General features: G+C 33.2%; 1 protein-coding gene across 1 annotated transcript; it reads right to left on the bottom strand.

The window, feature by feature from the left end:
- Positions 1-30,142: 30,142 nt before the first annotated feature.
- On the bottom strand, positions 30,143-30,592 carry LOC139868274 (uncharacterized). Its single transcript, XM_071856603.1, has one exon. The coding sequence runs from the start codon at positions 30,590-30,592 to the stop codon at positions 30,143-30,145; it is 450 nt and encodes a 149-aa protein (XP_071712704.1).
- Positions 30,593-72,089: the final 41,497 nt, after the last annotated feature.

Consider the following 72,089-nt stretch of genomic DNA (forward strand, 5'->3'; position numbering starts at 1 on the left):
GAATGACAGCTCAATTTTTATGATCAATACTAAACAAGTTTAAACTCGAATCTGTGAGAAGTTGAAATTAAACGTTGGTACATAATTAAGTATTATCAATTTTAAGTTTGCTAAAAATATATTTAAATACCTCGAGCTAAGTTTTAATACTCCATATATAATACTTGGAACTTAAAATGAATTTTAGACGAACCTTTTTGATAAGGTTTCAAACAGGTAATGAGTGAAATAATTAAATATGTTTAACCTAAAAATTTGAGATTTTTAGGAACACTTTTATACCATAACTGTTTAGCAACGGACCATGATTTAACATGCGAGATACAAGTGTCGGCAGTGTATCATGAAAATATCTTTGATAATTGAAATTATGATTGAGGTTACTATGCATATTACTGTGCAAATTGATTGATACGTTTTGTTTGCAATCTATATTAAATTAGTAGTATTATCGATTGAGTACAGCTATATATTTACATATATTGAGATGAAGAGAAAGCAGGAACCATCTATCTATCTTCTCAATTGTGTAAACAAACTACCACAGACACCCTCACTTTCATCATTTCGATCACCTACACTCAACCGTTCGAAACACCACTTCTCACTTGTGAAACCCATCAACCACCATAGAACAACTGATCACCACCTTCATATATAAACCACACCCATTTAACCTTCACCCTTGAAAACCAAACCCACCATCTAATCGATTTTTCTGTTTAAATTCACTATCAAACACCACTATTAAACCACCCTCACCATTTGTATTCTTCCTCTTCTTCTATAACAATCACCATAAACTCACGTACCAGCCTCCATCACCAACGAACAGGCCATATATATATACTTCTTTGTTTCGGTAACAACAATGATGAGGATGCTACTGTTTTCTCGTGCAACTCAAACCACAGACCAATCGAAACCACCTTTAATCATCACCTTCTATAACCTTAAAACTCAACTAAAACAACCCTTCACCTACTGCTACTATTTTTTTTATTTGTTGATTACCGCCACCACCTTTATTAATTACCTTATTATGCTATTACTTTTAAGTGACCTTTACCTCTTAGTGGCAGACATTTATCAAATCACTTAGCCCACTTGATTATTAAAAAGAAGGGCATTCGAACTTTTACAGACATATTTATTAGGCCACCATGTTTTATTTAAGCCATGATATTATTTTATTAGTTAGACTCAATAAGCTAATCGGGGTTTCTTTTTAAAATGGGCGGTGATTAGGATTAGATAAATCTAGGCCGAGAAGAAGGATTATGATGATGATAACTGTACGTGTTACAATTAATGATGATATGTATATGATGATGATTTCGAATAGAGAAAATGATGATAACGAGTTAAGATAGTGACGGTATAGAAAGAGGATGATAATAATGAAGTTAAAAATGGATGATGGTGATGATGCGTGTTGAATTTTGTGGACAGACAAACCCTACCAAATTGTTTACTGTAAATTAGACACCAGATAGATTAAGTAGGCCTATAACGGTTATGATATATCACTTGGGCCACCAGGCTTTCACTTGGGCCGAGTTTATATTGGGCTGTAAAAACCTTTGTGATGTTGGGCCGAAATCCAATTACCAAACGGGCCGATATCTAGTTAAAATAATTTATCTATCAAATAGATCCAGTAAAGAAATGTTGGGGTAGTGGTTAGAAGTGTGGTTTCTAAGCGAGAGGTCTTGGGTTCGAGCCCGGGTTGAGGCATTTATATTTTTAAAGGCTTGAAGGTTCGTGAATCCGAGACCAACCTTACACTTATTCAATGTCGTCATATATATTTTTACTACAAAATACAGTATGGTTAGTTTCATTTGCTCCCTTTTTAATTGCTTTTGCAATATATATTTTTTTGGGCTGAGATTACATGCGCTGCTTTTATAAATGTTTACGAAATAGACACAAGTACTTAAAAATATATTCTACGTTGAGTTGTACCACTGGCATACTTCCCTGTAGCTTGGTAACTACTATTTACATGTGGTATTGTAAACGCGAATCCGGTTGATAGATCTATCAGGCCTGACAACCCCAACCGGACTGGACGACCAGTATTCAACGGTTGCACAGTACTTCGTTTCGGTGACTCCACTTGGTACGGTGTAGTGAGATTTCATAATAAAGGGAATATGCGACGTGATTAAATGTTAAGTATGGGTATCAAGTGCTCAACCACTTAGAATGCTTTACATACACTTGCGAGTGTATTATGTTTATGATTATGAAATCTTGTGGTCTATTAATATATTGAAATAATTGATACGATAAACCTATGAACTCACCAACCTTTTGGTTGACACGTTTAAGCATGTTTATTCTTAGGTACGAATTAAGTCTTCCGCTGTGCATTTGCTCATTTTAAGGAAATTACTTGGAGTCGATCATCGCAATGGGACCAAATATTGATGACTTCGTCCAGATGGATTAGGACGGGTCGTTTCAATTTATAACAATGATACTAATAATAATGTTTATGAAACATAATAACATAATTTATTGTTTCATAATAATAATAAAAATAATATTAACAATAATAATAATACTTATAATAATAATAATATTAATAATATCAATAACAGTAGTTTTTAATAAAAATGAAAAGTTTGCTGTCTAAGATAATGAAAATAATACTTTTGATAATAATACCTAATACTTAATAATAACGATTTTATTACTAATGATAATATTAATAACAATATTACTTCCTAATACTACTAATGGTAATAATAATAATAATAATAATAATAATAATAATAATAATAATAATAATGAAAATGAAAATATAAAAGTGTATACCCTTTTGAAAGTTTTTCTAAAAAGAATTGCTCATGACGGGGCTCGAACCTGAGACCCCTCGCTCACCCACACAACACCTTAACCATCCATCCATTCTTGTTTTTCTGAAATATAACCCAACTCTTATATATATGAACCCGTATTATATTTTCTTCCTATTCTTTTCTTCTTCAAGAATTTAATCGATCCAAACAATCTTAATAACTATAAAAACGAATTTACAGTCTTGTTTATGACTTGTAACAATAATAAAATCATAAAATGTGATCGTGAAATATAAAAAAAATGAAAAAAAAATTCGAAACGGTAGCAATGCTGCTGTCGCTGCAGTTTTTTAAAAAAAAATTGATTTCTCTAATGGTAACGTTATAGACTAAAATCCCAACATGAAATACATTGTAATTTATGTTTAGAAACTATTAGAATCGTTAATTTAACTGGAAACATCAAAACAAACGCGAATTTTGCGATGAACGATTCGTTTGACTTTTTGATAATAAACTTTGACTCCAAAATTAAGATTAAGATTCGAAAAATTGGAATTTGAAACTCTCCAGATAGTTTAAGTATGAGATTCCTAACACAGTTGTATTATTACATTTTTAAAATTGATTCGAATTCGAGATATGACCAAAAAGTTGGAAAACAGAGGTGTCGTGATATTTTTGGAAGACTTTAGTTTTATTTTTCTGTTTTCATTCAATTGGCATTAGAATATGATTATATATAGGTCAAGTGATATATTTACAGTTCAATTAGCTAATTTCACGCTTGTATTGTAGTATGATTAATTTGACAGGAATGTTTAATCAGGAAAAAAATGTAAAGTAGATTGTGACTCAAAACTGATTTTGGATTGTAATGTGTTTAACTGGAATCAATTCGTACTAGTTAGGAGGCATAAAACAAATTATAAAATAGTTTGATATGAATAGGCAACCGATTTTGATTCTTCTTGTTTTTATAAAAATTAATATTAATAATAAAATTTGTAATAATATCTTGATAATACTAGTAACATTAATAACAATATTAATAATTATATTAATGATAATAATAATAAGTAATAATAAAAATAATGATATTAATAATATAATGATAATACTAATATTAGTCATAAAATAATAATATAACAAATTAATTGTGTTATATTTCATATCTTTATAATACTAACATTAATATTATTATTAACATTAGTATTAATAATAATAATGAAAGTAATAATAATATTACTATAGCTACTATATTCTTAACTTGTAATTTCATTTAATATATTAGTATTACGTATTATTAATTATGTAATATTTAATAATTATACAATATATATTATATGATAATATATATTGAATATTTAATATTTATACATTTTAATACATTATATAATATATGCCTGCATATAAACTATGAAAATATAACTGTCTTATTTATAAGTATTTATATTCTTTAAGCATTATGTTATTTCATCATAATTAATATTTATTTTCACATATAATATTTATATTTCTTATATATATTATACATATCATAATATTAATGGGATTTATTAATGCCAAAATATCTCACTAAATCAATTATTGGTATCATCTTCTAATTCCGAAGATAAATATATTAAACACATATTGAGACAAATATGTTTAATGTAAAGTATTATATATTTAATACATTGTTAACGTTTTCAAATTATAATATATATATATATATATATATATATATATATATATATATATATATATATATATATATATATATACACACACACACACATACACACATATCTATTTATAATTAATTATTCGTGAATCGTCAAGAGCAGTCTAAGGGTAAATGCATATATGAACACAGTTCAAAGTTTTTGAGATTTCAATATTTCAGACTTTGCTTATCGTGTTGGAAACATATAAAGATTAGGTTTAAATTTAGTCAGAAATTTCCGGGTCGTCACAGGGGTTGTCATGGTTAACATTAAAAATGTTTTCATGATGAATATGAGTTGATAAATAGAGTATTATCACCATTGAATAATATGGATAAAACGATTTGATTATTCTAAGAGTATAAGTGAAATTATCGTAAAAGGTTGAAATGAAGAAATAGAGATTCGTCTTAACTTTTGACGTTATTTCGGTTGAATTCCGGAATTCAAGGGATTTAAAGAAATCTTTGAAATCTATAAGATTTGATTCTTCGGCGAATAAGGAAATTAAGATCTCTATAATTGAATACGGTGATCTGCCTCGATTACTCTGTCTGATATTTCCATTATAAATTAAACTTTTTTCCGTTCCATTATTTTTCCACCACTCCCATTTTTTATACTTTAATTCATATTTCCAAATCATCAGTCAATATGCTTCATTCAGTTTTAATTCTGGATATATTCCTGACTTTCATATCAATTATTCTCCTTTTTCATCTACCACCGGAGGAATCTGTCTATTTCTACTATGCTCTTGGGTTTATAGTGTTTTTAGTTCTCCCGAGTCTTTATATTGCTATCCGCATTGATATACACGGTTTGTAATTTCGGCGTTGTTGTTGGGCTTTATATTTTCCTTTATATTTTGAAGTCCCATCTTCTGTGTTCTATAATCATTGTCATCCATAGTTAATGCTCTCTTCTATTTGCTGCGATTTATACTCCCATTTCTATTTCGGAGTTTCATGATTTTGTTTTCTTTTCGCAAGTATTGGTTCAAAATTCGTAGGTATGGAGTTTTGAATGAACATGCCTAATGTTCTAAGAGAGAAATTGTAATAACACGATCTTGATTGGTTAAATTACCAGAATTCAAGAGAAATGATAGGACTATCAAGAAAATATGTTCTTTATATGTTTATAGATTAGATAGAATGTAAGAGTCGTGTAACATCGCACATGATGACGTTATAGTCTGTGAATCATCATGTTTCATTAGAAACTCAACATGACTTACTCTAATATAATCACGTTGATCAAGTGTCATTATATTATACTAACTCATGCTTCAGTTCCCAACACTTCTTCAAAAACATTCATATTTTAAGTTCGAATTTTTCAGAATTTAGAAACTAAAACAGTTTCCTTTCTGATGTAACACTGATATCGCGAAGAGATAATGATTTCAGATAAGAATAGTTATGAAAATATCTTCAGAAATATCGAGGATATTTATAATAAAAGATACGATGATATCTTAAAATTTCTAATATCGATGGATGATGAAGAAGATTTGTCCGTAAAGGTTTAGAGTCAGGAGCAAGGTATTCGTTAATGACTTTAGCAGATACTGAATCTTTTGGATTCTTTGAAGGCAAGTTTATTCATTGTGATTTGTCCACAATCTCCTTCATGGTTCGCTCAATTTGTTTTCCACTTCCAAACCTTCTCTTTTCCTGAGCTCTACCAACGCATTATTCTTTATCATCAAACTTCTGACTGTTAAAGTCGTTTACAGTTTTTGTTGCTTCATTCAACTATTTCAAAATTCAGAGTAGTGATTCGTAGACCGGGTGCTTTTCAGAATTTTAAAATGGAAGATCGTAATTCTAAGAGATAAATATTATATGTATACATATAACTGTTGATGTAAACATGCGTCGAGATTCAAAATACTGCTTGCTGATTCCAGGTAATTGGTATGGCAATTCTTGTTACAATACGTGGATGAGTATATTATAGAGTTTTAATGAACAAATATAATGATTTTTCGGAAAGACTTAAACCAATGAGAAATGAAATTTTTGGTAAGTTTACTACTAATGTGGTGGGATATAAACGGTTCCCCGGTAACGACGACGAAGGGCAAACTTATATATCAAAGTTATAATAAGGTTTATTCAAATGAAAAGTCGAAATTGATTTGCTGAAGCTGTGACAAAATTGGCTACTTTGGAAAGGAATTGCAAAGTGATTTTTGGTAATAACAACGCCAAAGGAGCTAGCATAGATACGTGTTAAACGTTTACTCAGGTTTCGAGTGTTTTCAGGTGCATAACTATATGTATCAATATTTTCTTCTGTAGATGAAGTGCGGTTAGTTTATCCTCTCGATTGAGATGTTTTCAAGAATCATGAAATGTTTGAACGCAGATTGTAATCGTCAAAATACAAACGAGGTTTAAGATGAAATCAAGTGGCAAACTTGAAGAATTGTTTAGTTTCATATGTTATAATCAATATTTTAATTAATTTTAATTGTCCAATGTTGGTAGTCCACAGTTAGTAGTCCATAATTAGTAATTCAATAATTCATATATAGTTTAATATTAATTAATACGTATCGTGACCCATTGTATACATGTCTCAGACTTGATCACAACTAAAAGTATATATATTATTTTAGAATCAACCTCAACCATTTATATGCTAACTCGAGCATTATCGTGATATAGAGTGACTTACGGTTATTCCAAATAATGTATATAGATGCGTCGATATGATATGTCAAAACCTTGTATACGTGTCCCGATTTATACGACGATATTTAAAGTGCGTAAAATAAATAACAGAAATTAAATGACGATAAATAAAATTGCGATAAATGAATTGCAATAAATAAAATATAATCAGTTAGCTAGGGACAGTTAGCGTAGATTCTTAACAAAATTTTTCTCATAGTTAATTTGTTTGTTCCTAATAAATTTTATTTTGTCCAATGTTTTCTTCATTATGCCACTTGTTAGATTCTGATAAGTCAAAATCCAAATATGAATTTGAATGAAAATGGTTATTCTGTGGTGAACGGATTCGTATATCTGTGGATGTAAGTAGGATAGTAAATGACTGTTGAATCAGATTCAAAGAATGTAAAGTGTAACTTATTAATGTGGAATCTAAATATTCCTCGGGTATTACCTACCATTTGAAATATTTTCACCATTAACAGTTGTACAAAAGAATATTTAGTTACAATCTTTATGATAATATATATACATATATATTTTCTTCAGATGTAATTATGGATTTAATGAGTTTATATGATATTAAACTCATTTGGTTTTCGTTTGGAATTAGAATGAATAATCTCAAAACTTTAGAGATTACATAATCGCCATGCAGAACGAAGATAAATGATGTAGAACAATACGTAGAACGAAGATAATCGATGTAGAACAAAATGTTGAACGATGATTATGCTTGAGGTATAGATTGTGATGTTGAGACGTGTGATGTTGAAACTACTGGTGCTGGTGGTACTGTTGATGTTGCTGATGGTGGAACTGTTGCTGCCGGTGTTGCTACTGGTGCTTGTAACCTTTGCACCATATTCTCCAATGCTACTACCCGCGCGCGAAGCTCGTTGACTTCTTCTATTACACCGGGATGATTTTCGGTTCGGGCAAGCGGATGAATCAGATCTAGGATTTGATATAGTATATAGTCGTGACGAGATATCCTGGAAATGAGAGAGAAAATGTTATTACGAACAGGTTCACCAGTAAGTGCTTCAGGTTCTTCGCCAAGAGGAGAATGTGGTGGATGGAAAGGATCACCTTCTTCTTGTCTCCAATGATTAAGTAAGCTACGAACCCATCCCCAATTCATCTAGAATTGATGATGGATGATTGGTTGGTCCATTACGGTCACACTGCTTTCGAAGCTCGAGTGAAAATCCATATCGGAATAGCTGCCAGAATCAGAGGAATTTGAATTAGTTGCGAGTTCCATCTTGTACGGTTGGATAAAAGGTTTTCGATATGAAATGATTTTTGGATATCGAATGCTATTCTAATTACATAGAATACCTATGTATAGTACAGAAGATCCGATAGATTACGGAGAGAATTAAGGAAACGTGTCAGATAAGGTTTAATGTGATAGGATATGAATTCGTCTGTACACCATCTATGCATTAATTGCAATAAGACGTGTCGAGACTGTCAATAATAGGTAGATATTTTTCCACAATGAACGGTAAGCAAAACTTTTGACATGAAGACCAGGTTCAAGTCCAGACTTATTAATGTAACCTAACAACTACTAGGTCGAAATCCAGACTCATTAATGCATCCTAACAACTACTAGTTAGACACACTAATGCAAGACCTGGTTCGCTACGACCCCCGCTCTGATACCAACTGAAAGAACCTGTTCATACCGATTATAAACAATTCACAATAGTTGATTTCGTTATGAGGTACTTGACCTCTATATGATACATTTTACAAACATTGCATTCGTTTTTAAAAGACAAACTTTCATTTCATCGAAAGTTGACGGCATGCATACCATTTCATAATATATCCAACTATAACTGACTTAATAATAATCTTGATGAACTCAATGACTCGAATGCAACATCTTTTGAAATATGTCATGGATGACTCCAAGTACTATCTCTAAAATGAGCAAATGCACAGCGGAAGATTTCTTTCATACCTGAGAATAAACATGCTTAAAAGTGTCAACCAAAAGGTTGGTGAGTTCATTAGTTTATCATCAATATTCATTTACATCATTTTTATAGACCACAAGATTTTCATTTCCATATTTCATAAATATACATCCCATACATAGAGATAAAAATCATTCATATGGATTGAACACCTGGTAATCGACATTAACAAGATGCTTATAGAATATCCCCATCATTCCGGGACTCCCTTCAGACATGATAATTTCGAAGTACTAAAGCATCCGGTACTTTAGATGGGGTTTGTTGGACCCAATAGATCTATCTTTAGGATTCGCGTCAATTAGGGTGTCTGTTCCCTAATTCTTAGATTACCAGACTAAAAGGGGCATATTCGGCTTCGATCATTCAACCATATAATGTAGTTTCGATTACTTGTGTCTATTTCGTCAAACATTTATAAAAGCGCATGTATTCTCAGTCCCAAAAATATATATTGCAAAAGCATTTAAAAAGGGAGTAATGAAACTCACTATCTAATATTTTGTATTAAAAATATTCATACGACGAAACTGAACAATGCAAGGTTGACCTTGGATTCACGAACCTATATCAATTGTATATCTATTAAAACATATAATGGAAATCACAAAATTATATATTATATATATATATTTATAGTTATGTAGGATTTATACTAATTTCCATATAAAAATATATACTTTATTTATATATATTATATCTTTATTATATGTTATATATATTTATTTTTGTATATATATATATTTAAAATAATTATTACCTATACATTTAGTTATCTTAATATATATATATATATATATATATATATATATATATATATATATATATATATATATATATATATATATATATATATATATATATATATATATATATATATATATATATATATATATATATATATGTATGATTAGTATTATTTTTAAAATCAGTAGTTTGCTATACGTAGGTGTTTATAAGAAAATGATAATATGTTTGATATATAGTTATATGAAATATTAATATAGTTCTAGTATATGTAATAAGTATATTTAACGTACAAAATATTTATTTGTTAAAATGATAGTTTTGATAATAATAATTTACTAATAATAATAATAATAACTTTATTAATAATGCTAATACTAATAATAAAAAATGTTAATGATAGTTTTTAATAATAATGATACTAATAATGTTATTAATAATAATAATGATAATAATCATAATAATACTAAAAATCATGATTTTCCTAATAATTATAATAATGATAGTAATAATGATAATAATGATAATTACTTCATTACTAATACTTATGTTCATACTAAATATAATAATATTAATAATACTCATAATACTTATTTTAATTATAATAATGTAAACTAAATTAATAAAAATCATGATAATAATAACAATAATAATGTTTTTAACCATAATAATAATAATAATAATAATAATAATAATAATAATAATAATAATAATAATAATAATAATAATAATAATAATAATAATAATAATAATAATAATAATAATAATAATATTAATACTACTACTACTACCTTAAAAAGATAACAAATGCTTCATAGCCCGGGCTCGAACCCGAGACCTCTCGTTAAACACACAACTCACTTAACCATCCGATCTGTTTAGTTTTTCTCTTATAATAACGATTTCAATTCATTTTATCATATATCATCGTTATTATTAAACCTCTGGATCCAATTAGAAGCCCAACAAACAACTAATCCATTTATCATTTAAAGGAAGCCCAACATGTAGTCTAGTACCCGTTTTGATTCTAATAGCTTAATTGGGTTTTAGCTCCGGCCTGCTTTTGTTCGCTCAGGAAAAAAAATAACTCGTAACATCCTAGTTTCGAACTCAAGACCTCTCGATTAATACCCACCCTTCCAAACCACTGAACTATCTCGTTTTTCTGTTTCATATCATCGAAATAATTACATAGACAATATATCTATCCGTTTCATCTTTATTAACATCATCCATTTCGTTAACCTTCCTGTTGCAGGTTACTATTTTTGAACAGCAAACTTTTCATTTTCATTTTCATTTTCATTTCATCATCATGAAACACATATCATCGTATATTATCCAGATCTTATAATCATCATCATCTTTGTCCTAACCATCATCATAATTCATAATCTATCATCTAACAAGCCCATGAACAATTAATCCAATCCAATATTGATTTAAGGCTCATTAACAACCCCATATTGTCACGGCCATTTTTGGATTGAAATTTGTTTCGCTATTTTGCAGTTTAATCAAAGGATTTGTCTAGCTCATAGCTTAATTACTCTAAAAGTCATCTTCATAAACATCCCCACTTATTTGGTCGACCATTATATTTCTAATTTGTCCCACCATTTCATTTGTGAAACTTAGTGGCCAAGTCAAATTACTAAACATGCAAAATAATTATTAACTAAATACTTCTAACCATAACTAGACTATTTAAATTACCCAAGATAGCAGCAACAATATCGACTTTTCTTGTGGGTTTCAAACTCGGATCAAGCTGGAACAGGATGGCGTAAAGTTGTTGTAGTAGCAACTAAATAAGATGGGTTGTGTGATGGTTTACGAAAAAAAAAATGTGTATAGCTGCGGTAGTAGCACAACACCAATGAGAAGAAAAGTAAAATAAAATAGCGGTTCAGAGCGATGTACTTGCGGCAGATAGTAGGCTATTTTAGTGGTGATAGTGTGGTGGGTTGTCGAGCAACTGTACCAATGACAGGAGTAGAAACAGTTAACAAAACAAGGAAAAAAAAGATAAAGGTGATGGTGATCTTACGGTGGTGATGGTGGTATCGAGTTTCAAATGGGGATGATGGTGGTGTTAAGGTGATCAAGATTGAGGGTGGTGGTGATTGAGTTGTGACGGGTTGTTGAGGGTGGTGTTGTGGTGATGGTTCCTATGTTCTAACCGTGATCAAACACGAGAGAGATGTTTGAAGAGGGAGAGAGAAAACGGTTCAAGGTGTTGTGGGTGATGAAGGTGGCCGGGTTGTGTAAGGTGATGTGGTCATTAAATGGGTTTCATGTGGTGTTGAAGGTTGAGATGAGAGACAAAGATGATAGATGAATTATGAAATAAGATTATAAATTGGTCAATCATATATATCCATATACTTGTACATATTTAATATAATATAGTAATATTATATTAAAGAGTTAAAAGAACATGCAATATAAAAATATCTATCTCCTATTATAACGTGAATATAAAGTAGAGAATAGTTCAGCAGCCTATTATTTTGTTTTTAATTACCGACAGTTTTAACGGATTACTATTTCGTACCCCGTTGATAATTAGTGGCGGATAAAAGTGTTCAGAAAAATCCCATATTTTTAAATTAACTATATTTATGTTATAAAAGTCAATATTGGATGCTAATTTTATTAATATTATAGATATTGCATAGTATATTTTTTTGAGTATAAATATGTGTGTTATGAGTTCATAATTCACACACTTCAAACATATATAAAACACATACTTCTCTCATATTCTCTCTATATAATTTCTACAGTCAAGAACCAGGACACTAAAGGTAGTTATAAGCCTACTGAATTATAACACGTTATCAGCATGAAGTGCTCCGTATAATCAAGGTTTATCTAAGCAAGCACACGTCACTAATCTAGGTAAGAAATTATCTAACTTTTATTAACTTCACTAACATTTATATTTATGTTATTTAAGTTATATATGGTCGGTTATACCGCCTGAATTATATTTCTGTAATCTAACTTTTATTAATTTCACTAACATTTATATTTATGTTATTTAAGTTATATATGGTCGGTTATACCGCCTAAATTATATTTCTGTAATCTAACTTTTATTAACTTCACTAACATTTATATTTATGTTATTTAAGTTATATATGGTCGGTTATACCGCCTGAATTATATTTCTGTAATCTAACTTTTATTAACTTCACTAACATTTATATTTATGTTATTTAAGTTATATATGGTCGGTTATACCGCCTGAATTATATTTCTGTAATCTAACTTTTATTAACTTCACTAACATTTATATTTATGTTATTTAAGTTATATATGGTCGGTTATACCGCCTGAATTATATTTTCTGTAATCTAACTCTTATTAACTTCACTAACATTTATATTTATGTTATCTAACATTTATGATTACTTATGCAATTAATCATTATTTATTTCATGCATACTAATGTTTATTCTTAAATTTATTATTTATGCATAATATGTTTATTCTCTTAATATTCGTATTTATACTAAATGTATTTTATAGTAATCATATTTATACTAATAAAATTCTTTTATTAAAATTATTTTAATACAACGGCAACATAACGATCGTTAACATTAATTAATGACGTTACAACGGTCATATATACATAATGGTTGTTAACGTCAATTGACGACGTTACAACGACTATATTTTTCAAATATAAATTAAACATCCCCGTTTTCACATTTTCACAAATCAATCTTCATTTTCTCAAATTACTACTCTCCAAAATTTTTTTATTAAAAGATGATTAACTCAAGGATGATTTTTCCTACTGTATTGGTCATAATAGCTATCATCCTTGTTGCTTGTACACCACTAGATGAACCTATATTTTATCCTTCCCTTATGGTTTTATTATTTGTAATCATACCATTATTCTTTTGTTTGCTACTTATGAATCTAAACTAATTCTAATTTCATGTTGTTATTTGTCTATGAAAAAAAATTGATTATGATTATGATTATGATTTATGTTGTTCATCTTTCTGAAAATAGAAAATGTCAAACTTATCAAAGCTTGAGTTTGATGCCTTAGACGTATCGGGAACAAACTACACATCATGGGTTATGGACGTAGAAATAAATCTTGGATCATTGGGTATTTTAGAAACTTTAAAAGAAAACAATACTTGTTCCGATCAAGATAAATTAAAATCAATTGTTTGTATTTGCAAACATATTGATACCACCTTAAAACATATATTTCTCACTATCAAAGATCCACATGTTTTATGGGAAAGTATCAAGAGTAGATTCGATAATCAAAAGGAAATATTACTCCCAGCTGCGAGGGAAGAATGGAGAAATTTAAGGTTCCAAGATTTCAAAAAGGTAAGTGAATACAGCTCGGCCATGTTCAAGATCCATTCAAAGCTTCAATTCTGTGGTCAAGAAATAAGTGATGCTGATATGATGGAGAAAACTTTCTCCACAATGCATTCTGCAAACATAACTGTGCAAGAAAATTTAAGATTGCACAATTATAAAACTTTTTCCAAACTTCAAACTTATCTCTTAGTTGCAGAAGTTAATAAAGAATTACTGATGAAAAATCAAGAATCTTGTCCTACCGGTGCGCTAGCATTTCCTGAAGCTAATGCTATTAACAATAATAATAATAAAAGAAGAAATGCACATGGACGAGAGCGTGGACAAGGTCGTGGTCATATTGGCCAAAACCATCATCATGGAAATTACCATAACAGTAATAAAAATCATAACTATGTTCGAAATCACCCTTATGGTAATGGTCGTGGTGGTGGTCGTGGTCGTGGACAAAGAAATAATAATCCACAAAATTATAAAATCCAAACACCATACAATCCCACAAATCACAATGTTGAAGAAGGCTCTTCAAAGAATGTTGAAGATTCTTGTTACCGATGTGGTAAAATTGGCCACTGGTCTAAAAACTGCCGAACAAATCAGCATTCTGTTAATCGGTATCAAGAATCCCTAAAGGGAAAACGAAAAGAAGCAAATCTTGTGGATGACCTTGATACAAAAATCACTGAGCCAACTTGTGACTACTTTAATGAATAAATTTCTAATATCTATATATATAGATATCCTATTATATGTTCCCGTTAAATAAATGATTGTAGATTTTCAATCTACACCATATCTAGTTTACTACATATTTCCTTATTATGTGATATCGTTTGTAACATGTATTGAATGTAATATATTGATGAATTATGTACTCATTAATTTTTTCTCATTTTTTTTTTGAAGTTCATGATGTATACTGCTGGAGTAAAAAATCAGTCAAATGGTGGAGATATTTGTATTGCAGACAGTGGTGCCACTCACACCATACTCAAATCTAAAAAATATTTTACAGACTTGAAAGCAACGGAAGGAACTATACATACTATATCAGGTCCTGTGGACTTAATAAAAGGAATGGGAAAGGCAAAATTCATGTTACCAAATGGTACGAATTTTCTGATAAATAATGCCTTATTTTCTCCCATGTCAAAGAGAAATTTGTTAAGTTTCTCTGACATATACCAAAATGGATATGATTATCAGTCAGTGACAACAGAAAATGAAAAATATTTAAGTATCACTGATAAGAATCGTGTAATTGAAAAACTACCAAGACTTCATTCTGGTTTACATTATACACATATAAATGTACCTGAAGTAAATGTGGTAGTTAAAGAAAAATCAAGTGATCCTGTAATGATCAGTTTGTGGCATGAGAGATTAGGCCACTCAGAATCAACAATGATGAAAAGAATAATACAAAATACACATGGACATCCATTGGCGGATCAAAGGATCCCTCATGATGCACTTATCCCATGTACATCATTCTCACTTGGAAAGTTGATAATAAGACCATCACCTCTTAAGGTTGAAAAAGAATCACCAATGTTTCTTGAAAGAATTCAAGGTGATATATGTGGACCAATTCATCCACCATGTGGACCATTTAGATATTTTATGGTTCTAATAGACGCATCTAGTAGATGGTCTCATGTTTGTCTATTATCAAGTCGAAATATGACATTTGCAAAATTTCTTGCTCAAATTATTAAATTGAGAGCACATTTCCCTGATTATACTATTAAAAGGGTGAGACTAGATAATACCGGTGAGTTTACGTCTCAAGCATTTAATAACTTTTGCATGTCTATTGGGATTATTGTTGAACATCCCGTTGCCCATGTGCATACACAAAATGGTTTAGCTGAATCATTAATTAAACGATTGCAGCTAATAGCTAGACCATTGATAATGCGAACAAAACTCCCAGTATCTGTATGGGGCCATGCAATTTTGCATGCTTCATCATTGATTCGCATTAGACCAAGCGCAAGTCATACATATTCTCCCTTGCAACTTGCTTTTAGCCATCAGTCAAATATTTCCCACCTTAGAACATTTGGTTGTGCGGTTTATGTCCCTATCGCACCACCACAACGCACTAAAATGGGTCCGCAAAGAAGGATGGGAATATATGTTGGATATGAAACATCTTCAATAATAAGATATATTGAACCCATGACGGGTGATGTTTTTTACAGCACGTTTTGTTGATTGTCACTTTAATGAAACATTATTCCTTAGATTAGGGGGAGAAATAAAAAATAAAGAAAATGATGTTTCATGGTGTGAACCTCAATTAATGTATCTTGATCCTCGCACAAAAGAATGCGAGACCGAAGTTCAAAAAATAATGCATATGCAAGAACTTGCGAATAAATTGCCTGATGCATTTACATATACAAAAAGAGTGACTAAATCATATATACCAGTAGCAAATGCTCCAGCTCGAATAGAAATTCCAAAAACTGGCAATAATGTCATTTTTGAGTCTTTGCCACGCCAGAAACGTGGGAGACCAATTGGTTCCAAAGATAAAAATTCTCGAAAAAGAAAATCAGCTGATAATGAGGTAAAAGAAAGTGTTCAAAAAGAACTACAAATCAATACTCCTTCTGCAGAGGAGATTGATGATGTCAATACAGAATTTTCAATCAATTATGCACATTCAAAAATATTATGGAACCGAAATGAAATGAAAAATCTTGATGAGATATTTTCATATAATGTTGCATATGACATCATGAATGATGATGATGATCCAGAACCAAAATCTGTCATAGAATGTCAAGATAGACATGATTGGGATCATTGGAAAGGAGCAATACGAGCTGAATTTGAATCGCTCAATAAAAGAAAAGTTTTCGGATCTATCATTCTCACACCTAAAGATGTGAAACCTGTGGGATATAGATGGGTTTTTGTGCGAAAAAGAAATGAGAAAAATGAAGTTACAAGGTATAAAGATAGACTTGTAGCTCAAGGTTTTTCTCAAAGACCAGGAATTGATTATGAGGAAACTTATTCTCCTGTTATGGATGCAATTACTTTTAGATACTTAATTAGCCTGGCAGTTTCTAAAAATTTAGAAATGCATCTCATGGATGTTGTGACTGCTTATCTTTATGGATCACTTGATAGTGATATATATATGAAGATACCTGAAGGATTTAAGGTATCAGAAGCAACCAATGCAAAACCCAAAGAAATGTACTCAATCAAGTTACAAAGGTCTTTATATGGGTTGAAACAATCGGGTCGCATGTGGTATAAACGATTAAGTGATTACTTGATAAGCAAAGGGTATACCAATAATCTTATTTGCCCATGTGTTTTCATTAAGAAAACAACATCCGGATATGTGATCATAGCTGTTTATGTTGATTATCTTAATATCATAGGTACAAATAAAGAGATCCATGAAGCCATTCAACTTCTAAAGAAAGAATTTGAAATGAAAGATCTCGGAAAAACCAAGTATTGCCTTGGTTTACAAATTGAACATATGCCTAATGGTTTACTTGTACATCAAACAACATATACTGAAAAGATTTTAAAACGTTTTAATATGGACAAGGCAAAATCATTAAGTACTCCTATGGTTGTTAGATCACTTAATGTTGACACTGATCCATTTCGTCCCTGTGAAGATCATGAAGATATCCTGGGACCAGAAGTACCATATCTTAGTGCAATTGGAGCTCTTATGTATCTTACAAATTGTACAAGACCTGACATTTCTTTTGCAGTTAATTTGTTGGCAAGGTTCAGCTCAGCTCCTACCAAAAGACACTGGAATGGGATCAAATACATATTTCGATACCTTCAAGGAACTACTGATTTAGGATTATTTTATTCTAACGAATCGAAACAAGATTTGGTTGGTTATGCAGATGCAGGTTATTTATCTGATCCACATAAAGCTAAATCTCAAAATGGATATGTATTCCTAAATGGAGGTACCGCAATATCATGGCGTTCTCAAAAACAAATACTTGTTGCAACATCATCAAATCATGCCGAAGTGATTGTATTACATGAAGCTACTCGGGAATGTTTTTGGTTGAGATCAATGACACAACTCATTACTGATTCTTGTGGACTAGAACGCGATAAAAGTCCAACAACTATCTATGAAGATAATGTAGCTTGCATAACACAGATGAAAGAAGGGTATATCAAAAGCGACCGAACAAAACACATACCTCCTAGATTCTTCTCATACACTCAAAATCTCATTAAGGACAACCAGATTGAAATGAGATATGTTCAGTCCAGCAAAAACTCTGCTGACCTTTTCACCAAAGCACTTCCAACTGCTATTTTCAGAACACACATTCATAATATTGGCATGAGGCATGTTCAGAAGATGTAACAACTCAGGCGTTGCCTACTTGAGGGGAAGTCAACTCTATGCTGCACTCTTTTTCCCTTAGCTAAAGTTTTATCCCAATGGGTTTTCTTTAGCAAGGTTTTTAACGAGGTAGTACTAGTTATTCTCTAATAAAATTGTCATCCAAGGGGTAGTGTTATAAAAGTCAATATTGGATGCTAATTTTATTATTATTATAGATATTGCATAGTATATTTTTTTGAGTATAAATATGTGTGTTATGAGTTCATAATTCACACACTTCAAACATATATAAAACACATACTTCTCTCATATTCTCTTTATATACTTATTAGTCTACAGTCAAGAACCAGGCCACTAAAGGTAGTTATAAGCCTACTGAATTATAACAATTTATTTATTTTGGCCATTATGGTATAAAATTCAATCATTAATTTGTTAACTAAAAATTACATCAACTGTCCCTCTCAATTCTGGGTAAAATATAAAAAATGTTAAAACTTAACAAATAGTTCCTAAATACATTTTTTATAAGCCTAAAATTTATAAAACTCATTTTCGTATCACCGTTTATTTTAAAATTACATAAGTTTGAATTTAACTTGCTTAATATCAATCGAAACATCAAACGAGTATTACAATCATTTAATATTTATTTTTAATATACTTTATTTATATATAGAGATATATTTTAAATAATAATTATTATAATATCCTATTTTTTTATTAATTTTTAATAACAACAACATATAATACTTCAAATTATATTTCGAATTATTATTTATATATACATACACACATATCTATTTACAATTAATTGTTCCTGAATCGACGAGAATAGTCAAAGGTCAGATGATTTCATAAATTAGTTCAAACGTTTTAAGACTTGATTTAATAGACTTTGCTTATCGTCTCAGAATCTTATAAAGATAAAGTTTAAATTTGTTCAGAAATTTCCGTGTCGTCACAACCCATACCCGATAAAAGTACATTTTCTTGATTTAGCTTCAAGGTTGTCTTTGTCAATGTCTTTGGTTTTCACATACACATTACAACCGAAAACCCTTAAGTGAGCCAAACTCACCTTTTTACCGGTTCACTCTTCCTCTGGAATTCGAAACTCTAACGGTGTTGAGGGTCCCATGTTAATCAAATAAGCTGCCGTGTTTACAACATCTGTCCAAAACATCTTTGGTAGACCCTTAATGTAACTACATACTCCTAGCCCGCTCATTGAGCGTCCGGTTCATACATTCGGCAAACCCCTTGTGCTGTGGTGTTTCCAGAACTGTTTTCAACATACGAATACCATGTTCCGCAAAGTAGTCTTTAAATTCTTTACTGCTGTATTCTCCTCAATTGTTAGATTTCAAGCACTTAACTTTCAAGTTAGTCTCGTTTTCAACAGCAGGTCTCCACACTTTAAAAGTATAAAACACGTCAGATTTAACTTTGAGAAAGTAAAACCATACCTTTCTTGTGGAGTCATCAATGAAGGTGACATAGTAGCGGGAACCACCATGCGACTCAACCGTTGTAGGTCCATAGACATCGGAATGAACAAGTTTAAGCTTCTCCTTCTTTGGCACAGTTCCCGATTTCCTAAACGATACCTTCTTTTGTTTCCCCATAGTACATGGCTCACAAAATCCAATATCTACTTTCTTCAAACCCGGAATCTTCCCATTTAAAACTAGCAACTTCATCCCCTTCTCACTCATATGCACTAATCTTCGGTGCCATAGAGTAGAATCGGCCCCTACATTACTTGTCACATTAAGCTCATAATCATCGAATACCTCGACCATGTATAAAGTTCCCCTTTTATGTCCCGATGCCAGGACTTGACCATCCTTTAGAACATGCCATTTGCGATCACCGAAGGTAGTATGATTACCTTCTTCATCCAATTGAGCTATAGAGATAAGCTTCCTCTTTAAATTCGGAATATACCTCACATCTTTCAAAGTCCAATTGGAACCATTGGATGTCTTCAATGTCACATCTCCAATGCCTCTTATGTCTAAGCGTTTGTCATCTGCCAATCTCACCTTCCCCCGATACGCCTTAAAATTCTTCATCATCTCCTTACTAGGATTAGCATGGAATGATGCACCCGAATCCATGATCCAAGCTTCAACCGAATTTTCAACACAACACATCAAAGCGTCATCCGTATCCTCGGAAGTGAAGTTCACCCTAGCTTTATCCACCTTTGAATTCTTACATTGAGTGCTAAAGTCACCCTTTTGATTGCAATTCCAACAAATCCCAGATTCTCGGTCCTTAGAGTTAAGCCTCTTTTTGAATTTCTTACCCTTCTTCGTACCCTTATCGTTCTTCCTGCCCCTGTCGGTATTTAAGAGCGACCCCGATGATTCCCCGGAATTCCTCCGAGTTTCTTCCCCTAGAATCAAATCCTTGATCCCCTCAAGCTTGAGCTTAGTGGTTCCTGTGGAACTACTAACTGCAGTAACTGTACCCGACCAACTTTCAGGCAAAGACGAAAGAAAAATCAGTGCCTGAAGTTCATCATCAAACACAATCTCCACTGAGGCCAATCTTGTAATGAGATTGTTAAAATCATTGATATGATCTGCAGCACACGCACCTTCTTTCATCTTTTGGTTGAACAATTGACGCATGAGAAAAACCTTATTAGCGGCGTTAGTTTTTTCATACATGTTTGTAAGTGCCTTTAAGCACCCCAAACGTAGTCTTCTCGTTAATAACGTTGTATGCAATGGTTTTTGCAAGAGACATCCTAACCGCCCCTAAAGCTTGGCGATCTAGGAGATCACAATCTTCTTGTTTAACGCTATCAGGCTTCTTCTCTTCAAGTGGTAAGTGTAATTTTTTCTGGTACAAATAGTCTTCTATTTGCATCTTCCAAAATCCAAAATCCTTCCCATCGAACCGATCAATTCTAAACTTTCCTTCGTCCGCCATCGCGCCCAATACGAACCTTGTGCTCTAGATACCAGTTGTTAAGAATTTATGGACCCAACAACGACCACCAATCGATAGATTATGATCCCACAAACGACAAACGAACAGAATAACAACAAGAAAAGTAAAAGACACAAGAATTTACGTGGTTATATGCAATCGGTATGATTGCTTTGGCCCACGGGCAACTAGAGAGTTTTTTTTATTGATTTTCATACATAGGGTTTACAGTATACAATGGGTATATTTATAGTGATAATCAAAATTAGGAAACAAATCAAATAACTTGCTGGCTACGAACATCATCGCGTTTCGCGACAACCCATCCCGTTTCGCGACAGACTGCATCCACACGCGACTAAGTTGATCAAAACGCGATAGCCATCGAGTCCAGATCACTGCCTCATTTGTCGCGTTCCAGCTTCATGTGTCGCGTTCTATTTTGTCGCGTATCGCGATAGACTACACCCGAACGCGACCTGGTACATGTTTCTTCGTTTTGATCTTCTTTGCACATCCAAAAAAAAAAACAAAAATATGGTTTTAAATACTCCATGTAAAAATATTGATCATACAATAATTCCACTACACTATTTCATTTATTTACTACTTCGTATATTATAATAACAGATATGACAATTTTCCCTTATTATCCCATTTTAGACTATAAATAATGGTACTATTTCAAGTTCTATGTTAATATAGTGTTCTTCATGAACTACGGAGATCCATGTAGAATTAACCCTTTACATATACTAAATCTCTCATCAGATCCTGTCATTTTGTTTTATAAGCCTTGTCGTTTTGACTGGGCAAAATAATAAGTGGGATGTTTGCTTCAAAATTGAAAGATTAGCGTGGATGGTCGACTGTTAAAAGGATCTCGGGGTTAACCCTTTACATATACTAAATCTCTCATCAGATCCTGTCATTTTGTTTTATAAGCCTTGTCGTTTTGACTGGGCAAAATAATAAGTGGGATGTTTGCTTCAAAATTGAAAGATTAGCGTGGATGGTCGACTGTTAAAAGGATCTCGGGGTTAATCCCAATTCGATTCTGGACGGGTTTTTCTATTTTTAATTATTTTTGGACCTCTTCTATTTTTGTTCCATATTTGAATTGTTTTCTTTTCTGATTTGCCATCGTCTTTGCAGGAACTCACTTCGTCGCCATATTGCTATTCTTCGATTGCTTGGATATCAAGAAACAGATTCGTAATTAGGTATTATGATTTTTCTGATAGTCCTACTACAAATAAATATACAGATTTAGATTTCAATTTACAGTTTTTGATAAATTAGGGTCTGCGTCTTTTTTAATAGCAGTTTGGGATCACCCAGATGATGAAACCATCAACGCATTCATCTCCCGCAGTTGCATCACCATCCTCCAACTGCTGCCCAGGAGGAAACGCGGGCCCAAACCGAGGGCATGGGCCTTAAAACCCCGCTCTTGTACTGCCTCCGCAACACGATGTGCGAAAGACACACTTAGGTGGTATTTAAGGGTTAAGGGGTAACCTTTTGTGCAATGTTTAATTTTTAAGCTAAAAGGATATGGTCCTAGCATAAGGTAAATTAGCTACGACTCCAGAAATATTCAAAGTTCATGGTAGCAAATAACTAATTGCAACTTGAAAGCGCATCTTGAAAAAAATTTCATAATAGAATAAGTGCAGTCAATAGAAAATATATTTAGAGGGTGTTTGAGAAAATGATTTGAACGTGATTTATTTTTTGAACGGCGATTTTTTGACATCAGTAGATTATTTATTTGAACGACCCTCATCATATGCACGTATCACACACGTTCGGGCGGAAACCCGAATCCGATCGACGGTATCCGGAAACACATCCATTCGGGCAGTGTTCCTGGATAGAGGTCCGTGAACGAATCCGGTAAAACCTCCCTATAGGGTCAATATATATACCACCATTATTGGTGTTCATTTATTTTGAACGTGATTTTTTTATTATTGCATTTTGAAGATGCAAATAATTAGTTAATTTTGTTTGGTAAAACACAATTGAAAATCACTTATTTGCAGCATGGGAGGATCAAACGATAATTTGGAAAAGTAGCTCACTAGTCGCTGCACCAATACGTGGTTTTGGATTTGCTGGTAAGCTCATCGATAATTACCTTCATACCCTCGACCGTAGGTGAATCACAATATTTTTTTTGGGTAAGCGAGGAAACCCTCCTGTGAACGAGTACATTGGCTCCCCCATAGAAGGTAAAACTTCGAGTAATCAAGCCCCTCCCCCCCCCCCCCCCCCCCCCCCCCCCTAAACACCGCACGCGAGACCTGGTATATATTTAGTCACAATCCCCTTTTGAACAATTTGACATAACCAATAGTATATATTTAGTTATTGTCTCCCTTAGCAATGTGTATTGTTATTTCGGAGTATTATATATATTTATATTTATGATAATATTTATATTATATACTCCGTATTATTTTTATCTTTAGGATAGGGTCGTCGTTGATCCTTTTTTGCACAAAACCTCCTTGAAGTATCAACTAATGGGGGAGGCTCGTGGACTAGTCTTTTGCTTTTCTCCTTCTCTAGTTGTGGGGCTTAAGGAGGAAAGATGTCACCGGGTAGGGGAATGAAATTCAATAGTTTGGCTGTTGTGCGTACGGAACGCTCGTGGCTCCACTTCACGTTCCGCACTCGCTCTGCCTGCTTTATCGGTCGTGCTAGGCAAGCACTCCCTTGCTTCGATCCGGACACTGTTTAAATTTCCATTTTTAAATTGACAATGGTATTTTTTTTCTTTAACAAATAAAATCAATAGAATATATAATTAGTTTTATTTTTTGGCGAAAAAACGAATACTATAAACGAGTCCTTTTCTCGAAAAAGAAAAAGACTAAACAAAATACAAGCAATAAGCGGCTTGGCTCAAGACAAAAAGCCGACACAAAACTAACTCAAATTGAGCCAAACCGCTAACAACCAAAAGCACAACCATACAACATCACGATACAATAAAAACTACAAAGAAAGGTCGAGACCAACAACCCAACTTAACCAACCAACGAAAAATGACTAAAGGACGCCGGATAACTCGGCCACTGATTTACCCTTCCTAGAATTAGAAGCCGGTGTGGAAGCCAAACCATTAACTTTGACCGCGTTGAAGGAATAAGTTAACACATTCGATGAAGGATCCCCAATGAGCTTGCCCGAAGTAGGAGGGATCAAACCCTGCAGTGCTAACCCCTCAAAAAACCCAATATTACCCTCTCTTCAATAAGGAATGTCGCCCGACTTCTCGCGAAATAGATTTTGAACCGCAACGCCTAACTCTACGTCATTTCCATTATCTTTCAAACGAAAAGGAGTACCCTTACCATTCTTTCCTTTGCCAATACCCGAATTCAAACCTCCATCATTTAACGAGGAGATCTTCACCTTTGTTAACCGATTTTTCTTGTGATGAACAAACCGTTTCCTACACAATCCTTTACAACCATTAACCGAACAAACAAAAGATTTGTGACCCGAACCTTTATTACCTGTTGTAAAAGTAGAATTTGATGTCAACTTTCCTTGAGAATTATAGTCCACCCCACTTGGTTGATTTGTATTCGGATATGGAACCACCTCAACGAACTCGTTTTCTTTTTTTATTAATGAAACCTTTCCCCTCAAGTGCATCATCAATCTCCGTGTATTGTGTGTCATAAACAACATATTTAGGACACAACATGTTACCTTCAATATCCGTATTACCCTGGTGATTACCATTATTCGATTGTAACATCCCCTCTTCCACCTCATTAACCAAACCCTCAACCACGTCATCACTAACCTGTTGAGCATTAATCATAGCAGCCTTACCTCCACCACAATCAATTCCTCGCACCTCATCATCATCTAAATCATTATCTAAACCTTCATTAACACCTTCGACAACCACCCCAGAACCAGTAGCATTCGGACAAACAGCAGCACCCTTTTCCACTTGTAACAAAATGTCTTGATTTGTTAGAAGATGATAATCAAGCAAGAATAGACCCAATCGATTTTAATCAATCCAGAACCAAGATTATTACAATTGAAACAGAAACAATAAGCTTACAATCAAACCCACTGTTTTGATGAATAATAATAACGGAGTACTTGTGAAATATCAAGATTGCATCAATCTTAAAATAACAGATGATGGGTATAAACCCCAATACAATCGGCTATAAAGATTAGGCCGAAGAAGATAACTCAGACGATAAAAAATTAATTGAGATTTGAGAGAAGCGTGTCTGTTTATGTGTCGTATTGCCCTAATCCCTGCACTCATGAATAAATAGGCCAGACAGGAGGCGGCGGGCCGGACAGCTGGACAGCAACAGGCCCAACAGCAAAGAGGAGCCCAACAGCTCTAGCACTCCAATGGATCAACCAACCACAAGCCCAATAGACCCAGACCACAAAACCTACAAAATGCTAATCATATAATGAGAAAAGAGTAAAAACATTCAAGCTTTGAGATTGATAATTTTAACAGCCCCCCTCAATCTAAGCCTGAAATAAGTCCATAAGACCCAGTTTTTTGCATAGAAAAGAATGTTGACTAATCCCCAACCCTTTGATAAAAATGTCAGTTATTTGATTTTCAGATTCAATGTTTATAATGTTAAGAACACCAGAGTTACACTTATTCCTCACAATATGTAAATCAATTTCAAAATGTTTTGTTCTTTCATGAAAAACAGGGTTGGCTGCTATTTGTATACCAGATCTATTGTCACAGTAAAGATCAATTGGTAGAAGGTTTTTAACTTTAAGATCATTTAGAATTTTCAAGATCTACAAAAGTTCACATGTAACAGAAGCCATAGCCCTGTATTCAGATTCTGTGGAGGATCTGGATACAGTGCTTTGTTTCTTGCTTTTCCAAGAAACTAAGGACCCACAAAAGAATATAGAGTAACCAGTAACAGATTTTCTAGAGTTTAGACACTTACCCCAGTCAGCATCAACATAGGCAGAGAGAGAGAGGTAGTGTCAGATTTGGAGATGACAATACCTTTACTTGGAGAGCCTTTTAAGTATCTCAGAAGTCTCAATGCAATCTTGAGATGAGATTGTAAGGGGTCGTGCATGTACTGACTAAGGCATTGAACAGTGAAAGATATGTCTGGTCTTGTCATGGTAAGGTATATAAGTTTCCCAATTAATTGTTGGAATTTGGTAACATCAGTAAGCCTTTTGTCATTATCAGTGGGGTCAGAATTAATCACAAGGTTGGACTCAAGAGGGGCACCAACAGGTACTTCCCACCAAACCAAATTCATCAAGCAATTCAACACAATACTTTCTTTGAGATTAACATATACCATTTTCAGTTTTTAAAACTTAAATTCCAAGAAAGTATTTTAATTTACCAAGATATTTGATATGAAACTTAGTTTTCAAGAAATTTTTAACTTTACAAACCTCATTTTCATCATTTCCAGTCACAATCATATCATCAACATAGACTAACACAGCCAAAAACACAGAATCAGATTCCTTAACATATAAAGAATAGTCACTCATACTTTGCACAAAACCATGTTCCTTTAAGGTCATAGACAATTTTTTCATTCCATTGTCTAGGGGCTTGTTTTAGGCCATAGAGAGATTTAACTAACTTGCATACTTTGGTTTCATTAGCAGAATAATAGCCTTGGGGTAATTCCATATAGACATCTTCAACAAGGTCACCATATAAGAAGGCATTGTTAACATCTAGTTGATATAGTTTCCAGTCATTCTTAACAGCTAGGGTTAACAAGCATCTTACTGTTACCGTTTTAACCACAGGAGAGAAAGTCTCATCATAGTCCAGACCCTCCCTTTGACTGCACCCCTTGGCAACAAGTCTGGCCTTATACCTATCAATTTCACCTGTGGACTTATATTTTATCTTATATATCCATTTGCATCCAACAGGTTTCCTTCCAACAGGTAAGTCAGTAAGAACCCATGTGTTATTTTCTAATAAAGCTTTCATTTCATTATTCATAGCATTAACCCAATTAGGGTCTTTAATGGCTTGGTCATAAGAAGTGGGGTCTATGCTTTTGTCTAGGCTAGACACAAAACAATAGTTTTCTTTGCTAAGAGTGGAATAATTAATAACCTTTTCTAGCCCATATTTGACCTTGCCCTCAACTACATAGTCATTAAGCTTTCTAGGAAGGGCAGTTTACCTACTTGATCTTCTAAGGGAAGCAGGCTCATCATTTATAAGTTCAGAATGATTTTCATTTGAGGTACCCTCAGGGAGATCATTAATATGACCATCATCCTCATTAGGGTTACTGTGATTACCTCCACTCCCTGTTGAGTCACATGGAGTGTCTGCTATTACAGTAGGCCCTTCAGGATGACTTCTCCCTTCATCATCGGGATTTTCAGAAACATTAGTGTCATTTTGGACAGAAAAAAGATCAAAGAAGCTGAGTTGTTCAGCAGACTCATTTTTAAGATTGTTAGGTTTTGAATTTTTAAAAGGAAAAATATTTTCAAAAAACTTGACATCCCTGGAAACAATAATTTTTTTGTTTTCAAGACTCCATAACTTATAACCTTTTTTATTTGATGCAAAACCAACTAAAACACATTTTTCAGACCTTGGTTTAAATTTATCAGACTCATCTAATATTTTGGAAAACACAAGACATCCAAAGTTTCTGATTTGGGAGAGAGATCGTTCTGAACCATAGATTTTTTGGAAAGGGGACAAGCCTGCAAGCACCTTAGATGGAATCCTGTTAATCAAGTAAGTGGCAGTTAGTATGCATTCAGTCCATAAATATAAGGGAATCCCCTCTTGAAACATAAGGGACCTAGCCACATTTAAGAGGTGTCTATGTTTCCTTTTAACCAACCCATTTTGTTGTGGTGTGTGGGCTATGGTGGTTTGATGTATAATGCCTCTCACATTTGTAAAATTTTTCATTTGACTGTTTAAGAACTCAGTTCCATTATCAGTTCTAATCATTTTGATTCTTTTTTCAAATTGATTTAATAAAAGATTTTCATAGTTAAAGAAGTTTTCAAACACCTCATCTTTTGATTTAAGTAGATAGACCCACACAGCCCTTGTGTAATCATCAACAATGGTCAAGAAATATTTGTATCCTTCACTAGCAACCCTATATGGGCCCCATAAATCCATATGTATTAGTTCACCTAGATCTTTTGTGACATGGTCACTTAATGGAAAAGGTTCTCTAATTTGTTTAGCTTTTAGACAGATTTCACAGGGAAGGTCATCAATGTTATTGTCCAGATTAAGTCCGTGTTTAAGAATGTTGAGAACATGATTAGATGGGTGCCCTAGTCTGTTATGCCATAGGAGAATAGATTCAAAGTTGCATGCATGCACAGAGTTGCACATAAGAGGATCACCTTTAAAATAATCAAAAACATATAAGCCACCATTCACACTACCAGTCCCCAGGGTAGTTCATGTTTTCAAATCCTGAATATAACAGTTAAAGGCATCAAAACCATCAAAGATTTTATTTTCTTTAACCAGTTTGTGGACATATATAAGACTCACACAATAACCAGGGACAATCAACACATCAGTTAACAAAATGTCTTTGCTTAATCTTAGGTTTCCAATTTTTTTGACTTTAGCTTTAGTGCCATTGGGGTGAGACACTTGTAAATTTAAATCAGACACATCAACAATGTTGTCTAAACCATGTTCAGAAGCCGTCATGTGTTGACTGGCACCAGAATCAATAATCCACCCTTGACTTTTGTTTAACCCAGAATTAAAGTTAAAGAATTTGTGAAAATTGTTATTGAAAAACATATTGTTGTTCATTATAGTACCTGACATATTTGAGACAGATTCTGTGATTTGAGGACCTTTATCGTTAAGCATGCTTAAAAGTTACATCATTTGCTCATTACTTAAGAACATAGGAACAGAATTAGAAGCATTAGTAGCACCAGAGTTAGAAGAGGAAGTAGTGGAACCAGATAAAGAATCAGATGCAGCACAACTAGACACATAAGTGGTGGACTTATTTGTAGGTCCATTGATAGGTTTCTTATAATTAGAGGGGTATCCAACAATTTCATAACACCTATCAATGGTGTGTCCTAGTTTATTGCACTTAGTAAATTTAAGATTTGGGTTAGGACCCCTATTGAATCCCCTTCCTCTTCCAAAACTGCCATTATTATTATTTCTGTTTGTCCAAGAGTTGTTATTGGTTTGAGCAACAAAAGCAAAGTTTTGAGTTTTAGATGACCCAACCCCAGAAACCCCCCTGTGTGATTCTTCCCTTGATAGAATAGCATATGCAGACTTAACATCAGGTAATGGGTCTCTAAGTAAAAGATTACTTCTGGTTGACATGTAAGTATCATCTAATCCCATTAGAAATTGCATCAATTTTAAAACTTTGTTATATCTTTGAAACTCAGGAGCAGCAACACAAATACAAGCAGGTAAGTTAACCATTTCATCATATTGTTTCCATAGTGTGTTAAGTTAACGATAATATTCTGACAAAGTACTTCCACTTTGTTTAATAGAGCTGATTTTTTGATGTAAATTGAATGTTATAGACCCATCAACTTTATCATAAGTTTCCTTAAGTTCAGTCCAAACAACAGAAGCAGTAGCAGAGAATATTTGACCAGAGTATAATTCTTCAGATATAGAACTTAACAACCAAGATAGCACAACAGAATTACACCTATCCCATTGAGCAGCAAGGACTTCATTATCAGTACTTTTCCTACATGTTCCATTGATAAACCCTACTTTGTTTTTAGTGGATAATGCAAGTAACATAGCTCTACTCCAAACATTGTAGTTTTCAGTCCCTTTTAACTTAATGGAAATTAATGGTGCATTGGTTGTGTCACTAGCATGCAAATAGAGAGGGTCACCAAAGTCTATTTTACTAATTAAGGTAATAGCAGTTTCATCACCCATAATAGCAAATAATCAGATAAGATAAGTAGATCAAGTAAACAGATGGGATCAAACAATTTTAATAAAAATAAACAATAACAGATAATCAGAAATAATGAACCACAAACAATTCAGATATCGATAATATAAAAAAAAGACAAAGGCAGATGTATACAAATAAAGATAATCAGATAAAAAATAAAAACACAGAATAATGAGAAAAAAAATTAATAAATAAAATAAAAACACAGAATAATGAAACACAGACAATTCAGATAAAAAGACAAAGGCAGATGTATATAAAAAAGATAATCAGATTAAAAAAACACAGAATAAAAAAAGATAAAAAAAATAGGAGACTCCCCTTGAAGAAGAACCACGATTAGAGAAGAAAATGATGCAGCGGACTATGAGACTTCTTCAACAAGGAGTAACACGAGGATTGCAAGACGTTTGATTAATGGCAGACCAATCACGAGCAAAAATAGAAAGACCCGAATCAAACCCAAAAAGAGCCCTAGCTTCAATCACGCAGAGAACCAATAAATCAAGGGCCAAACCTCTCTGGTACCATGTTAGAAGATGATAATCAAGCAAGAATAGACCCAATCGATTTTAATCAATCCAGAACCAAGATTATTACAATTGAAACAGAAACGATACGCTTACAATCAAACCCACTGTTTTGATGAATAATAATAACGGAGTACTTGTGAAATATCAAGATTGCATCAATCTTAAAATAACAGATGATGGGTATAAACCCCAATACAATCGGCTAAAAAGATTAGGCCGAAGAAGATAACTCAGACGATAAAAAATTAATTGAGATTTGAGAGGAGTGTGTCTGTTTGTGTGTCGTATTGCCCTAATCCCTACACTCATGAATAAATAGGCCAGACAGGAGGCGGCGGGCTGGACAGCTGGACAGAAACAGGCCCAACAGCAAAGAGGAGTCCAACAGCTCTAGCACACCTGAAATGTCCCGTTCATATTGATTATAAACGTTCCATATTAATTAATTTCGTCGCGAGGTTTTGACCTCTATATGACACGTTTTTCAAAGACTGCATTCATTTTTAATACAACCATAACCTTTATTTTATCTATAAAGGTTTAAAAAGCATTACGTAGATTATCAAATAATGATAATCTAAAATATACCGTTTACACACGACCATTACATAATGGTTTACAATAATAATATATTACATCAAAAATAAGTTTCTTGAATGCAGTTTTTACATAATATCATACAAGCATGGACTCCAAATCTTGTCGTTATTTTAGTATGCAATAGCGGAAGCTCTTAATAATCACCTGAGAATAAACATGCTTAAAACATCAACAAAAATGTTGGTGAGTTATAGGTTTAACCTATATATTATCAAATCATAATAATAGACCACAAGAATTCATATTTCAATATACATCCCATACATAGAGATAAAAATCATTCATATGGTGAACACCTGGTAACCGAAATTAACAAGATGCATATAAGAATATCCCCTATCATTCCGGGAAATCCTTCGGACATGATAAAAATGAATTTGAAGTACTAAAGCATCCGGTACTTTGGATGGGGTTCGTTAGGCCCAATAGATCTATCTTTAGGATTCGCGTCAATTAGTAGATCGGTTTACTAATTCTTAGGCTACCAAGCAAAAGGGGCATATTCGGCTTCGATCATTCACCCATATAATGTAGTTTCAATTACTTGTTTCTATTTCGTAAAACATTTATAAAACTGCATGTATTCTCATCCCAAAATATTAGATTTTAAAAGTGGGACTATAACTCACTTTCACAGATTTTTACTTCGTCGGGAGTAAGACTTGGCCACTGGTCGATTCACGAACCTATAACAATATATATATATATATATATATATATATATATATATATATATATATATATATATATATATATATATATATATATATATATATATATATATCAAAGTATGTTCAAAATATATTTACAACATTTTTAATACATTTTGATGTTTTAAGTTTATTAAGTCAGCTGTCCTCGTTAGTAACCTACAACTAGTTGTCCATAGTTAGATGTACATAAATAAATTGATATATATTATCTTGAATCAATCCACGACCCAGTGTATACACGTCTCAGGTTAGATCACAACTCAAAGTATATATATTTTTGGAATCAACCTCAACCATGTATAGCTAACTCAAACATTACTGCATATAGAGTGTCTATGGTTGTTCCAAACAATATATATACATGGGTCGATATGATATGTCAAAACATTTGCATACGTGTCTATAGTATCCCAAGATTACATAATATATTAGAATACATGTATAATATAATATAAGTTAGCTAGGATATGATTTGTATAGAATTGTTACAATATTTCCCGTAGCTACAACAATCAAAAAAATATCCAATCTTGTTTTACCCATAACTTCTTCGTTTTAAATAGGTTTATAGTCGGAAATATAAGTTACAAGTCATTTTTGTAAGAGGTAGTCATTTCAGTCGACAGAACGACGTCTTGATGACCATTTTGAAAAACATACTTCCACTTTGAGTTTAACCATAATTATTGGATATAGTTTCATGTTCATAAGATAAATCATTTTCCCAGAAGAACAACTTTTAAATCAAAGTTTATCATAGTTATTAATTATCAAACCCAAAACAGCCCGCGGTGTTACTACGACGGCGTATGTCCAGTTTTACGGTGTTTTTCGTGTTTCCAGGTTTTAAATCATTAAGTTAGCATATCATATAGATATAGAACATGTGTTTAGTTGATTTTAAAAAGTCAAGTTAGAAGGATTAACTTTTGTTTGCCAACAAGTTTAGAATTAACTAAACTATGTTCTAGTGATTTCAAGTTTAAACCTTCGAATAAGGTAGTTTTATATATATGAATCGAATGATGTTATGAACATCATTACTACCTCAGGTTTTGTGGATAAACCTACTGGAAATGAGAAAAATAGATCTAGCTTCAAAGGATCCTTGGATGGCTTGAAAGTTCTTGAAGCAGAATCATGACATAAAAACAAGTTCATGTAAGATTTCCACTCGAAATAAGATTGTTATAGTTATAGAAATTGAATCAAAGTTTGAATATGAGTATTATCTTGTATTAGAAAGATATCTTACTATAAATAAGAAAGATTTCTTGAGGTTGGATGATCACTTTGCAAGATTGGAAGTAAGCTAGCAAACTTGAAAGTATTCTTGATTTTATGAAACTAGAACTTATAGAATTTATGAAGAACACTTAGAACTTGAAGATAAAACTTGAGAGAGATCAATTAGATGAAGAAAATTGAAGAATGAAAGTGTTTGTAGGTGTTTTTGGTCGTTGGTATATGGATTAGATATAAAGGATGTGTAATTTTGTTTACATGTAAATAAGTCATGAATGATTACTAATATTTTTTTAATTTTATGAGATATTTCATGCTAGTTGCCAAATGATGGTTCCCACATGTGTTAGGTGACTCACATGGGCTGATAAGAGCTGATCATTGGAGTGTATATACTAATAGTACATACATCTAAAAGCTGTGTATTGTACGAGTACGAATACAGGTGCATACGAGTAGAATTGTTGATGAAACTGAACGAGAATGTAATTGTAAGCATTTTTGTTAAGTAGAAGTATTTTGATAAGTGTCTTGAAGTCTTTCAAAAGTGTATGAATACATATTAAAACACTACATGTATATATATTTTAACTGAGTCGTTAAGTCATCGTTAGTCGTTACATGTAAATGTTGTTTTGAAACCTTTAAGTTAACGATCTTGTTAAATGTTGTTAACCCATTGTTTATTATATCTAAAGAGATGTTAAATTATTATATTATCATGATATTATGATATATTAATATATCTTAGTATGATATATATACAGTTAAATGTTGTTACAACGATAATCGTTACATATATGTCTCGTTTCGAAATCATTAAGTTAGTAGTCTTGTTTTTACATATGTAGTTCATTGTTAATACACTTAATGACATGTTTACTTATCATTTATCTTGATTAAACATAGTGTATCAATATCTTAATATGATTCATATGTATTTAGTAAGACGTTGTTATAACGATAATCGTTATATATATCGTTTCGAGTTTCTTAATTCAATAAACTCAATTTTATGTATATAACTCAGTGTTAAAATACCTAATGAGATACTTACTTATCATAATATCATGTTAACTATATATATAATCATATATATGTCATCATATAGTTTTTACAAGTTTTAATGTTCGTGAATCACCGGTCAACTTGGGTGGTCAATTGTCTATATGAAACCTATTTCAATTAATCAAGTCTTAACAAGTTTGATTGCTTAACATGTTGAAAACACTTAATCATGTAAATAAAAATTTCATTTAAAATATATAAACATGGAAAAGTTCGGGTCACTACAGTACCTACTTCCATGTTTATTTAACGGGTAGGTACTGTAGTGACCCGAACTTTTCCATGTTTATATATTTTAAATGAAATTTTTATTTACATGATTAAGTGTTTTCAACATGTTAAGCAATCAAACTTGTTAAGACTTGATTAATTGAAATAGGTTTCATATAGACAATTGACCACCCAAGTTGACCGGTGATTCACGAACATTAAAACTTGTAAAAACTATATGATGACATATATATGATTATATATATAGTTAACATGATATTATGATAAGTAAGTATCTCATTAGGTATTTTAACACTGAGTTATATACATAAAATTGAGTTTATTGAATTAAGAAACTCGAAACGATATATATAACGATTATCGTTATAACAACGTCTTACTAAATACATATGAATCATATTAAGATATTGATACACTATGTTTAATCATGATATTATGATAAGTAAACATATCATTAAGTATATTAACAATGAACTACATATGTAAAAACAAGACTACTAACTTAATGATTTTGAAACGAGACATATATGTAACGATTATCGTTGTAACGACATTTAATGTATATATATCATATTAAGATATATTAATACATCATGATTTCATGATAATGTAATAATTTAACATCTCATTTGATTTAATAAACAATGGGTTAACAACATTTAACAAGATCGTTAACATAAAGGTTTCAAAACAACACTTACATGTAACGACTAACGACGACTTAACGACTCAGTTAAAATGTATATACATGTAGTGTTTTAATATGTATTCATAAACTTTTGAAAGACTTCAAGACACTTATCAAAATACTTCTACTTAACAAAAATGCTTACAATTACATCCTCGTTCAGTTTCATCAACAATTCTACTCGTATGCACCCGTATTCGTACTCGTACAATACACAGCTTTTAGATGTATGTACTATTGGTATATACACTCCAATGATCAGCTCTTAGCAGCCCATGTGAGTCACCTAACACATGTGGGAACCATCATTTGGTAACTAGCATGAAATATCTCATAAAATTACAAAAATATGAGTAATCATTCATGACTTATTTACATGAAAACAAAATTACATATCCTTTATATCTAATCCATACACCAACGACCAAAAACACCTACAAACACTTTAATTCTTCAATTTTCTTCAAATAATTGATCTATCTCAAGTTCTAAGTGTTCTTCATAAATTCCAAAAGTTCTAGTTTCATAAAATCAAGAATACTTCCAAGATTGCAAGTTTACTTCCAAGTTTTCTAAATTCATTCCAAGTAATCATCCAAGATCAAGAAACCTTTATTACTTACAGTAGGTTATCTTTCTAATACAAGGTAATAATCATATTCAAACTTTAATTCAATTTCTATAGCTATAACAATCTTATTTCGAGTGGAAATCTTACTTGAAATTGTTTTCATGTCATGATTCTGCTTCAAGAACTTTCAAGCCATCCAAGGATCCTTTGAAGCTAGATCCATTTTTCTAATTTCCAGTAGGTTTATCCAAGGAACTTGAGGTAGTAATGATGTTCATAACATCATTCGATTCATACATAAAAAGCTGTCTTATTCAACGTTATAAACTTGTAATCACTAGAACATAGTTTAGTTAATTCTAAACTTGTTCGCAAATAAAGTTAATTCTTCTAACTAGACTTTTAAAATCAACTAAACAAATGTTCTATATCTATATGATATGCTAACTTAATGATTTAAAACCCGAAAACACGATAAACACCATAAAACTGGATATACGCCGTCGTAGTAAAACCGGGAGCTGTTTTGGTTGGGATAATTAAAAGCTAAGAAGAACTTTGATTTAAAAGCTATACTTCTGGAAAAATGATTTTTCTTATGAACATGAAACTATATCCAAAAATCATGGTTAAACTCAAAGTGAAAGTATGTTTTTCAAAATGGTCATCAAGATGTCGTTCTTTCGACGGAAATGACTACCTCTTTCAAAAACGACTTGTAACTTGTATTTTCGACTATAAACTTATACTTTTTCTGTTTAGATTCATAAATTTAAGTTCAATACGAAACCGTGGCCACTGGAATCACTCAAAATGGATTAGAAACGAAGAAATGGCGAGTAAAACAAGATTGATAAAAACTACTCATTTTACCTACGTGAAAGTTAGTAATAAATCTATTCCAACCATAACCTAATCAACTTATATTGTATATTATGTAATCTTGAGATACCATAGACACGTATACAATGTTTCGACCTATCATGTCGACCCATCTATATATATATTGCGGAACAACCATAGACACTCTATATGTGAATGTTGGAGTTAGCTATACAGGGTTGAGGTTGATTCCAAAATATATATATAGTTTGAGTTGTGATCAATACTGAGATACGTATACACCGGGTCGTGGATTGATTCAAGATAATATTTATCGATTTATTTCTGTACATCTAACTGTGGACAACTAGTTGTAGGTTACTAACGAGGACAACTGACTTAATAAACTTAAAACATCAAAATGTATTAAAAGTGTTGTAAATATATTTTGAACATACTTTGATATATATGTATATATTGTTATAGGTTCGTGAATCAACCAGTGGCCAAGTCTTACTTCCCGACGAAGTAAAAATCTGTGAAAGTGAGTTATAGTCCCACTTTTAAAATCTAATATTTTTGGGATGAGAATACATGCAGGTTTTATAAATGATTTACAAAATAGACACAAGTACGTAAAACTACATTCTATGGTTGAATTATCGAAATCGAATATGCCCCTTTTTATTAAGTCTGGTAATCTAAGAATTAGGGAACAGACACCCTAATTGACGCGAATCCTAAAGATAGATCTATTGGGCCTAACAAACCCCATCCAAAGTACCGGTTGCTTTAGTACTTCGAAATTTATATCATATCCGAAGGGTATCCCTGAATGATGGGGATATTCTTATATATGCATCTTGTTAATGTCGGTTACCAGGTGTTCACCATATGAATGATTTTTATCTCTATGTATGGGATGTATATTGAAATATGAAATCTTGTGGTCTATTGTTACGATTTGATATATATAGGTTAAACCTATAGCTCACCAACATTTTTGTTGATGTTTTAAGTATGTTTATTCTCAGGTGATTATTAAGAGCTTCCGCTGTCGCATACTTAAATAAGGACAAGATTTGGAGTCCATGCTTGTATGATATTTTGTAAAAACTGCATTCAAGAAACTTATTTCGTTGTAACATATTTGTATTGTAAACCATTATGTAATAGTCGTGTGTAAACATGATATTTTAGATTATCATTATTTGATAATCTACGTAAAGCTTTTTAAACCTTTATTGATGAAATAAAGGTTATGGTTTATTTTAAAATGAATGCAGTCTTTGAAAAACGTCTCATATAGAGGTCAAAACCTCGCAACGAAATCAATTAATATGGAACGTTTTTAATCAATAAGAACGGGACATTTCAGTTGGTATCAGAGCGTTGGTCTTAGAGAACCATAATTTTGCATTAGTGTGTCTTATCGAGTTTGTTAGGATGCATTAGTGAGTCTGGACTTTGACCGTGTTTACTTGAAAAATGATTGCTTAACAAATTTTGTTGGAAACTATATATTTTTAACATGTGAATATTATGTGATATATTAATCTCTTAACGCGTTTGATATTATGTGATAGATGTCTACCTCTAGAACAAGTCCCATTGACTCACCTAATAATAATGAAGAGTCAAATGTAAATTGGAATGATTCGTGGACTGATTCACAAGTTCCCGAAGAGGAACCGGAAGAAGAATCGGAACCGGAAGAAGAATCGGAACCGGAAGAAGAAATAGAACTAGTGGGGGAATTAATAAAACGGTTAAGTAGAAGAAAATCCTCAACCAACAGACCAAAGTTAATTATGGTCAACGGTGTTTCCGCCAAGGAAGCAAAGTATTGGGAGGATTACCAATTCTCCGATGAATCGGATCCCGAAAAGGATTCCGATGATGTTATAGAAATTACCCCAACACAATTTAATAAGGCAAAAGAGAACAATAAGGGAAAGGGTATAAAAATAGAGAAATTTGATTCCAAACCCGATGAACTTTATATGTATCGTCAACACCTGTATTTCTTAAGTTGTGACAATAACTCGGGAACCTCTAAACCACCAGGTTTTTCTAAATCAATGTGGAAAACGACGGCTCGTATTAGGGGAACATCATATATCTCTAGAAACTTCGCAAAAAGAACCAAAACCGAAGAAGAAGAAACGAGCGAGTCAGAATAAGATAGTTGTATTCGTGTGGTGTAATATATGTAATATAGTGTGCTTATGCTTTATGATATATGTAAAAATTGCTTGTATTAATAAGTATTTTTTTTATGAATCTAACTCTTGTCTGTTTTACAGTATAAAAACACAAAATGGATAGACAACCCAATATTTTAAGAGACCTACCCGGAGACATGATTGATTAAATCTTGTCTAGAGTCGGTCAGAATTTCTCGGCACAACTATTTAAGGCAAGATCAGTTTGTAAGACATTCGAAGAACGTTCCAAGAATGCCTTGATTTATAAAAGGCTTTCGTTCGAAAGATGGGGGATATCACATTGGGAAATCCATAAGTTACGATGTGTTTACTTTGACGCATATATTGCGGGGAACCCAAATGCTATTTTACGCAATGGGTTAAGAAATTATTTTGACTCAATATATCCGAATATAGGACTTCGTGATTTAGAAAAAGCAGCTAACATGCAACATAAAGAAGCATGTTATGCTTACGGGTTAGTAATGTTCGCTTCTCACCAAAGTGAGAACAAGAACATCGGGCTACAACTATTAAACAAAACGTTCCCACAAGTGACGGATTCGGTAATTGGGGTAAGAAATGAGGTTTTTAGGTTATTACGAGACTGTTGGTCATTACGTAACCTTCATCCTTTTGACGACGTTACAACACATTGTCTTACTATCGGTCACAACGGTTATGTTCCACAAAACCAAGGATGGGAAGTGGTATTAGTAAAACCAGAATGCATGACTTGTTTCTGGACGTATGAATTACGTGTCTTTATTACCTTTGCTGAACGCCTTATTTATTAACTAGAATTATCTTCGCAACTACTTTGTATCAAAGTTTTATGTGCTATATTTCATGCTATATGTATAAAAAAAAAAGCGGTATTGTAAGTTTGCAAGTTATTGTATAAAGGTTTGAATATGATATATATTTTTTTGTGATTAGTTTTTCATATAGAATTGTAGTAGTTGAAATGGTATGTTAGCTACTAAGTACGAACTTAACGGGTAGGTACTACCCGAATTAAAGAGTATAAAACGCTAATATGAAGAAAGAGCTTTTATAAATAAGTTCATATTACGCTACGAAATACTATTGACTACCCTTGATATTCTATATGATTAACTCGTTTCATTTGACTATTTTGAAGGAAATGGCACCGACTACTCGACACACCTTGAATATGAGCGAAGAGGAATTTCGTGCCTTTCTTGCTTCAAACATAGCCGCAGTACAGGCTGCGCTACATACCAACAATAACCTTGGATCTAGCAGTACAGGAAATTGTGTAGGATGCACCTACAAAGAATTCACTGCCTGCAAACCTTTGGAATTTGATGGAACTGAAGGACCGATCGGATTGAAACGGTGGACCGAGAAGGTCGAATCGGTGTTTGCCATAAGTAAGTGTATTGAAGAGGACAAAGTGAAGTACGCTACGCATACCTTCACAGGTTCTGCGTTAACATGGTGGAATACCTATCTAGAGCAAGTGGCACAAGATGATGCTTACGCACTACCGTGGTCAGCATTCAAGCACTTGATGAACAAGAAGTACCGTCCCAGAACCGAGGTCAATAAGCTCAAGACAGAACTTAGAGGGTTACGAACCCAAGGATTTGATATTACCACGTACGAAAGACGATTCACAGAATTATGCCTATTATGTCGGGGAGCGTTCGAAGATGAGGAAGAGAAGATCGACGCGTTTGTGAAAGGATTACCAGAAAGAATCCAAGAAGATATAAGTTCACACGAGCCCGCCTCCATACAACAGGCATGTAGAATGGCTCACAAACTAGTGAACCAGATTGAAGAAAGAATTAAAGAACAGACTGCTGAAGAGGCCAATGTGAAGCAAGTCAAAAGAAAGTGGGAGGAAAACGGTGATAAGAATCACCAATACAACAACAACAACAATTACAACAATAATCGCAACAACTATCCCAACAATCGCAACATCAATTGTAACTACAACAAACGGCCCAACAACAAAAACAAAAACAACAACAACAACAACAACAACAACAACAGCAACTACAACAATCATCCCAACAACAATAATAACCGCAACAACAACAACAATCAGAAGCAGCTATGCCAAAGGTGTGAAAAGTATCACTCGGGGTTCTGCACCAAATTTTGCAACAAGTGTAAAAGAAATGGTCATAGCGCGGCGAAGTGTGAGGTCTACGGACCAGGGGTTAACAGAACGAAAGGAACAAATGGTGTCGGAACGAGTAATGGCGGAGCAAGTAGTGTCGGAGCAAGTTATGCCAATGTAGTTTGTTATAAATGTGGAAAACCGGGCCACATTATTAAAAATTGCCCGAACCAGGAGAACACAAATGGACAAGGCCGCAGAAGAGTTTTCAATATTAATGCGGCAGAGGCACAGGAAGACCCGGAGCTTGTTACGGGTACGTTTCTTATTGACAATAAATCTGCTTACGTTTTATTTGATTCGGGTGCGGATAGAAGCTATATGAGTAGAGATTTTTGTGCTAAATTAAGTTGTTCATTGACGCCGTTGGATAGTAAATTTTTACTCGAATTAGCAAACAGTAAATTAATTTCAGCAGATTATATATGCCGGAATCGAGAAATTAAACTGGGTAGCGAAATATTTAAGATTGATTTGATACCCGTAGAGTTAGGAAGTTTTGATGTAATAGTTGGCATGGACTGGCTGAAGAAGGTGAAAGCAGAGATTGTATGTTATAAAAATGCAATTCGCATTGTACGAGAAGAAGGAGAACCCTTAATGGTGTACGGAGAAAAGGGCAACACGAAGCTACATCTTATTAGTAATTTGAAGGCATAAAAACTAATAAGAAAATGTTGCTATGCTGTTCTAGCACACGTCGAGAAAGTACAAACTGAAGAAAAGAGCATCAATGATGTTCTCGTCGCAAAAGAATTTCCCGATGTATTTCCGAAAGAATTACTGGGACTACCTCCACATCAATCCGTTGAATTTCAAATAGATCTTGTACCAGGAGCGGCACCAATAGCTCGTGCTCCTTACAGACTCGCACCCAGCGAGATGAAAGAACTGCAAAGCCAATTACAAGAACTTTTAGAGCGTGGTTTCATTCGACCAAGCACATCACCGTGGGGAGCTCCTATTTTGTTTATCAAGAAGAAAGATGGTACATTCAGGTTGTGTATCGACTACCGAGAGTTGAACAAACTTACCATCAAGAACCGCTACCCACTACCGAGAATCGACGACTTATTTGATCAACTACAAGGCTCGTCTGTTTATTCAAAGATTGACTTACGTTCCGGGTATCATCAAATGCGGGTGAAAGAAGATGATATTCCAAAGACTGCTTTCAGAACACGTTACGGTCATTACGAGTTTATGGTCATGCCGTTTGGTTTAACTAATGCACCAGCTGTGTTCATGGACCTTATGAACCGAGTGTGTGGACCATACCTTGACAAGTTTGTCATTGTTTTCATTGATGACATACTTATTTACTCAAAGAATGACCAAGAACACGGTGAACATTTGAGAAAGGTGTTAGAAGTATTGAGGAAGGAATAATTATACGCTAAGTTTTCAAAGTGTGCATTTTGGTTGGAAGAAGTTCAATTCCTCGGTCACATAGTGAACAAAGAAGGTATTAAGGTGGATCCGGCAAAGATAGAAACCGTTGAAAAGTGGGAAACTCCAAAAACTCCGAAACACATACGCCAGTTTTTAGGACTAGCTGGTTACTACAGAAGGTTCATCCAAGACTTTTCTAGAATAGCAAAACCCTTGACTGCATTAACGCATAAAGGGAAGAAATTTGAATGGAAGGATGAACAAGAGAAAGCGTTTCAGTTATTGAAGAAAAAGCTAACTACGGCACCTATATTGTCATTGCCTGAAGGGAATGATGATTTTGTGATTTATTGTGACGCATCAAAGCAAGGTATCGGTTGTGTATTAATGCAACGAACGAAGGTAATTTCTTATGCGTCTAGACAATTGAAGATTCACGAGCAGAATTATACGACGCATGATTTGGAATTAGGCGCGGTTGTTTTTGCATTAAAGACTTGGAGGCACTACTTATATGGGGTTAAAAGTATTATATATACCGACCACACAAGTCTTCAACACATATTTAATCAGAAACAACTGAACATGAGGCAGCGCAGGTGGATTGAATTGTTGAATGATTATGACTTTGAGATTCGTTACCACCCGGGGAAGGCAAATGTGGTAGCCGACGCCTTGAGCAGAAAGGACAGAGAACCCATTCGAGTAAAAGCTATGAATATAATGATTCACAATAACCTTACTACTCAAATAAAGGAGGTGCAACAAGGAGTTTTAAAAGAGGGAAATTTAAAGGATGAAATACTCAAAGGATCGGAGAAGCATCTTAATATTCGGGAAGACGGAACCCTGTATAGGGCTGAAAGGATTTGGGTACCAAAATTTGGAGATATGAGAGAAATGGTACTTAGAGAAGCTCATAAAACCAGATACTCAATACATCCTGGAACGGGGAAGATGTACAAGGATCTCAAGAAACATTTTTGGTGGCCGGGTATGAAAGCCGATGTTGCTAAATACGTAGGAGAATGTTTGACGTGTTCTAAGGTCAAAGCTGAGCATCAGAAACCATCAGGTCTACTTCAACAACCCGAAATCCCGAAATGGAAATGGGAAAACATTACCATGGATTTCATCACTAAATTGCCAAGGACTGCAAGTGGTTTTGATACTATTTGGGTAATAGTTGATCATCTCACCAAATCAACACACTTCCTGCCAATAAGAGAAGATGACAAGATGGAGAAGTTAGCGTGACTGTATTTGAAGGAAGTCATCTCCAGACATGGAATACCAATCTCTATTATCTCTGATAGGGATGGCAGATTTATTTCAAGATTCTGGCAGACATTACAGCAAGCATTAGGAACTCGTCTAGACATGAGTACTGCCTGTCATCCACAAACTAATGGGCAGAGCGAAAGGATGATACAAACGCTTGAAGACATGCTACGAGCATGTGTTATTGATTTCGAAAACAGTTGGGATCGACATCTACCGTTAGCAGAATTTTCCTACAACAACAGCTACCATTCAAGCATTGAGATGGCGCCGTTTGAAGCACTTTATGGTAGAAAGTGCAGGTCTCCAATTTGTTGGAGTGAAGTGGGGGATAGACAAATTACGGGTCCAGAGATAATACAAGAAACTACCGAGAAGATCATCCAAATTCAACAACGGTTGAAAACCGCCCAAAGTCGACAAAAGAGCTACGCTGACATTAAAAGAAAAGATATAGAATTTGACATTGGAGAGATGGTCATGCTTAAAGTTGCACCTTGGAAAGGCGTTGTTCGATTTGGTAAACGAGGGAAATTAAATTCAAGGTATATTGGACCATTCAAGATTATTGATCGTGTCGGACCAGTAGCTTACCGACTTGAGTTACCTCAACAACTCGCGGCTGTACATAACACTTTCCACGTCTCGAATTTGAAGAAATGTTTTGCTAAAGAAGATCTCACTATTCCGTTAGATGAAATCCAAATCAATGAAAAACTTCAATTCATCGAAGAACCCGTCGAAATAATGGATCGTGAGGTTAAAAGACTTAAGCAAAACAAGATACCAATTGTTAAGGTTCGATGGAATGCTCGTAGAGGACCCGAGTTCACCTGGAAATGAGAAGATCAGATGAAGAAGAAATACCCGCATTTATTTCCAGAAGATAAGTCAACACCTCCAACTGCTTAAAATTTCGGGACGAAATTTATTTAACGGGTAGGTACTGTAGTGACCCGAACTTTTCCATGTTTATATATATATATTTATATATATATATATATATATATATATATATATATATATATATATATATATATATATATATATATATATATATATATATATATATATATATATATATATATATATATATATATTAAATGAAATTGTTATTTTACATGATTAAGTGTTTCCAACATGTTAAGCAATCAAACTTGTTAAGACTTGATTAATTGAAATAGGTTTCATATAGACAATTGACCACCCAAGTTGACCGGTGATTCACGAACGTTAAAACTTGTAAAAACTATATGATGACATATATATGGTTATATATATAGTTAACATGATATTATGATAAGTAAACATATCATTAAGTATATTAACAATGAACTACATATGTAAAAACAAGACTACTAACTTAATGATTTTGAAACGAGACATATATGTAACGATTATCGTTGTAACGACATTTAATGTATATATATCATATTAAGAGATATTCGTACATCATAATATCATGATAATATAATAATTTAAAATCTCTTTTGATATTATAAAGATTGGGTTAACAACATTTAACAAGATCGTTAACCTAAAGGTTTCAAAACAACACTTACATGTAACGACTAACGATGACTTAACGACTCAGTTAAAATGTATATACATGTAGTGTTTTAATATGTATTCATACACTTTTGAAAGACTTCAAGACACTTATCAAAATACTTCTACTTAACAAAAATACTTACAATTACATCCTCGTTCAGTTTCATCAACAATTCTACTCGTATGCACCCGTATTTGTACTCGTACAATACACAGCTTTTAGATGTATGTACTATTGGTATATACACTCCAATGATCAGCTCTTAGCAGCCCATGTGAGTCACCTAACACATGTGGGAACCATCATTTGGTAACTAGCATGAAATATCTCATAAAATTACAAAAATATGAGTAATCATTCATGACTTATGACTTATTTACATGAAAACAAAATTACATATCCTTTATATCTAATCCATACACCACCGACCAAAAACACCTACAAACACTTTCATTCTTCAATTTTTTTCATCTAATTGATCTCTCTCAAGTTCTATCTTCAAGTTCTAAGTGTTCTTCATAAATTCCAAAAGTTCTAGTTTCATAAAATCAAGAATACTTCCAAGATTGCAAGTTTACTTCCAAGTTTTCTAAATCCATTCCAAGTAATCATCCAAGATCAAGAAACCTTTATTACTTACAGTAGGTTATCTTTCTAATACAAGGTAATAATCATATTCAAACTTTAATTCAATTTCTATAGCTATAACAATCTTATTTCGAGTGGAAATCTTACTTGAAATTGTTTTCGTGTCAAGATTCTGCTTCAAGAACTTTCAAGCCATCCAAGGATCCTTTGAAGCTAGATCCATTTTTCTCATTTCCAATAGGTTTATCCAAAGAACTTTAGGTAGTAATGATGTTCATAACATCATTCGATTCATACATAAAAAGCTGTCTTATTCAACGTTATAAACTTGTAATCACTAGAACATAGTTTAGTTAATTCTAAACTTGTTCGCAAATAAAGTTAATCCTTCTAACTAGACTTTTAAAATCAACTAAACACATGTTCTATATCTATATGATATGCTAACTTAATGATTTAAAACCCGAAAACACGATAAACACCATAAAACTGGATATACGCCGTCGTAGTAAAACCGGGGGCTGTTTTGGTTGGGATAATTAAAAGTTAAGAAGAACTTTGATTTAAAAGCTATACTTCTGAAAAAATGATTTTTCTTATAAACATGAAACTATATCCAAAAATCATGGTTAAACTCAAAGTGAAAGTATGTTTTTCAAAATGGTCATCAAGACGTCGTTCTTTCGACGGAAATTACTACCTCTTTCAAAAACGACTTGTAACTTGTATTTTCGACTATAAACTTATACGTTTTCTGTTTAGATTCATAAAGTTAAGTTCAATACGAAACCGTGGCCACTGGAATCACTCAAAACGGATTAGAAACGAAGAAATGGCGAGTAAAACAAGATTGATAAAAACTACTCATTTTACCTACGTGAAAGTTAGTAATAAATCTATTCCAACCATAACCTAATCAACTTATATTGTATATTATGTAATCTTGAGATACCATAGACACGTATACAATGTTTCGACCTATCATGTCGACCCATCTATATATATTGCGGAACAACCATAGACACTCTATATGTGAATGTTGGAGTTAGCTATACAGGGTTGAGGTTGATTCCAAAATATATATATAGTTTGAGTTGTGATCAATAATGAGATACGTACACACCGGGTCGTGGATTGATTCAAGATAATATTTATCGATTTATTTCTGTACATCTAACTGTGGACAACTAGTTGTAGGTTACTAACGAGGACAGCTGACTTAATAAACTTAAAACATCAAAATGTATTAAAAGTGTTGTAAATATATTTTGAACATACTTTGATATATATGTATATATTGTTATAGGTTCGTGAATCAACCAGTGGCCAAGTCTTACTTCCCGACGAAGTAAAAATCTGTGAAAGTGAGTTATAGTCTCACTTTTAAAATCTAATATTTTTGGGATGAGAATACATGCAGGTTTTATAAATGATTTGCAAAATAGACACAAGTACGTGAAACTACATTCTATGGTTGAATTATCGAAATCGAATATGCCCCTTTTTATTAAGTCTGGTAATCTAAGAATTAGGGAACAGACACCCTAATTGATGCGAATCCTAAAGATAGATCTATTGGGCCTAACAAACCCCATCCAAAGTACCGGATGCTTTAGTACTTCGAAATTTATATCATATCTGAAGGGTGTCCCGGAATAATGGGGATATTCTTATATATGCATCTTGTTAATGTCGGTTACCAGGTGTTCACCATATGAATGATTTTTATCTCTATGTATGGGATGTATATTGAAATATGAAATCTTGTGGTCTATTGTTACGATTTGATATATATAGGTTAAACCTATAACTCACCAACATTTTTGTTGACGTTTTAAGCATGTTTATTCTCAGGTGATTATTAAGAGCTTCCGCTGTCGCATACTTAAATAAGGACAAGATTTGGAGTCCATGCTTGTATGATATTGTGTAAAAACTACATTCAAGAAACTTATTTCGTTGTAACATATTTGTATTGTAAACCATTATCTAATAGTCGTGTGTAAACAGGATATTTTAGATTATCATTATTTGATAATCTACGTAAAGCTTTTTAAACCTTTATTGATGAAATAAAGGTTATGGTTTATTTTAAAATGAATGCAGTCTTTGAAAAACGTCTCATATAGAGGTCAAAACCTCACAACGAAATCAATTAATATGGAACGTTTTTAATCAATAAGAACGGGACATTTCAGTATGTAGCGCATCCTGTATTGCGTCTATGTTTGCAGCAAGAAAGGTACGAAATTCCTCTTCGCTCATATTCATGGTGTGTCGAGTAGTCGGTGCCATTTCCTTTAAAATAGCCAACTGAATCGAGTTAATCATACAGAATATTAAGAGTAGTCAATAGTATTTCGTAGCATAATATGAACTCATTTATAAAAGCTTTTTCTTCATATTAGCGTTTTATAAGTTTAAATTCGGGTACTACCTACCCGTTAAGTTCATACTTAGTAGCTAATATACAATTCCATATGAAAAACTGATTATAATAATATATCACATACAAATATTCTTCAAACTTACAACATCGCTATATTACATATAACATGAAATATAGTACACTTTGATACAGGACAGTTTTGAAGATAAATCTTGTTAATACGCAAGTTGTTCAGCAAAAGAAATAAAGACACGTAATTCATAAGTCCAGAAACAAGTCATGCATTCTGGTTTTACTAAGACGACTTCCCATCCTTGGTCTTGTGGAAAATAACCGTTATGACCATTGGCTAGGCAGCATGTTGTAATGTCGTCAAAGGACGAGGGTTTTGTAATGTCCAACAGCCCCGTAATAATCTAAAAACCTTGTTTCTCACCCCAACTACTGAATCCGTCACTCGTGGAAAGGTTTTATTTAAAAGTTGCAATCCGATGTTCTTTTTCTCACTTTGGTAAGAAGCGAACATCACTAACCCGTAAGCATAACATGCTTCTTTATGTTGCATGTTAGAAGCTCTTTCTAATTCACGAAATCCTATGTTGGGATATGTTGAGTCAAAATAGGTTCTTAACCCGTAGCGTAAAATTGCATTTGGGTTCCCCGCATTTAACACTTTAAAGAAAATACGGCGTAACTTACGGTCTCCCCAATGTGATATACCCCGCCTATCAAAGGAAAGCCTTTTATAAACTAAGGCATTTCTGGAAAGTCTTTCAAATGTTTGACAAGTTAATTTTGCCATAATTAATTGTGCTGATGAATTCTGACCGACTCTAGACAAGATTTCCTCAATCATATCCTCTGGTAGATCTTCTAAAATATTCGGTTGTCTACCCTTAACGTCCATTTTGTTTTTATACTGTAAAATAGATAAGGATTAGATTCGTAAAAGATAATTAACAAACAATACAAGCAATTTTTACATAGAACATAAAAGTACAAGTACACTACAATACATATAATACACAACATGACTACAACCCTTTAATCTGAATCACTGGTTTCTTCTTCTTCGGACTTGGTTCGTTTTCCTAATTTTCTAGGAATATATGGTGTTCCTCTAATACGAGCCGTCGTTTTCCACAATGGTTTAGAAAAACCTGGTGGTTTAGAGGTTCCCGGGTCATTGTTACATTTTAGGAAATACGAATGTTGCCGATACATATAAAGTTCATCGGGGTTGGAATCGGGTTTCTCAATTTTTATACCTTTTCCCTTGTTATTTTCTTTCGCTTTATTAAATTAGGTTGAGGTAATTTCTATAACATCATCGGAATCCTCATCGGAATCCGATTCATCAGAAAATTGGTAATCTTCCCAATATTTTGCTTCCTCGGCGGAAACACCATTGACCATTATTAACTATGGTCCGTTGGTTGAGGATTTTCTTTTATTTAATCGATTTACTATAGGTATCAATATTTCTTCCTCCGGAACCTCTTCTTCTTCCCGTTCCTCCTCTTCCGGTTCCTCTTCTTCCGGTTCCTCTTCTTCCGGTTCCTCCTCTTCCGGTTCCTCCTCTTCCGGTTCCTCTTCTTCCGGTTCCTCTTCGGGAATTTGTGAATCTTCCCAAAAAATATTCGACTCTTCATTATTATTAGGTGAATCGATGGGATTTGTACTAGTGGTAAACATCTATCACACAATATCAAATACATTAAGAGGTTAATATATCACATAATATTTACATGTTAATAATATATAGTTTCCAACAAAAGTGTTAAGCAATCGTTTTTAACGAAAACACAGTCGAAGTCCAGACTCACTAATGTATCCTAACAAACTCGATAAGACACACTAATGCAAATTTCTGGTTCTCTAAGACCAACGCTCGGATACCAACTGAAATGTCCCGTTCATATTTATTATAAACGTTCCATATTAATTGATTTCGTCGCGAAGTTTTGACCTCTATATGAGACGTTTTTCAAAGACTGCATTTATTTTTAAAACAACCATAACCTTTATTTTATCTATAAAGGTTTAAAAAGTATTACGTAGATTATCAAATAATGATAATCTAAAATATACCGTTTACACACGACCAATACATAATGGTTTACAATAAGAATATATTACATCAAAAATAAGTTTCTTGAATGCAGTTTTTACATAACATCATACAAGCATGGACTCCAAATCTTGTCCTTATTTTAGTATGCAACAGCGGAAGCTCTTAATAATCACCTGAGAATAAACATGCTTAAAACGTCAACAAAAATGTTGGTGAGTTATAGGTTTAACCTGTATATTATCAAATCATAATAATAGACCACAAGATTTCATATTTCAATATACATCTCACACATAGAGATAAAAATCATTCATATGGTGAACACCTGGTAACCGACATTAACAAGATGCATATAAGAATATCCCCTATCATTTCGGGAAATCCTTCGGACATGATAAAAACGAATTCGAAGTACTAAAGAATCCGGTACTTTGGATGGGGTTCGTTAGGCTCAATAGATCTATCTTTAGGATTCACGTCAATTAGTAGATCAGTTTACTAATTCTTAGGCTACCAAGCAAAAGGGGGCATATTCGGCTTCGATCATTCACCCATATAATTTAGTTTCAATTACTTGTGTCTATTTCGTAAAATATTTATAAAACTGCATGTATTCTCATCCCAAAATATTAGATTTTAAAAGTGGGACTATAACTCACTTTCACAGATTTTTACTTCGTCGGGAGTAAGACTTGGCCACTGGTCGATTCACGAACCTATAACAAATATATACATATATATATCAAAGTATGTTCAAAATATATTTACAACATTTTTAATACATTTTGATGTTTTAAGTTTATTAAGTCAACTGTCCTCGTTAGTAACCTACAACTAGTTGTCCATAGTTAGATGTACAGAAATAAATTGATATATATTATCTTGAATCAATCCATGACCCAGTGTATACACGTCTCAGGCTAGATCACAACTCAAAGTATATATATTTTTGGAATCAACCTCAACCCTGTATAGCTAGCTCAAACATTACTGCATATAGAGTGTCTATGGTTGTTCCAAATAATATATATACATGGGTCGATATGATATGTCAAAACATTTGCATACGTGTCTATGGTATCCCAAGATTACATAATATATTAGAATACATGTATAATACAATATAAGTTAGCTAGGATATGATTTGTATAGAATTGTTACAATATTTCTCGTAGCTACAACAATCAAAAAAATATCCAATCTTGTTTTACCCATAAATTCTTCGTTTTAAATCCGTTTTGAGTGAATCAAATTGCTATGGTTTCATATTGAACTCTATTTTATGAATCTAAACAGAAAATGTATAGGTTTATAATTGGAAATATAAGTTACAAGTCGTTTTTGTAAGAGGTAGTCATTTCAGTCGAAAGAAAGACGTCTTGATGACCATTTTGAAAAACATACTTCCACTTTGAGTTTAACCATGATTTTTGGATATAGTTTCATGTTCATAAGAAAAATTATTTTCCCAGAAGAACAACTTTTAAATTAAAGTTTATCATAGTTTTTAATAATCAAACCCAAAACAGCTGGCGGTGTTACTACGACGGCGTATGTCCGGTTTTACGGTGTTTTTCATTTTTCCAGGTTTTAAATCATTAAGTTAGCATATCATATAGATATAGAACATGTGTTTAGTTGATTTTAAAAGTCAAGTTAGAAGGATTAACTTTTGTTTGCGAACAAGTTTAGAATTAACTAAACTATGTTCTAGTGATTTCAAGTTTAAACCTTCGAATAAGGTAGTTTTATATATATGAATCGAATGATGTTATGAACATAATTACTACCTCAAGTTTTGTGGATAAACCTACTGGAAATGAGAAAAATAGATCTAGCTTCAAAGGATCCTTGGATGGCTTGAAAGTTCTTGAAGCAGAATCACGACACAAAAACAAGTTCAAGTAAGATTTCCACTCGAAATAAGATTGTTATAGTTATAGAAATTGAATCAAAGTTTGAATATGAGTATTACCTTGTATTAGAAAGATATATTACTATAAATAAGAAAAATTTCTTGAGGTTGGATGATCACTTTACAAGATTGGAAGTAAGCTAGCAAACTTGGAAGTATTCTTGATTTTATGAAACTAGAACTTATAGAATTTATGAAGAACACTTAGAACTTGAAGTTAGAACTTGAGAGAGATCAATTAGATGAATAAAAATGAAGAATTAAAGTGTTTGTAGGTGTTTTTGGTCGTTGGTATATGGATTAGATATAAAGGATGTGTAATTTTGTTTACATGTAAATAAGTCATGAATGATTACTAATATTTTTGTAATTTTATGAGATATTTCATGCTAGTTGTCAAATGATGGTTCCCAAATGTGTTAGGTGACTTACATGGGCTGCTAAGAGCTGATCATTGGAGTGTATATACCAATAGTACATACATCTAAAAGCTGTGTATTGTACGAGTATGAATACGGGTGCATACGAGTAGAATTGTTGATGAAACTGAACGAGGATGTAATTGTAAGCATTTTTGTTAAGTAGAAGTATTTTGATAAGTGTCTTGAAGTCTTTCAAATGTGTATGAATACATATTAAAACACTACATGTATATACATTTTAACTGAGTCGTTAAGTTATCGTTAGTCGTTACATGTAAATGTTGTTTTGAAACCTTTAGGTTAACGATCTTGTTAAATGTTGTTAACCCATTGTTTATTATATCTAAAGAGATGTTAAATTATTACATTATCATGATATTATGATATATTAATATATCATAGTATGATATATATATACAGTTAAATGTTGTTACAACGATAATCATTACATATATGTCTCGTTTCGAAATCATTAAGTTAGTAGTCTTGTTTTTACATATGTAGTTCATTATTAATACACTTAATAACATGTTTACTTATCATTTATTATGATTAAACATAGTGTATCAATATCTTAATATGATTCATATGTATTTAGTAAGACGTTGTTATAACGATAATCGTTATATATATCGTTTCGAGTTTCTTAATTCAATAAACTTAATTTTATGTATATAACTCATTGTTAAAATATATAATGAGATACTTACTTATCATAATATCATGTTAACTATATATATAATCATATATATGTCATCATATAGTTTTTACAAGTTTTAACGTTCGTGAATCACCGGTCAACTTGGGTGGTCAATTGTCTATATGAAACCTATTTCAATTAATCAAGTCTTAACAAGTTTGATTTCTTAACATGTTGGAAACACTTAATCATGTAAATAACAATTTCATTTAATATATATAAACATGGAAAAGTTCGGGTCACTACAACTCCAATGGATCAACCAACCACAAGCCCAATAGACCCAGACCACAAAACCTACAAAATGCTAATCATATAATGAGAAAAGAGTAAAAACATTCAGGCTTTGAGATTGATAATTTTAACACGATTCAATGTTGAAATCCAATCCGAGGATAGTCCAACATTGATCAAGCGGTTTAGGAGTATAGGGTCGTTTAATTCATTTACCCAAATGTTAGATTTAAGATTAGAAAATGAATCGACTAGAGCGACTTCTAAAAGCTCGTGAATATGCTTGACAGACTGAGATTCAATAAAAACGAATAAAGACCCCGCGTTCACCAAAGTTTTCGAGCAATTGGCCACAAAAATCACTTCTCCAAAATAATAGTTGCGTTAAGTTAAGGTGAATGTGATAGTTATGTCTATTTACAGCCCATGTGGTGGTTTGAGCTACTCTCAAAACCCCTCTTTTTCCTCGTCAGTTTGACCTGCTATAATAAAGGGTAGACTTTAAATTGATAATATTGGTGTTCCTTTCACATCTTTAATAACTTGCGAGATTGGTAATGGCTTGGATGCAAAATCTTTGCATGATATCTAGATACATAACACTCCTCAGCCCCTTAAGTGCATGTTTCTTAGACTTTTTTGCTTTGGATAGTTGTCAAACATCTAGTATGGCCAATCGAACTTGTAATGATGTCAATGGCTTGAAAGGCAATTAGAGTTAGCGAAATAATGTAAGAGGAAGGGCAAATGACGAGTTATCTAACTTGAACGACTTGTTACCAACTAAAAGTATTCTTTCATTAGATGTTGATGGGTGGACTTGGAAGTTGAACTCGAATGTGTCATTCAAGGTGAATGTGTTATCATCCCTAATTGATGGGTGGACTTTCGGCTAGACTTAGTCTACAACCTTTCGTTTAATCTAAAACTTTATTCTCATAAGCACTCTGAGACATCATCTCGTGACCGTAAGGAGTTGTGAGGTTCGTATAAGTCATACGTTATCGGTATGATTATAGTTTCACGTATGTATTATGTGCGTATAGGAATATGACACGCTTAATAATGTTTATTATCATACTTTATAGTTTATTTGTGTATTTAATATTTTACTAATTAGTATAATATTATGTAATAATTAATATTTAGTTAAATTAAAATGTTGTAGTATAATAATAGTTTATATGTTTTATTATTATTATTATTTTATATGTTTTATTATTATTATTATCACTTTTATTAACCTTTTAATCTTATCAATTTTAAATTATAATTTTATGTATATTAAGTAACCTAGATAAGTTCTAAGTCTTTTAAACTCCTATCTTATCTAATTTGTATTCTATGTGACTTATCATTATCACTTTATTATTAACAACAATTATCTTAATTATTATTACTTTTATATTTAATCCATCATTATCCTTTTTAACTTAAAATCTCTTAATTATGTTAATTAATTCTTATCTTTATCATAATAAATACGTAGTATATCATAATCAGCATCACCATAATCATCATAATACTTTTAATTATCATAATTATTATCTTAATTATATCATAACATGATACATATAACATAATCTTTAATTTTATTTACATGTTACTAATATATATAATCATAATTAAAATTTTATCTTTAATATCATATATACATATACATATTCACGTGTGCATGCATGCATGCAATACTTCTTCTCTCTGGTTTATTTACTCATCCAAGATCACCATCTTTTAAACATATCTTTTTATTATTCACAACTATATTATTAACCATATTCATCCATCACTTATATTAATGTTAACCATGATCATAAATTCATAATCACATTCATATCCTTAACTATATTATTATTACTCATGACCGGCCGATATTCAAGTGTTAATACTTATAGTAATAATCATATTCATAATCATATTCATAATCATTCATTAATAACATAAAGAATTAAAACAAAGTAAAAAGTATGATTAACTTAGGATATTAGGGATAACTTAAAGTGAGTTAGAGTAAGGAAAAGGTGACGAATAATGGTGATGGTGAACCGAAACATGAGCAGAAAAATGCAGCAGCAGAGTGGCAAAATGGGCGGGTTGTGGCATGTTTTGGTCTCGCAGAAAACAACAAAAAGGGGTGTTCAATGGTGGTTTACAGCAGCAGCAGAAGGCTGCGGTTTGGGTGGTGTTTTGGTGACCGAAAGCAACAGCAAAGGGGCTGCAAGCTGGCGGACAGAAACAGCAGCACAACAGCACTTTGGGTGGTGGTTTGTGATCGATTACAGCAACAGAAAAGCTGCTATTTGGTGGAGGTTTGGCTGCAAAAAGTGGCAGCGGTTGGCGGTGGTGGGGATTTTGGGTGGCCGAATGGTGGTAGGGAGGTGGTGATTGTGTTCGGCTATGGTGGTGGCCGAATGGGTGATTGTGGGTGTGTTGGGGACTGCCGAATGCTCAAGAGAAAGAGGGAGTGTTTGAGTGATTTTGTGAGGTAAATTGTGAATAAGATTTAGGGAAGTATAGAGGTCTTTTTATAGTGAATGTATTTAGAGTTAGGATCAAATACAAATTGCTCAAAGACTTGAGATTAGGATTAGTTTTACTGAGTTAAAATTAGATTAGGATTGTTCTTGATTCTTATCTTTTAAATGCATTTATTTATTTTATTATTATTTTTTCTATTTAACTAGCCGACTTTTTGTTTATATTATTATTTTTTCGGCCTATATAAACTTTTATATATATTTTATATTTTTTTTATTATTTAATAAGTATTATAAATTTTATTTAATTAAACCTACACTTTATTTCATTTTAATTGTTCTCCAAAAGTTTAATAGTTTATAAAAATGTCACATTTTATTATTACATTGCAGTTTAATATTTATAATATCATAGAAAAACATAAACCTTAATTAACAGTGAGTGTCGACTAAAAGTTTACTGTTTGGTCGACGTTTTGTTAAATAAAGTTTACGAGCACACAAAACCCTAAGGACATTTTAGTAAATTAGAAATGGAAAAGTGAAGGTCGTTATAACACGCTTCACTTCAAGCTATCTTTCGTGCTCGCATAAGACATCCACTTACTTCTTGTTCTCCACCATTAAAAACTCATAGAGATGATGAACATGACGATTATGATCCTCATAATAGCCATGAGGGGGAGACATGTGTAGATGGAGAATTCATTATTATTGATATTTCTACTAGTGGTGGTGGTGGTGTGGGGTCTGCTTCAACTTCGCAAGCTAAAACAGTTAGTGTTGAACCTGAGACGATGCAAACTCATGATGATGTGTTTGGGAATGTAGAGTCTGAACAAGTTATTATTTCGATAGTTGAACCAACTGAAGTTGAGAGTGGACCAGTTGATGAGGATTTGAACTTAAGTGACTTCTACTTAGAAGAAACTGGCGATGATGATGGATTTGTCGTTCTTAGTGCAATGTCTTCATTATTTTCTATACCAGACGATGTAGAGATTGTTGATGAAGAGAATCTTGAACCTATTATTGAAAGTGATGATGGGGAGGAATCTACTGATGAAGACAGTGACGGTCAATATGAAAATCCTAATACATATGATATGTTTACTCATATTGAAGAAGATGATGCTCCAACAAAAAATGAGACAAATCCTTCTGAACATACAACACAATCCTCTAATGCAAATGAGACTTCAACTTCTGATGCAACAACATCAAGTTCCACAATTAATTCCTGGTTTAAGTTCAATAACAGTTTATTCTTTAAGAATCGGGGAAAATAACTGCAGTTGGGAGTTGAACATAATTTTATTACGTTGAGAAACACATTCATCAAAGAGAATGCTTATAAGATCTTCCGCATTAACGAAACTCCAAGAAGTGAAAGGTTTACGTACATTGGCACACAACTGCTTTCGGCTAATGAAAGAACATGGTATCATTTTATGTGGAGGAAACATGTTAACAGAAACGAAGATGACTTGTGGTTACAACGAAAACATCTATTGACAGGGGTGTTGAATATTACTCGAGTAGGAGTAGAGATTAGCGAGAAGAAAGACGTCATTAGTCAGTTCCACATTATAAGGGAAGATGAGAATGAATATAAGTTCACTGAAGCAGATTTTCCAAATCTTGATATGCTTGACATCATTCACATCTACAACTACCTTAGTATTCTTGCCATACGACCTTTCGCAAAATATCAAGCTTTAGAAGAGGTGAAGAGATACATGACGGAGACAATCGAACCGATGAGACGAGAGGACTTTTAGATTGGCCTCGAAGCAAAAAGGAAAAAGATTCGAATAACTTGTCTAGACCAATATTTACAGGGACTAGAGAATATGACAATGTTTCAAACATTATTTGAACTCGAAGGGTTTGTATTTGTTAATTCACAAAAGGAAAAGGTGTTCATCAGAACAAGCGAGCTAAACAAATATTCCGATGGAACACTTAAAGCTGCACTAAAATATCTCAAGAACCGTCAAAGCAAGTTCGATGACATCGACATGCAAATGAGTCTTGGATAATTCATCAAACATATCAAAGATCATCTAAATCTCCGGATTCGTACAAAACATTTTTTGAGATTCTTCGCGGCTAAAGGAAACGAAGTTTTTTCAAGGAGATCAACGACTATCCTTTACATGAAGGAGATCCAAGGAAAGCGTGGGGTACCTGGAAACCATCCAAGAAGATTTCTGACAATCAAGTCGAATTCTCTAATCCGACAGGTACAAGATGGAAAGCCACATTTAGCCCTCTAAAGATCACCAAATAGGATTACATTGTGATTTTCACAATTAACACTAAGGGGGAGATTGTTAGGACCCCAAAGTTAGATAGTGTTATTGTGAAACAATCTTATTAGATGGTTCCTTAGAAGAGGGCTATATATAAGCAACCTTAGTAGTCCTAATTAGATAGCCATTGCATTTAACCGAGTTTAGGAAGTTGTGGAATCTCATTGTAACTGACTCACTCTCTAATACCGAATCTGTTAACTGTTCACCCGAATCTCATTCTATCTCTTGTTTCTTCAGTTCTCATCATGATCTGACCTATTACTATTCATATATATATATATATATATATATATATATATATATATATATATATATATATATATATATATATATATATAAGGATTTGGGATTACAACCCAATACAACGATAATCATAGGAATATTTATACCATAATTGACTAAACACAATCTCCAACAAAAGTATGATCTTGCACTCTAGCTACACTGATATTTAATTTATCCATCAGGTAGTGTATAATTTTTTTTAAAGGCAACTCAGTCACCTACCTAATACTAACACGAATATATACACCACGAAATCTCTGCAAGACTCGAACCCTCAACCTCAAGGTTGTATGGAAGATCAATGGTTACATAATCTTGTCTCTAATACCCAGTTAAGTGAAGAGGTCTGAACAAACTTAGAGCTTGGTGAGGAAAAACTTGAACAAATAACAAGGTAAACTCTTGATAGTACTTCTTCAATGACTAGATAAAAATAAAATAAACTAGTGTCAAAAAACTTAGGTTGTTGATGATCTATTTTGATGAACTGTTTGAGCCACACCATAGTGGGCCAAGAAATTTATAGGCCCAAATTATTTGCAGAAGTTGATAGTGAATAGAGAAAGCGATAGGTCAACCACATAAAGATTATGACGTATTACACATGTGACAAATATCAGTTATTAGCAATCAATCGGTGGGTTTGAAACACTTGGACGATTGGTCGATTTGAATTTGAAGATTATAGAAGGATAGAGTTTTTAGAGTAGTGAAGATTTGAGAGCGGTATAAAGAGATGGTGGCACGATAGAGGCCTAACTCGACCTCGGGGTAAAGAAACGGTGGCACAATGACGGCCTGACTCGGTCGCGAATCAAACATGCTCTATTAGCATATTAGACAATAATTTTCCACACCCTTTAGAGTTTTCTATTGATCGATATATATAATATAAGGGAATTAGGGTAAGAATGCAATATGACATTGATCACATAAATATTTATAATGTAATTAACTAAATCTCCAAATAAATTATTTATCTTGCTTTCTAAGTACACCGATCTTTAACTTTTCTACCAGGTAGCGTATGATGACCATGCTCACATTACTACGCCTGCTTATCTCCAATAAAAAGTTTATAACGACGGTTGAACGGATAAAGTTTTTTTCTGTTCATGCTAGATAGGGAAGGGATATAATTTTTTACTCAGATATACACAGTATGTCCAAATATTTCATAATAATTTCCGACCTTTTTCCAAATCCACCTCAAGATGCGCATGCATATAAGTTTGAACCTAAGACCTTTTGGAAGAAGATCATGACCCTAACCACTAATCTTATCTTGGTTAAGTTTCCTTGAAATTTGTAGACGCTAGAATGATCTTAAAACGAGCGTTATACTCGATCTAGGAATTCACTAGACCAAGCTTTAATCGAATAAACTTAAACTATCGGGATCAAAGAATCAAACCTACTCACTTAAGAATATATTAGAATGCTGCCTAAAGTTGTTATTCGTATTGTAATAGATTGGGAAGTAGAACTCAAAATACAGCTAGAGTGTTCTAAAAGTGTGTAACCTAAGAATGGAACCTGTAACCCTAATTTATATATTGTCAGGTCTCTGTCGTGCAACTAACTGTCTGTCATATGTGAAATGTCCCGTTCTTATTGATTAAAAACGTTCCATATTAATTGATTTCATTGCGAGGTTTTGACCTCTATATGAGACGTTTTTCAAAGACTGCATTCATTTTTAAAACAAACCATAACCTTTATTTCATAAATAAAGGTTTAAAAAGCTTTACGTAGATTATCAAATAATGATAATCTAAAATATCCTGTTTACACACGACCATTACATAATGGTTTACAATACAAATATGTTACATCGAAATCAGTTTCTTGAATGCAGTTTTTACACAATATCATACAAACATGGACTCCAAATCTTGTCCTTATTTTAGTATGCAACAGCGGAAGCTCTTAGTATTCACCTGAGAATAAACATGCTTTAAACGTCAACAAAAATATTGGTGAGTTATAGGTTTAACCTATATATATCAAATCATAACAATAGACCACAAGATTTCATATTTCAATACACATCCCATACATAGAGATAAAAAATCATTCATATGGTGAACACCTGGTAACCGACATTAACAAGATGCATATATAAGAAAATCCCCATCATTCCGGGACACCCTTCGGATATGATATAAATTTCGAAGTACTAAAGCATCCGGTACTTTGGATGGGGTTTGTTAGGCCCAATAGATCTATCTTTAGGATTCGCGTCAATTAGGGTGTCTGTTCCCTAATTCTTAGATTACCAGACTTAATAAAAAGGGGCATATTCGATTTCGATAATTCAACCATAGAATGTAGTTTCACGTACTTGTGTCTATTTTGTAAATCATTTATAAAACCTGCATGTATTCTCATCCCAAAAATATTAGATTTTAAAAGTGGGACTATAACTCACTTTCACAGATTTTTACTTCGTCGGGAAGTAAGACTTGGCCACTGGTTGATTCACGAACCTATAACAATATATACATATATATCAAAGTATGTTCAAAATATATTTACAACACTTTTAATATATTTTGAAGTTTTAAGTTTATTAAGTCAGCTGTCCTCGTTAGTAACCTACAACTAGTTGTCCACAGTTAGATGTACAGAAATAAATCGATAAATATTATCTTGAATCAATCTACAACCCAGTGTATACGTATCTCAGTATTGATCACAACTCAAACTATATATATTTTGGAATCAACCTCAACCTTGTATAGCTAACTCCAACATTCACATATAGAGTATCTATGGTTGTTCCGAAATATATATAGATGTGTCGACATGATAGGTCGAAACATTGTATACGTGTCTATGGTATCTCAAGATTACATAATATACAATACAAGTTGATTAAGTTATGGTTGGAATAGATTTGTTACCAATTTTCACGTAGCTAAAATGAGAAAAATTATCCAATCTTGTTTTACCCATAACTTCTTCATTTTAAATCCGTTTTGAGTGAATCAAATTGCTATGGTTTCATATTGAACTATATTTTATGAATATAAACAGAAAAAGTATAGGTTTATAGTTGAAAAAATAAGTTACATGTCGTTTTTGTAAAGGTAGTCATTTCAGTCGAAAGAACGACGTCTAGATGACCATTTTAGAAAACATACTTCCACTTTGAGTTTAACCATAATTTTTGGATATCGTTTCATGTTCATAATAAAAATAATTTTCCCAGAATAACAACTTTTAAATCAAAGTTTATCATAGTTTTTAGTTAACTAACCCAAAACAGCCTGCGGTGTTACTACGACGGCGTAAATCCGGTTTTACGGTGTTTTTCGTGTTTCCAGGTTTTAAATCATTAAGTTAGCATATCATATAGATATAGAACATGTGTTTAGTTGATTTTAAAGTCAAGTTAGAAGGATTAACTTTTATTTGCGAACAAGTTTAGAATTAACTAAACTATGTTATAGTGATTACAAGTTTAAACCTTCGAATAAGATAGCTTTATATGTATGAATCGAATGATGTTATGAACATAATTACTACCTCAATTTCCTTGGATAAACCTACTGGAAATTAGAAAAATAGATCTAGCATCAAAGGATCCTTGGATGGCTTGAAAGTTCTTGAAGCAGAATCATGACATGAAAACAATTTCAAGTAAGATTTCCACTCTAAATAAGATTGTTATAGTTATAGAAATTGAATTAAAGTTTGAATATGATTATTACCTTGTATTAGAAAGATAACCTACTGTAAGTAACAAAGGTTTCTTGATCTTGGATGATTACTTGGAATGGATTTAGAAAACTTGGAAGTAAACTTGCTATCTTGGAAGTATTCTTGATTTTATGAAACTAGAACTTTTGGAATTTATGAAGAACACTTAGAACTTGAAGATAGAACTTGAGAGAGATCAATTAGATGAATAAAATTAAAGAATGAAAGTGTTTGTAGGTGTTTTTGGTCGTTGGTGTATGGATTAGATATAAAGGATATGTAATTTTGTTTTCATGTAAATAAATCATGAATGATTACTCATATTTTTGTAATTTTATGAGATATTTCATGCTAGTTGCCAAATGATGGTTCCCACATGTGTTAGGTGACTCACATGGGCTGCTAAGAGCTGATCATTGGAGTGTATATACCAATAGTACATACATCTAAAAGCTGTGTATTGTACGAGTACGAATACGGGTAGAATTGTTGATGAAACTGAACAAGGATGTAATTGTAAGCATTTTTGTTAAGTAGAAGTATTTTGATAAGTGTCTTGAAGTCTTTAAAAAGTGTATGAATACATATTAAAACACTACATGTATATACATTTTAACTGAGTCGTTAAGTCATCGTTAGTCGTTACATGTAAATGTTGTTTTGAAACCTTTAGGTTAACGATCTTGTTAAATGTTGTTAACCCATTGTTTATTATAACAAATGAGATGTTAAATTGTTATGTTATCATGATATTATGATATATAATATATCTTAGTATGATATATATACAGTTAAATGTCATTACAACGATAATCGTTACATATATGTCTCGTTTCGAAATCATTAAGTTAGTAGTCTTATTTTTACATATGTATTTCATTGTTAATACACTTAATAATATATTTACTTATCATTTAACATAATTAACCAAGTGTATCAATATCTTAATATAATTCATATGTACCTAGTAAGACGTTGTTATAATGATAATCGTTATATATATCGTTTTCGAGTTTCTTAAATTAATAGTCTCATTTGTATGTATATAACTCATTGTTAAAATACCTAATGAGATACATACTTATAATAAAATCATGTTAACTATATATATAACCATATATATGTCATCGTATAGTTTTTACAAGTTTTAACGTTCGTGAATCACCGGTCAACTTGGGTGGTCAATTGTCTATATGAAACCTATTTCAATTAATCAAGTCTTAACAAGTTTGATTGCTTAACATGTTGGAAACACTTAATCATGTAAATAACAATTTCATTTAATATATATATAAACATGGAAAAGTTCGGATCACTACAGTACCTACCCATTAAATAAATTTCGTCCCGAAATTTTAAGCAGTTAGAGGTGTTGACGTATCTTCTGGAAATAAATGCGGGTATTTCTTCTTCATCTGATCTTCACGCTCCCAGGTGAACTCGGGTCCTCTACGAGCATTCCATCGAACCTTAACAATCGGTATCTTGTTTTGTTTAAGTCTCTTAACCTCACGATCCATTATTTCGACGGGTTCTTCAATGAATTGAAGTTTTTCATTGATTTGGATTTCGTCCAACGGAATAGTGAGATCTTCTTTAGCAAAATATTTCTTCAAATTTGAGACGTGGAAAGTGTTATGTACAGCCGCGAGTTGTTGAGGTAGCTCCAGTTGGTAAGCTACTGGTCCGACACGATCTATAATCTTGAATGGTCCAATGTACCTTGGATTTAGTTTCCCCCGTTTACCAAATCGAACAACGCCTTTCCAAGGTGAAACCTTAAGCATGACCATTTCTCCAATTTCAAACTCTATATCTTTTTTTTTACTGTCCGCGTAGCTCTTTTGTCGACTCTGGGCGGTTTTCAATCTTTGTTGAATTTGGATGATTTTCTCGGTAGTTTCTTGTATTGTCTCTGGACCCGTAATCTGTCTATCCCCCACTTCACTCCAACAAATCGGAGACCTGCACTTTCTACCATAAAGTGGTTCAAACGGCGCCATCTCAATGCTTGAATGGTAGCTATTGTTGTAGGAAAATTCTGCTAACGGTAGATGTCGATCCCAAATGTTTCCGAAATCAATAACACAAGCTCGTAGCATGTCTTCAAGCGTTTGTATCGTCCTTTCGCTCTGCCCATCAGTTTGTGGATGATAGGCAGTACTCATGTCTAGACGAGTTCCCAATGCTTGCTGTAATGTCTGCCAGAATCTTGAAATAAATCTGCCATCCCTATTAGAGATAATAGAGATTGGTATTCCATGTCTGGAGACGACTTCCTTCAAATACAGTCGTGCTAACTTCTCCATCTTGTCATCTTCTCTTATTGGCAGGAAGTGTGCTGACTTGGTGAGACGATCAACTATTACCCAAATAGTATCATAACCACTTGCAGTCCTTGGCAATTTAGTAATGAAATCCATGGTAATGTTTTCCCATTTCCATTCCGGGATTTCAGGTTGTTGTAGTAGACCTGATGGTTTCTGATGTTCAGCTTTAACCTTAGAACACGTCAAACATTCTCCTACATATTTAGCAATATCGGCTTTCATACCTGGCCACTAAAAATGTTTCTTAAGATCCTTGTACATCTTCCCCGTTCCAGGATGTATTGAGTATCTGGTTTTATGAGCTTCTCTAAGTACCATTTCTCTTATATCTCCAAATTTTGGTACCCAAATTCTTTCAGCCCTATACCGGGTTCCGTCTTCCCGAATATTAAGATGCTTCTCCGATCCTTTGGGTATTTCATCCTTTAAATTTCCCTCTTTTAAAACTCCTTGTTGCGCCTCCTTTATTTGAGTAGTAAGGGTAGTGTGAATCATTATATTCATAGATTTTACTCGAATGGGTTCTTTGTCCTTTCTGCTCAAGGCGTCAGCTACCACATTTGCCTTCCCCGGGTGGTAACGAATCTCAAAGTCGTAATCATTCAACAATTCAATCCACCTACGCTGCCTCATATTCAGTTGTTTCTGATTAAATATGTGATGAAGACTTTTGAGGTCGGTATATATAATACTTTTGGCCCCATATAAGTAGTGCCTCCAAGTCTTTAATGCAAAAACAACCGCGCCTAATTCCAAATCATGTGTCGTATAGTTTTGCTCGTGAATCTTCAATTGTCTAGACGCATAAGCAATCACCTTCGTCCGTTGCATTAATACACAACCGAGACCTTGCTTTGATGCGTCACAATAAATCACAAAATCATCATTCCCTTCAGGCAATGACAATATAGGTGTCGTAGTTAGCTTTTTCTTCAATAATTGAAACGCCTTCTCTTGTTCATCCTTCCATTCAAATTTCTTCCCTTTATGCGTTAATGCAGTCAAGGGTTTTGCTATTTTGGAGAAATCTTGGATGAATCTTCTGTAGTAACCAGCCAATCCTAAAAATTGACGTATATGCTTCGGAGTTTTTGGGGTTTCCCACTTTTCAACGGTTTCGATCTTTGCCTGGTCCACCTGGATACCTTCTTTGTTCACTATGTGACCGAGGAAATGAACTTCTTCCAACCAAAATGCACAATTTGAAAACTTAGCGTACAGTTTTTCTTTCCTCAATACTTCTAGCACTTTTCTCAAATGTTCTTCGTGCTCTTGATCATTCTTTGAGTAAATAAGTATGTCATCGATGAAAACAATGACAAACTTGTCAAGATATGGCCCACACACTCGGTTCATAAGGTCCATGAACACAGCTGGTGCGTTAGTCAATCCAAACAGCATAACCATAAACTCGTAATGACCATAACGCGTCCTAAAAGCAGTTTTTGGAATATCATCCTCCTTTACTCGCATTTGATGATATCCAGAACGTAAATCGATCTTCGGATAAACCGACGAGCCTTGTAGTTGATCAAATAAGTCATCAATTCTCGGCAGTGGATAAAGGTTTTTGATGGTAAGTTTGTTCAACTCTCTATAGTCAATACACAACCTAAATGTACCATCCTTCTTCTTGACAAACAAAACAGGAGCTCCCCATGGTGATGTGCTTGGTCGAATGAAACCACGTTCTAATAGTTCTTGCAGTTGGCTTTGCAGTTCTTTCATCTCGCTGGGTGCGAGTCTATAAGGAGCACGAGCTATTGGTGCAGCTCCTGGTACAAGATCTATTTAAAATTCAACAGATCGATGTGGAGGTAGTCCCGGTAATTCTTTCGGAAATACATCGGGAAATTCTTTTGCGACGGGAACATCATTGATGCTCTTTTCTTCAGTTTGTACTTTCTCGACGTGTGCTAGAACAGCATAGCAACCTTTTCTTATTAGTTTTTGTGCCTTCAAATTACTAATAAGATGTAACTTCATGTTGCCCTTTTCTCCGTACACCATTAAGGGTTCTCCTTCTTCTCGTACAATGAGAATTGCATTTTTATAACATACGATCTCTGCTTTCACCTTCTTCAGCCAGTCCATGCCAACTATTACATCAAAACTCCCTAACTCTACTGGTATCAAATCAATCTTAAATATTTCGCTACCCAGTTTAATTTCTCGATTCCGACATTTATTATCTGCTGAAATTAATTTACCATTTGCTAATTCGAGTAAAAATTTACTATCCAATGGCATCAATGGGCAACTTAATTTAGCACAAAAATCTCTACTCATATAGCTTCTATCCGCACCCGAATCAAATAAAACGTAAGCAGATTTATTGTCAATAAGAAACGTACCCGTAACAAGCTCCGGGTCTTCCTGTGCCTCTGCCGCATTAATATTGAAAACTCTTCCGCGGCCTTGTCCATTCGTGTTCTCCTGGTTCGGGCAATTTCTAATAATGTGGCCCAGTTTTTCACATTTATAACAAACTACATTGGCATAACTTGCTCCGACACTACTTGCTCTGCCATTACTCGTTCCGACACCATTTGTTCCTTTCGTTCTGTTAACTCCTGGTCCGTAGACCTCACACTTCGCCGCGCTATGACGATTTCTTTTACACTTGTTGCAAAATTTGGTGCAGATCCTCGAGTGATACTTTTCACACCTTTGGCATAGCTGCTTCTGATTGTTGTTGTTGTTGCGGTTGTTATTGTTGTTGGGATGATTGTTGTAGTTGCTGTTGTTGTTGTTGTTGGGCCGTTTGTTGTAGTTGCGATTGATGTTGCGATTGTTGGGATAATTGTTGCGATTATTATTGTAATTGCTGTTGTTGTTGTATTGGTGATTCTTATCACCGTTTTCCTCCCACTTTCTTTTGACTTGCTTCACATTGGCCTCTTCAGCCGTCTGTTCTTTAATTCTTTCCTCAATCTGGTTCACTAGTTTGTGAGCCATTCTACATGCCTGTTGTATGGAGGCGGGCTCGTGTGAACTTATATCTTCTTGGATTCTTTCCGGTAATCCTTTCACAAACACGTCGATCTTCTCTTCCTCATCTTCGAACGCTCCCGGACACAACAGGCACAATTCTGTGAATCGTCTTTCGTACGTGGTAATATCAAATCCTTGGGTTCGTAACCCTCTAAGTTCTGTCTTGAGCTTATTGACCTCGGTTCTGGGACGGTACTTCTCGTTCATCAAGTGCTTGAATGCTGATCACGGTAGTGCGTACGTATCATCTTGTCCCACTTTCTCTAGATAGGTATTCCACCATGTTAACGCAGAACCTGTGAAGGTATGTGTAGCGTACTTCACTTTGTCCTCTTCAGTACACTTATGGCAAACACCGATTCAACCTTCTTGGTCCACCATTTTAATCCGATCGGTCCTTCGGTTCCATCAAATTCCAAAGGTTTGCAGGCAGTGAATTCTTTGTAGGTGCATCCTACACGATTTCCTGTACTACTAGATCCAAGGTTATTGTTGGTATGTAGCGTAGCCTGTACTGCGGCTATGTTTGAAGCTAGAAAAGTATGGAATTCCTCTTCATTCATATTTACGGTGTGTCGAGTAGTCGGTGCCATTTTCTTCAAAATAGTCAAATGGAACAAGTTAATCATACAGAATATTAAGAGTAGTTAATAGTATTTCGTAGCATAATATGAACTCATTTATAAAAGCTTTTTCTTCATATTAGCGTTTTATAAGTTTAAATTCGGGTAGTACCTACCCGTTAAGTTCATACTTAGTAGCTAATATACAATTCAACTACTACAATTCTATATGAAAAACTGATTATAATAATATTTCGCGTTCAAACTTTTATACAATATTTTACAAACTTACAATACCGCTTATTTTACATAAAGCATGAAATATAGCACACAATAACTTTGATACACGATAGTTGTGAAGATAATTCTAGCTAGTACACAAGTCGTTCAGCAAAGGTAATAAAGACACGTAATTCATACGTCCAGAAACAAGTCATGCATTCTGGTTTTACTAGGACTACTTCCCATCCTTGGTCTTGTGGAATATAACCGTTATGGCCGTTGATAAGACAGCGTGTTGTAACGTCGTCAAAGGGACGAGGGTTACGTAATGACCAACAGTCTCGTAATAACCTAAAAACCTCATTTCTTACCCCAATTACCGACTCCATCACTTGTGGGAACGTTTTGTTTACTAGTTGTAGCCCGATGTTCTTTTTCTCACTTTGGAGAGAAGCGAACATTACTAACCCGTAAGCATAGCATGCTTCTTTATGTTGCATGTTAGCTGCTTTTTCTAAATCATGAAGTCCTATATTCGGATACATTGAGTCAAAATAATTTCTTAACCCGTTGCGTAAAATAGCATTTGGGTTCCCCGCAATATATGCGTCAAAGTAAACACATCGTAACTTATGGGTTTCCCAATGTGATATCCCCCATCTTTCAAACGAAAGTCTCTTATAAACCAATACATTCTTGGAACGTTCTTCGAATGTCTTACAAACTGATTTCGCCGTAAATAGTTGTGCCGAAGAATTCTGGCCGACTCTTGACAAGATTTCATCAATCATGTCTCCGGGTAGGTCTCTTAAAATATTGGGTTGTCTATCCATTTTGTGTTTTTATACTGTAAAATAGACAAGAGTTAGATTCATAAAAAAATACTTATTAATACAAGCAATTTTTACATATATCATAAAGCATAAGCACACTATATTACATATATTACACCACACGAATACAACTATCTTATTCCGACTCGCTCGTTTCTTCTTCTTCGGTTTTGGTTCGTTTTGCCAAGTTTCTAGGGATATATGATGTTCCCCTAATACGGGCTGTCGTTTTCCACAACGGTTTAGAAAAACCTGGTGGTTTAGAGGTTCCCGGGTCATTGTTACAACTTAAGGGCTTCGGGGGTTGACGATACATATAAAGTTCATCGGGGTTGGAATTAGATTTCTCTATTTTTATGCCCTTTCCCTTATTATTTTCTTTTGCCTTTTTAAATTCAGTTGGGGTAATTTCTATAACATCATCGGAATTCTCGTCGGAATCCGATTCATCGGAGAATTGGTAATCCTCCCAATATTTTGCTTCCTTGGCGGAAACACCATTGACCATAATTAACCTTGGTCGGTTGGTTGAGGATTTTCTTTTACTTAACCGTTTTATTATTTCCCCCACCGGTTCTATTTCCTCCTCTTCCGGTTCCTCCTCTTCCGGTTCTAATTCTTCTTCCGGTTCTGATTCTTCTTCCGGTTCTTCTTCGGGAACTTGTGAATCAGTCCAATATATATTCGACTCTTCGTTATTATTAGGTGAGTCAATGGGATTTGTGCTAGAGGTAGACATCTATCACACAATATCAATCATGTTAAGAGATTAATATATCACATAATATATACATGTTAATAATATATAGTTTCCAACAAAAATGTTAAGCAATCATTTTTAAAGAAAACACGGTCGAAGTCCAGACTCACTAATGCATTCTAACAAACTCGATAAGACACACTAATGCAAATTTATGGTTCTCTAAGACCAACGCTCGGATACCAACTGAAATGTCCCGTTCTTATTGATTAAAAACGTTCCATATTAATTGATTTCATTGCGAGGTTTTGACCTCTATATGAGACATTTTTCAAAGACTGCATTCATTTTTAAAACAAACCATAACCTTTATTTCATAAATAAAGGTTTAAAAATCTTTACGTAGATTATCAAATAATGATAATCTAAAATATCCTGTTTACACACGACCATTACATAATTGTTTACAATACAAATATGTTACATCGAAATCAGTTTCTTGAATGCAGTTTTTACACAATATCATACAAACATGGACTCCAAATCTTGTCCTTATTTTAGTATGAAACAGCGGAAGCTCTTAGTATTCACCTGAGAATAAACATGCTTTAAACGTCAACAAAAATGTTGGTGATTTATAGGTTTAACCTATATATATCAAATCATAACAATAGACCACAAGATTTCATATTTCAATACACATCCCATACATAGAGATAAAAAATCATTCATATGGTGAACACCTGGTAACCGACATTAACAAGGTGCATATATAAGAATATCCCCATCATTCCGGGACACCCTTCGGATATGATATAAATTTCGAAGTACTAAAGCATCCGGTACTTTGGATGGGGTTTGTTAGGCCCAATAGATCTATCTTTAGGATTCGCGTCAATTAGGGTGTCTGTTCCTTAATTCTTAGATTACCAAACTTAATAAAAAGGGGCATATTCGATTTCGATAATTCAACCATAGAATGTAGTTTCACGTACTTGTGTCTATTTTGTAAATCATTTATAAAATCTGCATGTATTCTTATCCCAAAAATATTAGATTTTAAAAGTGGGACTATAACTCACTTTCACAGATTTTTACTTCGACGGGAAGTAAGACTTGGCCACTGGTTGATTCACGAACCTATAACAATATATACATATATATCAAAGTATGTTCAAAATATATTTACAACACTTTTAATACATTTTGATGTTTTAAGTTTATTAAGTCAGCTGTCCTCGTTAGTAACCTACAACTAGTTGTCCACAGTTAGATGTACAGAAATAAATCGATAAATATTATCTTGAATCAATCCACGACCCGGTGTATACGTATCTCAGTATTGATCACAACTCAAACTATATATATATATTTTGGAATCAACCTCAACCCTGTATAGCTAACTCCAACATTCACATATAGAGTGTCTATGGTTGTTCCGAAATATATATAGATGTGTCGACATGATAGGTCGAAACATTGTATACATGTCTATGGTATCTCAAGATTACATAATATATAATACAAGTTGATTAAGTTATGGTTGGAATAGATTTGTTATCAATTTTCACGTAGCTAAAATGAGAAAAATTATCCAATCTTGTTTTACCCATAACTTCTTCATTTTAAATCCGTTTTGAGTGAATCAAATTGCTATGGTTTCAT

The sequence above is a fragment of the Rutidosis leptorrhynchoides genome, chromosome 9, assembly GCF_046630445.1.
Source record: "Rutidosis leptorrhynchoides isolate AG116_Rl617_1_P2 chromosome 9, CSIRO_AGI_Rlap_v1, whole genome shotgun sequence".
In the NCBI taxonomy this organism is placed as follows: Eukaryota; Viridiplantae; Streptophyta; class Magnoliopsida; order Asterales; family Asteraceae; genus Rutidosis; species Rutidosis leptorrhynchoides.

What these genes read in the sequence shown, in the direction of transcription:
- LOC139868274 (XM_071856603.1), bottom strand. Translation starts at nt 30,592, where the DNA reads ATGGGTGATGAAACTGCTATTACCTTAATTAGTAAAATAGACTTTGGT.